Source organism: Notothenia rossii (assembly GCF_949606895.1).
Source record: "Notothenia rossii genome assembly, chromosome: 5".
NCBI classification, from domain to species: Eukaryota; Metazoa; Chordata; class Actinopteri; order Perciformes; family Nototheniidae; genus Notothenia; species Notothenia rossii.
Window position 1 is genome coordinate 88,427,345 of NC_136903.1, and position 72,089 is coordinate 88,499,433.

At 40.1% G+C, this 72,089-nt stretch overlaps 3 protein-coding genes across 4 annotated transcripts; 1 reads left to right on the forward strand and 2 right to left on the reverse strand.

The window, feature by feature from the left end:
* Positions 1-4,407: 4,407 nt before the first annotated feature.
* On the reverse strand, positions 4,408-30,889 carry txnrd3 (thioredoxin reductase 3). Of its 2 annotated transcripts, none has more exons than XM_079681639.1 (16): positions 30,556-30,889; positions 29,646-29,706; positions 28,540-28,649; positions 25,127-25,234; positions 24,534-24,606; positions 23,977-24,162; positions 23,369-23,511; positions 21,447-21,562; positions 16,005-16,230; positions 15,508-15,600; positions 13,740-13,816; positions 11,881-12,037; positions 10,226-10,333; positions 7,877-7,972; positions 7,663-7,797; positions 4,408-5,461 (listed from the first exon to the last, which is right to left on the reverse strand). In XM_079681639.1, exons 1-16 carry the CDS (start codon positions 30,670-30,672, stop codon positions 5,399-5,401), a joined length of 1,869 nt encoding a protein of 622 aa, XP_079537765.1. In that variant the 5' UTR covers positions 30,673-30,889; the 3' UTR covers positions 4,408-5,398. The 2 variants fall into 2 exon arrangements, with proteins under 2 accessions (XP_079537765.1, XP_079537766.1); XM_079681640.1 differs by having other exon boundaries at positions 24,043-24,162; positions 30,556-30,887.
* A 10,560-nt stretch (positions 30,890-41,449) lies between these two features.
* On the forward strand, positions 41,450-55,756 carry bin2b (bridging integrator 2b). The gene is made up of 12 exons (XM_079683497.1): positions 41,450-41,467; positions 41,562-41,896; positions 45,389-45,469; positions 46,890-46,944; positions 47,353-47,447; positions 49,019-49,114; positions 49,245-49,352; positions 50,379-50,464; positions 51,863-51,938; positions 52,035-52,117; positions 53,269-53,899; positions 55,136-55,756. Exons 2-12 carry the CDS (start codon positions 41,804-41,806, stop codon positions 55,289-55,291), a joined length of 1,560 nt encoding a protein of 519 aa, XP_079539623.1. The 5' UTR covers positions 41,450-41,467; positions 41,562-41,803; the 3' UTR covers positions 55,292-55,756.
* A 3,651-nt stretch (positions 55,757-59,407) lies between these two features.
* On the reverse strand, positions 59,408-70,938 carry LOC307041800 (apoptosis regulator BAX-like). Its single transcript, XM_079685342.1, has 6 exons — positions 70,538-70,938; positions 69,604-69,634; positions 67,699-67,854; positions 65,101-65,281; positions 62,769-62,873; positions 59,408-61,187 (listed from the first exon to the last, which is right to left on the reverse strand). Exons 1-6 carry the CDS (start codon positions 70,554-70,556, stop codon positions 61,044-61,046), a joined length of 636 nt encoding a protein of 211 aa, XP_079541468.1. The 5' UTR covers positions 70,557-70,938; the 3' UTR covers positions 59,408-61,043.
* Positions 70,939-72,089: the final 1,151 nt, after the last annotated feature.

A 72,089-nucleotide genomic window follows, 5' to 3' on the forward strand; every position in this document is an offset into this window, starting at 1 on the left:
CAAAGAGACAAAAAATAAATAAAGAGGCAGAGAATGACTACGAAGAGACAGAAAGCGATCACAAAAAGAAGCTAAATTACATCAAAGACACCCAAAAATAACATGTAAGACACAAGAAGACCAGAAAGACACACAAGAAGACCAGAAAGAGACACAAGAAGACAAGAAGACCAGAAAGAGACACAAGAAGACCAGAAAGAGACACAAGAAGACCAGAAAGAGACACTAGAAGACCAGAAAGAGACACAAGAAGACCAGAAAGAGACACTAGAAGACCAGAAAGAGACAAGAAGACCAGAAAGAGACACAAGAAGACCAGAAAGAGACAAGAAGACCAGAAAGAGACACAAGAAGACCAGAAAGAGACACAAGAAGATCAGAAAGAAACAAGAAGAACAGAAAGAGACACAAGAAGACCAGAAAGAGACAAGAAGACCAGAAAGAGACACAAGAAGACCAGAAAGAGACACAAGAAGACCAGAAAGAGACAAGAAGACCAGAAAGAGACACAAAGTAAACTATCAAGACGATAATAACTGGGCTGTTTGGGATAAAAAAACAAATAAAAAGTGTCACAATACGACCACGAAGAGACCCTCCCTCCTTGTGGATGTAAGTAAGGTGTCAATAAAGTTTTGATAAAGTGCGTGGGCAGCAGCTCAGACTAATATTCCAACAGGCCTGTCTTTTATGCGCTTCTTGAATTACCAACACCAGTGAATGAACGATCTCCTCTCAATGACAGATTGTCCTCCATCAAATACTGCTCCATCCGAATAAAACCCATCAAAGCCAGCGTTGCCATGGCAGCCGTGCAGGTGACAGTGTTTTCAGATGAGAGTCCCTGAACTCAACAAAGGCTTCACACCAGCCGGACTCTATTGATGCTCACAGAAACAGGAAATGATGCTCTTATTTATAGATGTAATGTATTTAAAGGCTTTCTGATGTAGATCACAAGCTGCTGGTTCTGAGCTCCGTGGTTTTAAAATACATCAGAGACATTATGGATCAAATAAAGTACAGTACACTGAACGAAAATATAAACGCAACACTTCTGTTTTTGCTCCCATTTTTCACGAGCTGAAATCAAAGATGTAAGAATTTTTTCTATTGACAAAAAAGGGCAATTCCTCTCAAATATTGTTCACAAAATTGTCTAAATCTGTGTTAGTGAGCACTTCTCCACCACCTCACAGGTATGGCATATCAAGATGGTGATTATATATGATTATTGCCTTAGGCTGGTCACTATAAAAAGGCCACGCTAAAAAGTGCAGTTTAATCTAGAAATGAGACATTTATTACTGTAGTGCAGAGGTGCCCAATACGCCGATCGATCGTGAAGGAAGGTAGTGTGGGTAGATCGCATGGCATTGAAAAAAGTTAGCCTATCATCCATCCTTACTATGGCATTTGCCACTTTATTGACGTACAGGTAAGCCAGTCTGAGTTGTATTGTGCCACACGGGTTCATGCAGTTATGAGGGGGCCTCACCTCCTCATCTGAAGCGCAAATGCGGCGCACTATTATGCGCTTATGCGGCGCAATTAAACGCGCCACAGTTTATCAGCCGTTTAGTCCACTAGGACCCCCCTTGATTAACTGCGGTCAAGCCAGCCGTCTTTCACTTTTGCGTGGTCAAACCAGCCGCCCCTTTATTTTGAGTGCGCGATTAGTTGAAGGTTTACGGTAATGCAAAAAAAAACAACTCTGGGAAGCTGGATTTCAAAGTAAAGGATGGCATGTGATTCATTTTTATTATTTGCGATTGAGGAACAGGGTAATTTATGAGAATGATTGTAGGACTTATTGCTTCATAAACTTGTTGCACAAATACTATGAACTACTTTTACTGTGTACTTCTTGAGAATGGCAAAATTCCCTCCAGAGAACAAGAAGGAGCATTTTTGTCTAACTTTGACGTGGGATAAAAAACATTTCTTCCATAAGTAGTTTATGAAACTGCCATGTTTGTACTTAATACTTCTAGGACTATTTGCAAACATAATATGAACTACTTTTACTGTGTAATTTTTCAGTAATTTGAGTTTCCAAGTCCTCTCCAGAGAACAAGAATGACCACATTAAAGTTGACAAAAATTCTCATTCTAAGAAGTACTATGATTGCACCATCGGGAATGCTTCGCTGCACTCTGTGTGACGATACAGGAATCTAATCGAATAAATGTGTGGTAGAACATTTACATGCAGACCATTTACATGCACACAAAGCTATATAACACAGGAAAGGGAAGTTCCCAATAAGCATGATAGTGCCCCCTTAAAAAAATGATTAAAATATATGCATACGTTTTATTTTATTATAATAGGCAATGCCGCATGATGTATGCACAAGCAAACGTTCTCCTACGTAAGTTTAGTGCATGTACAGATGGAGTGAAGATGTCTCAGTTCAGAGCATATTGCACACCACTCTATACTGCACATTTGTGTTCAAACTACAGAAAGCAAGTTTACGGAAACTTCAAGTAGCTTATAATGATGCCATGAGAATATTGCTGAAGAGTCCTCGATGGTCTAGTGCAAGTGAAGTGTTTGAGGCTGCAGGAGTCAATACTCTACAAGCTGTTTAAAGAAATCTCATGTATAAATGTATTTGCCGGCTTAATGACTGATAATGAAATCCTCTTGGCCTTATCAAAAACATAAGGTTTAGTACACGCTACCAATCACAGCTGTGGAGACATTGGTATAGTTGTCTCTTTGTAGGACACCGATTTAAATTATTCTTAAACTATGAATTTTTTTTATGCTGTGTATGTAATTTATTATATGTAATGCCTTGTTTTTTTATCTGGACCCTGAGTCTGTAATAAAGTTTTAATTCATTCACATCCTCCTGGTGTAATGTAGCATCAGGAAACCAGGTCACAAACTGCACCGATACTCACTTTTCCAGATTAGATCTGCCATATAAACAAAGTAACTTCACACATCAATTATTTTCAGGAGTGACCTGGTTCCAAAGAAACGATGACTCTGTAGAAACTTTTTTTTGAAAGATGTCGCTGGTTCACTTCAGCCGTTTCTAATATCACTTCCTTATTGGACGGGGATAGAGTACACACATTCAGGTTTTACAACAGTTGGTTGTTTGTTGCAAGATATTCTGAGAAAGGGGAAATAAATGAACTTGTTGTTACTGCCTTGCTAAGATTTCAATCTTTGCTTAAATGTGTTTGAGCTAGGGTCTATGGACGTAGCAACTCAACATCTTGAACTAAGATTTGGTCATATTTGGACATTCGGAGGACGTTTTGTCCACAAAAACACAATGACTGCAGAGACTAATGCAAGTTACTGTATAAGACAAAACTAAAAAGATTCACCCTACGACCATGAAGAGACAGACTGAATACAATGGGACACAAATCCACAAAAAAAAACAAGATGACAAATATACACACAACGAACATAAGACACAGAATAAATACAAAAAGGCACAACATGACTTCAAAGAGACTCAAACCGACTACAAAGAGACACTAAATACACAAAATGGCCTCAAAGAGACACATTAAGACCATAAAGATACAACATTACAGAAAGAGACACGAAACGACACCAAAAAGGCTCAAAATTAGAGATGTCCCGATCCGATCACGTGATCGGGGATCGGAGCCGATCACGTGATTTTCAAAAGATCGGAATCGGGAGAAAAAAAAAATCGGGGATCGGGATTTTTTTTTTTTTTTAAATAAATACTTTTTTTTTGTATTCAATGTTACAAAACAAAAATGCCCATGTTCAAGTCTTAAAGTCATCCTGAGGCCTTAGTTTTGGTTTAAAATGACACAACATCATGTATGTGTTGCTTCTTTGGGGCTTGTTTTCATAGACCTGCTTATTTCTCTCAAATCTGGCAACAGAGTGGGCAGGGCGCAGTGTCTAATAGTAGCAGTAAGCTAACGAGTACTGAAAGCTTTATTTTGTTTTGATCCAATGCTGCACAACTGAACTGATCCAATGCTGCTGTGAAAGAAAGAAGCTATATCCATGTTGGATAGAATATCCAATTTAAATAAAAAAATAACCTTAAGGGACAACTTGAATGCTTTTTTTCCTCTTAATGCATTGCATAAAGATCGGATCGGGAAAAATCGGTATCGGCAAAATCAAATGATCGGAATCGGATCGGGAGCAAAAAAAGGTGATCGGGACATCCCTACTCAAAATGACTTCAAAGACACTCAAAACGACTATGAAGAGACACTAACGAAACATAAAATACACAAAATGGCCTCAAAGAGACCCAAAACTAACATTAAAGAAACAACAGGACCAGAAAGAGACACGAAACAACCGTAGGACACAAAATGACTTCAAAGACACTATGACGAGACAGACACTAAAGAACAATGAAAGACACGAGACAAGAGAAGTTGTATTCATCCTTTATTGAATCTTGAAAGAAGTCATCTACAGTGGTTTTGACGCCAACGAACAAGTCACTTATAAATGTGACCAGAGTCACGCAGAGACGGCAGCGCTGCAGATGGAATATATCCTCGACAGACGCATAAAGTAGAGGCGAGACGCCACAACGAGCATTAAATTAACTTAGTACAAACTCGTGAAAAAGTTTTCCCTCCTTACTAATATCCAAACACAACATTCAGTACAGGGTTGTGTTTGTGTGGCAGCGACGCAGCGAGGTCTGAAAGGATCTCTGTTTGGAAGAGATTTCTTTAAAAGGCAGATGCTCCACACACACAACAGATAAATATAGAGCGTGACATGGACTCATTCCACCCTCAAAGACATGATGAAGAGTGGAATGATGAAGACGTACTCAACCTACACGCGTTAAATAAAAGGCTTTCAAGCTGGAGCCGAGCATCCTTTCAAACCTCGCCTGTGTGCCGCTTCAATCCGTACTTCTAAAGTGTGTGTGTGTGTGTGTGTGTGTGTGTGTGTGTGTGTGTGTGTGTGTGTGTGTGTGTGTGTGTGTGTGTGTGTGTGCGTGCAGTTTGGGGGATTGGACGAAAGTGTGGACGCCAAATCAGGCGCTTCTGCAGAGGGACATCGGTCCTAGCCCACCTGAAGATTCAAGGTTACGGGCCAGGACGTCACAAACAGCCCCAACACACACACACACATATCGAGTGTGTGTGTGTGTGTGTTGGTGCTCCTCTGAGAAGGACTGTTGGAGCCCAGGAGAAATCAGCAGAGTAACCCCGCTGTTCAGCAGGCTGCAGACTCATGTCATTCAGACTCATTTCACACTCTTCTCGCTCCGAGATGGACGCTGGTTTGTCCCGATGCTCAGCGGCTCTTTGAAGGGAGCGTCTGAGGGGGGGGGAGATGAGAGAGTGGGGGGTGTTTTGGGGAGTCTAACATGAGCGCAGCCCGCTAAACGAGCAGGGTTTAACCTCAGCAGCCGGCCGCGGTGATTTCTCCACCCGAGCTCTTCGTCACCTCCAGAGTGGTGAAGATCTGGAGGAGGAAGAGGAGGAGAAACACAACGTGAGGAAGAGCAGGATGTCAATAATTCATTCATGACACATTTATTTATTTAGCACCGTGCAACACAAGGCAATTCAAAGTGCTTTACAAAAATGAAAGACTTTAGAAAATGGCATTTAAAAAGCAACGATAAGCGCTCTACATTACATATTCATGGGTGTATAACAAGAAATGGATACAGCGTGGTGGGAGGCGGAGTCTCGTTCTTTCCTATGAGAGCTGCTCATTGGCGCATGAAGGCAAAATGGCCAAACTTTTGAGAGTGAAACGTCACAGATTACCCAGCATGCCTGAGAAGTACCCATATGGTATGTGCGCTCATAGCAGGCGCAACTTTAACCACGCCCCCCGAAAGGCTCGTTCACATCAAGCCGTCCCGTGGGTTAGATGCGCGTTCATGGTGCCGAGGAAAATAACTCTGAGAATAACTTTATTAGCACATTTTACAACTTGAGGACTGAATGTTTTTAATAAGGGCTATACAAATCTGAATTTTTCAAAAATGTTTGTATTTCTCAACATTTCTAAATTCTGTCTTTTTTTCAATTCTGACTTTTTCCTCAAAATAATTTTTTTTTTACTTTTTCTCAAAATCCTGTTTTTTCCCCACATTCTGTATTTTTCAAAAAGATTCTGCATTTTTTTCAAAAAAGAAAAAGATCTGTCTTTTTTTTTTTAATAAGGGCTATACAAATGTTCATACTGGGTAGTTAATTTGGTTAAAAAAAAAAAAAATCCAGCCATTTACAGACGTCTCGTTCCCAATGTTAGTCAATGGGGAAAAGTGTTTCTGGGCCCAGTGACATCACGGACTGATACGGAAGTGTAGTACCGCCGTTTGGCCACTACAAATTGTGGGAACAGAGTCCGGAGCACTTCCTGGGGGCTTGAGCAAATTATGGTGGTAATCATTCAAGACTCAAAGCTTTATTGTCACGTACACATCTACAGTGTAGATATGGCAATGACAAACTTAAGTCCTAGGTTCCTCCAACAATCCCAAATCATCATCGAATTGAGATATGACAAATAAGGAAACAAATAAATAAAAAATCTACTTTGCAACACTTTAGAGCTTCTGATTGTCGGTCCATTGTTTAAAAATATAGTCTCTTAATGGATTATTAAAGTAAGACGTGGGCACAGCTTGGTTACATTAACAGCGTCCTGCATTCATTCAAAAATAAAGATCTGAATTCTGTTTGTAAATGTAAATGAAAGAAATGGGAAACATCAAACAAGAGACGATTAAGAGCTTAATGAGCTGCAATTATCACCAAACGCCATTTCCATAATGAAGGAGGAACAGGGAGATCTTTAACAGCATGCATCACACAGCACCAGTTCATTCAGCTCACTATCTGCATAAACACTCAACATGACAAATACAGACATGGTAATTCAGTCCATTTAAGGCTGAGCCACACGAGGACAATAATCCCAACGGACCGCAATCGTTATCAAAAAAGCCCGTGCGGCAGAGTTTCAGTTCGATTTTTTTTTCGCCGGTCAACATGTCCGTTAAATCTTCCGGACAAAATTAGAAAAGTGCCGGTCAGAGGTCTTCTTTGTTATTAATGAGCTTTAAAACAAATTGATAACAACTCTATATAATAATATAAGAATAAAACACTCTTTTCCTCCCCGTCTTCTGAGAGCCCAGCAGCTGATCTCTGAGCAGGAGAGGCGGGGCTATTGCTTCAACGTTATCAGGAAATGATCGAATAGGCGTAAACACAGAGCCGTTTGCCCCCCAGAGCGTTTCGATCGACCCACCTTGGGACCCGTTAACGTTTTCTGCGTTTGTCGGCCTCGTGTGGCCGAACCGTCTATCTGATAGTGAACTGTAGCAGATACGACCGTTATCGTCCTCGTGTGGCCGGGGCTTAAGTTATTTTGAGCTGCACAGTTTTATGGATTCTGATCAAATCTGTAACAACGAGATCATTTACACAGACTGAAAAACTAGCAAAGTGAGGCAGCTTCATGACCTCGGTTTTCACCACCAAAATACAAATCTGTTTAACATGGCAAGGCACAAAAAGGACATCCCCATACTCATCCACAGAGAGCAGGAGCTGAATATGCCTCTTGCTCCGCTGCTTGTATGAAAGCTGCTATACAAATAAAGATTATTGTTATGAGATAAAGAGATGCCTCCTCCTCCTCACCTCGGCGCAGGTTGGGTGGATGCCGATGGTGTTGTCCAGCTGTTCTTTAGTGGCTCCACACTTCATGGCCGTACCGAAGCCCTGCGTCACCTCTCCGGCGTTCGGACCCAGGTAGTGGAAGCCAATGACACGGTCCTACAAACGAGACATGTGTTAGTCATGTGACTCTCGGACAGGTTGGATTCAGACTGAGTGACAGCAGGGAGGAGCTCACGTTGTCCAGCTTGTTGCAGATGATCTTAGCGTAGCACTTGTTGTTGTCTCTGTTGGGCACGGTGAACTCCAGAGGCCAGAACAGACTGTGGAACACCTGGAGACACAAGAGAGACCCAGTGAGCGACAGAGCTGCATCATCAGTACCGTTGATTATAGCAATCTGGCTTTTTCTCACATTCTGACTTTTTCTTAAAATCTTACAATTCTGACTTTTTCCTCAATCTGAAATTCTGACTTTTTCCTCAAAATATCAACATTTTTCTAATTTTTTAAAACTTTCTCAAAATTCTGATTTTTTCCTCAAAACCTTAAAATTCTGACTTTTTCCTCAAAATCGGACTTTTTCCTCAAATTTCTGTATTTTTCAAAACTTTCTCAAAATTCTGACTTTTTCCTCAAAACCTTAAAATTCTGACTATTTCCTCAAAGTCTAAAAAAATCTGACTTTTTCTCAACATCTTGAAATTCTCAAAAGTCTGACTTTTTCACAAAAATTATGCATTTTTCTCAAACTCAAACTTCCGGCACTTGTCACATGGTGTGGTTTGTTTGTATTTAGCCCACCTGTTTGCCAGTAATTAGTCTGACACAGAGGGTGAGCTCGGACATTTTCCGTTGACCGCCGTTTGGTTCTCTTTATAGTTTGTTTATGAGGGTCATTAAACATAAGCTATAACTTCAGCACGGACTCTTTTAATTGAAACATGTCAAAGTACCGTAGCCTCTAGCGACAGCTCATTGGGAGATGTCGCTACAAAGTATTTAAGAAGAGACAATACACATCAATTAATGTCAGCACTTGAGTCCATCATGTACACGTGCCAGATGTATCCATAGAAGCTAATTTCCATCTGCAGTCCTTTGGAAGTTGATGGCAGTGAAAGGAAACACACGTGAGCACAGATTAAAAGTGTCCACACGGCGCCTTCTCCTGGCAGTTCTCTGTGAAGACGATATCTGGACATTGTATCTCCGCTGTTATCTGACAGACCCTTTGGATTTATTATCCGTTTGTGCTACAATACAAATGTTTGACACCATGAACAGTCATCCTAAGTTTCCGGCGCTCTGATTGAATTTTACACTTAGTCTGACATCAGATAAAACTCACAAAGTGCCACATCTGACAGCATGCGCTCTGCTCTCATCAGAATCAATTGAAAACAGACGCTCAGTAAAAGGCGCTATGAGGACTTGCAATCTATCATGTCTTCAAAAAACAAAGAGGATAGCTCTTGTTGTTTCCCCACATCTCCAGTCTACTGTCTGGGTCAGAGGCTGGAGGGGTTCCTATTACAGAGACACTGTAATTATACACCACACACACACACACACACACACACACACACACACACACACACACACACACACACACACACACACACACACACACACACACACACACACACACACACACACACACACACACACACACACACACACACACACACACACACACACACACACACACACACACACACACACACACACACACACACACACACACACACACACACACACACACACACACACACACACACGGCTTAAGTGTGTAACGAAAATAACAGTCTAAATTGAATTTTCCCTTAAGAGATTATTTATCCAAACCGTGCATTTCCCAACCTAACATCCAGCCACCAGGGGGCGCTCTACATGTCCCTGCTTCTCCTTTGTAGAGCTGTCAAACTTAAAGGCGCAAAGGGAGCAAGGAGCCCTATACTGATCATCATTCGTTGTTTGGAGGTAATTTTGTTTATCGTCTTATTTCAATCCAATATATGAATGTAGCACAACATGGATGTGAAATCAGCAACGTTTACTCAAATGAAAAAGTGCAAAAAAATAGTTGCCCCCCAGAAAAAAACATGAATAGTGGTTTTGGTTTGATTTGGACATGATGGTTAAATGAAAGCACCGAAAGTCAGCTATAGATGACAAGGCGCTGTCACTGCGTGGAGAAATGATCTCCACTTTCCAATGAAAACAAAGACTTGGCACCAACAGGAAATAGAGTTTATCATGCCTTAAAGCTGCGGTGGCGTGTTTTGCAAATCAAACAATGTTTCTAGCTAAAGCTACTGCTTGCTTTGATGTTGAGAACTCAAATTACAGAAGTAAAACTCCACATTTGATCACTTGGAAATGCACTTTACCCTGGTAGGTGACAAGATTCACCCTCCAGAGCGAGAATACATTATTCAGAGGAGTGTGTGTGTGTGTGTGTGTGTGTGTGTGTGTGTGTGTGTGTGTGTGTGTGTGTGTGTGTGTGTGTGTGTGTGTGTGTGTGTGTGTGTGTGTGTGTGTGTGTGTGTGTGTGTGAGTGAGAGAGTGAGAGAGAGTGAGTTACCTCGAGGTTCTCCTGGCCATAGAGCTCGATGGCTCTATCCTCAGACAGCCCGCAGCAGCCGTACTCCAGCGGGGTGAAGACAGTAGTCGGGACGTTGATGTAATCACACTGCACAAAAACACACACAATAAATAATGAAAATAATCCTCTGTGTGGCACGTGTTGGTGGTCGTGTGTAGTACGTGTGTAATGGGTATCGTTAAGGTGTTAACGGTACTACTACTTTTATCCATACCGCTTATCGGTCCGGTCTTTTAACGGTACTCTTATCGGTTCTTTTGGGGGGGAAAATAAGATAAATTAACTTAACAAATTGTGAACAAAACTAACATTGCTTTTTATTTAAATTAAATAAATAATATTTCACATCAAAATAAACAACAATGTTTTAACAAATCGTATTAAATAATCTGATGACAGAACTGTAAACAGAATAGCTGAAACTTTAACTAAATAAATAACTCAGTTACCTCTAATCATTAACCCATGTTTGTATAATGGAGTTAACTCCGTGTGTTGCTGCTAGCATACATAACACCTGACGTGGAAACGTTACTCGTGGGCGGGGCTACAGAGCTACTAGAAAGACAGTCGAACCCGGTGCATTCCTCCGTCTGGATGTGGTGCACTTTTGCTAAATGTTTAGACAAATTGCTCGTGTTACCGCCCTTACATGCTAAACTCTTATTGCACTTTAGGTAACGAGCATCGTCCTCATCGAGACGGGTAAAGTTTAACCACACCTCGGAGCGTGTTAGCTCCGCCATCTCTCCGCATGTAGCAGCTGCGTGTGTGTAAACTGCCCCGCCCCCTCGCACACAGGCGGGGGAGAGAGATCTCTCGCCTGGGTTGGAAAGATCGAAAATACTAAAAATAATCATAGATGCATTTGTTTGTCTTTTTGTGTATTAGAAACGGAGTTGGAAAAACTAAAACTGCAATATAATGTTTGTGTAGCAATAATACATACGACATATTTTTTACATGTCTCCAGTACCGATAAAAAGACCCCTAACGTCGGAGCTTAACGGTACCACGGTCTTTAATAATTCAGCCCCAGGGCCCGTTTAATACCGGGGCTCGGTACCCATCCCTCGTAGTACGTGTGTAATGCTGCGTTCACACCGGACGCGATGCGAATATACGCTTCGCTCTAATCGCTCGAGTTTCACCGCGGCTTTGAGCTGTGTTTACTCTCATCATTCAAACAGGAAGTGACTGTTATTTTGTTGATTGTTGTGCTTTTGTTAATGTCTTAATGTGTGCATATGTATAAATATGTATATACATCTTTTTATATATATTTGTATTCGGGACCGTGGGAAATGGAAATGTCGATCTCTGTCTGTCCACACAAACTGAAAGATTGACAATAAAGTTGACTTTAACTTTTGGAGGATGCTCTGGCGAGGAGGCGGGGCTTATCTCCATGTAGATACTATAGCAGATACCAACTACAACCAAATGAACATATTTTACCGTGATTTAATTGTTAATACACGTTTCAAAATGATTCCAAAGTAACGACATACTGAATGGCTGAGGGCCTCACCACTGATTGGTTGTAACGCGCAAACATTTTAATCTCGGCGCCCAAACATCTCATCGCGTCCGGTGTGAACGCACGCTAAGAGTCTCTTTAAAAAAGGCGGTACCTTGAGCTTCCCCCCCCCGTAGAGCCGTCTGGCCAGCAGTCTTCCGGCCTGGATGGCGACCGGCGTCAGCTCCCACTTCCCCTCCAGGATGTCTCCGATGGCGTAGATGTGAGGAACGTTGGTCTGCTCCTCGTCGTTCACCGGGACCTTTCCTGTCCTGAAGGATCATGGGAGGGGAAGAGAGGTCGGAGAGTTCAGGAACATTACACACTTCATATTGGATGTCATGCCACTGCGGTGAAATGACATTTATTTTTCACGATTCAATAACAAGGTGTCTGTGTTTAAAAAGAGCTCAAGGCGGCAGTTTTTAACCAAATGTATCAAAGCATGAAAACACTAAATAGCTGGAGATTTGGGGAAGTTACTTTATGCTTTTTATCTGAACCATTACTTTGCTTTAATCATACATCTGTTTTTATTATATCTCACCTATTTTAAACTAATGTTTTGACTAACGTTTTTTTTGGGGCCATTTAGTTCTCCTTTATGTTGTTATTTTAGTTTGTCAAACACAAACTCTCCTATTCTAGAAATGTTAATAACCTATTTGAATACTTTTTGTTTACCGTCTGGTCCCCTATTCTTCCGCTTGCGATAGCTTATTGGGATATCTCCATTTTCTTTTTTTTTCTTTTTTTTTTATATAACCGTTTGTGAATAAAAGGCTGTATAACTACCACGGCCCCTGGTAGACCACCACACAAAACTTGTACAATAAACCTGCATTGTGCTATATAAACACTTGTTTGCAATTGAACTGTGCAATAATCACTTCTATAAAAACATACATTATTTATAAATGTCCCAACATTTCATTTGTAGAAGGTCTCAATACTTTAATAATGTTACTTATGTCATTTAGATCGTTTGAAATAGCTGTACGCGTTTTTGAGCCGTGATTGTGTACTTATTTTGCCTTTGTTACATCACTAACACCGGCTAATGCCTCTTTTGCTGTCAAACAGAACATGTGCCCGCTGTGGGACTAATAAAGGACTTCTGGAATCAGATGAATTCTCCCCCACTGAGTCTCAGATACTACGAGGGTCATGAGACCGGCTCCATGTGACCGAGCGCTCTTTGAAGCCGGCCTCGTGCCGTCTTAATCCTCTCACAGAATGAACCATTCACAAAAAAGTTCAGAACCAACACCAACTCTTAAAAGGGTAGAAGCTTCATTTGCCATGCTTCTAATGTTGGAACAAATTATAAAACGCATCAACAAGCGGCTTCATAAAATGTTCTTATGTGGGAAGACATGTCTAATTTTTCTACTTTTTTTTTTTAATGCCATTTTCCAATGTTTATTTCTAGTCTTTTAATTTCTCTAATGAACAATGCCATGTTTTTTTAAGCTGCTGCAACGCAAACATTTCCCACATTTGGATCACTAAAGTACTTCTCATCTTATGTCAACATCAACACATCCTGAGTCTAAGGATGTCTATACTACAACTATTCACATCTTACCCTGCTCTGTAACTTTAACGTACCTGTTATTCATGTTTTAATATCTTTGCTTTGTGTCATGCTCTTAATGTCTTTCATTCTTGTGAAGCACTTTGAGTTGCCTTGTGTTGAAAAGTGCTATATAAATAAACTTGCAGCATAATGACCCCAGCATAGAAAGGTCTTGGAAAATAGATTTCGGCCGTCAGAAGCAGCTGATACTCTGAACTCCCACTGCTCTGCTCTTTCCGTACCAAACCCCCCCACGCACTCACTCCCCCCTGCAGAGAGCCATGGGACGGCGATAAATGCTGAATCACCGTGACTCCACCACGAGTCTTAAAGGCACAGGACACCGCCTCATGTCATGGGAGTGTAGGAAAGGAGATATAGAGTAGTAAACTCACTTGGGGTTGACTTTGACCCCCGTCTTGTCCAGGCCGATCTTGTCTGTGCAGGCGTCTCGGCCCACTGCGATCAACACCTGAGGAACACACAGATGGGTTCCAGTTAGAAGGAAACCCTTAGGATATAACTAGATATAAGGAGAGTGGTTGTTTTGGTGTTTGCACAAGAACGCCTACATATATCCTTGAAGCCAAACAGTTGAAACCCTGTGTGGCGGCTTGAATGGTCAGTGTGTAATATACAAAAGGGATTCTATTAGAGGAAGTGGAATAGAATCTTCTGAAAGAGGACATATGTTCATTTTCAGGTACCTAATATAACAATACATCTTGTTTGTTTGTTCCCAGCATGCAAAGCGACCTTGGGTCCCTTGAAAGGCGCTATCAAAATGTAATCTATTATTATCATTATTAATAAAACACAGCAGTTTGTCATATATCCATTGTTCTACGTTTTTTTGTTTATTTTGTATATTTACATTTCGCGTAAATACTTTATTTTAAGCATAATCGTTTTTTACAATTGTTATATATTTGACCCTCTCTTCCTACCTATTTTCTTATGTTGTTTATGTTTGCACCATCATACACCAAACCAAATTCCTTGCATGTGTAAACGTACATGTTAATGAAGTCGATTCTGATGTATTTGCACTCTGTCTTTTAAGATGTAACTGCAAAGCTACATCCTTTTAAAGTGTCCCACATCAAAGAGCTGCACCTCGCCTCTGGACAGGGTTTTTCTGATGGGATATTAAAGCAGGTATATCCGTCTTTGCTCTGCCATCGACAGAAACAGTATTTGTACTAGGGTTGCCAGAAACTGACCATGATCAAAATCGATTATTCGGCAGCCCTGGCGAATAATAATCGATTATTCGACCGACCCCCCCCCCCCCGCGGGAGAAAAAAAAAAAAAAAGGAATTCTGTTTTTTTCTTTACTGGAACATGTTTAACTGTACAAACAAAATAAACGACAAATAAAAAAAATGATGCGGCTCCTTGAACTCTTTTTTACCTGCCGCTTTGTTCATCTTTAGTCGCACGTGTGAGGGAGAGGGGGGGTGGGGGCGGGGTCGGTGTGTAGCGTGCTGCAGCAGCAGTCTGCTCTGCACGCAGGCTTCCTCCAAGTTTACAGTAAAACAAACTGGTGGTGTGACCAATGGCCATTTACAATTATTAATACTATTACTATTATTAGCATTAGTCTATATTTTGGTTGAAACTAAGCCAGAAAAAAAAAAAAAAACTTAAATAATAATAAAAATATATATAAATAAAATCGATTTTTAAAAATAATATTCGATTATGGAGACTGTAACGAATATTCGAATAATCACTGGCATCCCTAATATGTATATAGCAGAACACGGGATCTACCTGCCTCGTTCGGTGTTGTTGTCTTCGGTGAATTAAACCAACAGAAGACACACAACGACGTAAACAATCGAAATGAAAGAGGCAGCGACAGACCAGCCACTTCCTGTTTCTGATAGAGGGAAATCGGTGAAGATATTTAAACGCAATTATGAAGTTAAAACGGCTCTCGGAAACACATTTAAAAACATAAATGTCTAATTACATAGATTTTTTACTGACTTATTCAATTACTTTTAACCTGAATGGTTCATTTTTTTTATATTTTACACAATGAATATGTTTTTTTTAGTTATTCGAAACACAATAGTCCCAGAAAGCAGCGTCACACACAGTTTCCTCAGTGCTGTGCAGCAGTAAGAGGTGTGAGGATGAACTGATGGTACGTACTGTGTTGTACTCTCCCTCGATGACCTCATCGCTCTCTGTGGACTTCGCCGTCACCTTCAGCCTGCCGGGAGATCCCGCCTCCAGCTCCTCCACCTGACACACACACACAGAAATTAGTAATTGATGTCACGATTATTAAAAACGATTACCCATTTACTTTGAAAACATCCATTAATCGAAAACTGTGAACAGAATGTTTTTAGCAGTTGATCACCCTGAACTTTAAGTATAATTAAACTGAAAAACCAATAAAAAAATAAATAATCAAATAATCGTTTTATTTCGATTATGTTTTCATAATCGTTGCAAGCCAACATCGTAATTGCAATGAATTGAGCAGCCCTAGTTCAAAGTCTGCTGACCACCAGCTTCCTTTGCTACCAATGAAAGTAAAACTACTTTAATCATAAGCTTTCATTTCAAACGGCAGCGAGCCATATTGAAATAACCATGCTTTCATTATGTCTGTTGAACCTACAGTACAAACGAACCCTGACCTTTATAGGGACGTATTTGCGGAGGAACTTGACTCCGTGCTCCTCCATGTGCTCCCCCGCTCTGTTGGCCATCTCCTGGTCGAAGCCCCTCAGCAGGATGGACCGCACCATCACGGTCACATCCAGACCCAGACCGGCCAGGAAACCCCCGCATTCAAGAGCCACGTAGGACGCCCCGATCACCAGGGTCTTCCCCGGGCAGTGAGGCAACGAGAAGAGGTCGTCACTGAAGGGGGGGGGGTAGAGAGAATCAGAATCAGATACAGGTTTATTACCAGGTAGGTTGACACGTACGAGGAATTTGACTTGATAGGGTTTCAAACAGAGTGGAAATGTGTGGGGCTGTTCCCGAATATCCGAATATTCATTCGTTGGAGTACTATTCGGGTCTCAATTTCGTTATCGTTTTTTTTTGGCAGTCGCTTTGCACTGCACCAAATTGAATTTATTGAAATCTCCAATATCAACGTAAGAGCTTCTGCCTCTTCGGGGGGTGCTAACACGTAACCATAAACGTTATTGTTTACTTTCTCCGTCTTTATATGTAGATATTACTTTTTCTCCGTTAATCTCCGTCACGTTGTTTCCATAGCAACACCAACTTCCTGTCAACAGCGCTAACTCTCCTTCAAAATAAAAGCACGTCCATACAAAATAGGAAGCCAAATAACTAACAACAATACTGTAGAATAACAAAATGGTATTCGGGACAGCCCTAGATATTTGCAATTGAAAGAGGCCATATTATGCATATAAATAAATAAATAAATATATATATTAATACAATACTTAAGCCACGATACGATAGTATTAAGAATCTACGATATGCCAAGTATTGCGATACGATATATGATTGCATGATATATTGGGTTCCAGTGTCTGCATGTCTTTGCATACTGTATGAAGCAGGTGATGGAGTTATTTTTTTAGCTCGCTCAGAATTTGATGGTAGCCAAGCTACATTTTGGATTTGCAATATGAATAGTTTATATAATAAAATATCACCACGCAAAGTATCGCAATACTATGCTGTATCGATTATTTGCCCCACCCCTACTTCACATCATCCTTAACACTTAATGAGAAGACAACAGAAAGGAACACAATACATAATTGAATAACAGATTCATAAAAACCACGCATCAAAGAAATACAGAATAGCAACATTATAAATACGGTAGGTGCTAAAACAAGTTAAAAGACTTCTGGGTAAGCAGCTGGGAAAAGTAGTGTTTTTAGTTTTAGCCTCGACTTAAAAGAACTCTGCGTTGGTGAAGATGATATTATAAGGTTTTCCCTTTCATGTAGTGTGTTATATAGGTTTTAGTGCATGGTAATGGTCTGCAAAGGATACGATCCCTGTGTTCCCTCCAAAGGGAGTTTCTCTCTTTTTGCATGGAGACATGTCACGGTAGAGGCACAAAATACAAATATGAATCCTATATTTTTCAAGTATAACACATCTGACAGTTGGACATATTTATATTGCAGTGTTTTCCCTATATACAAATAGTGGCGGCGCAGCGCCGCTGCTGAAATTTGAGCTCCGCTGCTAGGGGGCGCCAGCCAGGTACCCAAAAAAAAAAAAAGAATAAAAAAGTTTTTTTTTCTTTCTTAAAATAATAAGTGGCGACCCTTTTTCATTTTTGATTGTTTGTTATTTAGATTTGTAGTATTTGTGTTACTAGGCGGTCGCCTAGGGCGCCAGATCTGGGGGGCGCTGCGCTGGTAGCTCTGGGAGGGAAAAAACCTTTTTGACCGTTGGCGCTCATCCAAATGTTCGGCATTGATGTAACAACATTCATAATTAAGTAAATGTTACACCCTTTCCACCCCGGTTACACGTTTAATTTGCCCTGTACGGTGGGCGCTGTAAGTGATGAAAGTGGGGAATGTTGGCTTATCAGGCGCCCGCAGTTCACAGCCAAAGTGTGAGCGTGGTAGCGAGAGAGCGAGCAAGGGAGAGGGCGCACCGGTACCGGCGCGGTTGTTATTAGAATCTGGTGCTAGCTGCGCTAACGGATATAAGAAGTAGATGTTTCTACAACCAGGGTGGAGGAGAGCTCTCCTGTCAGACTGAGAGGCTCAGTGAGGTAAAGGACTCTGAGTATTTAGATAGTTAATTTTATTTATAATTATGTAAACACATATTTCCAAGGCACTCCTTTATAATTATTAGGATACATAAAATGAGGTTTGAAATCATTCCAATGTATACTATAGGACAGTAATCCAAAAATATTGTTTAAAGTTGGAGAGATACAAAAATATGCATAAATAAATGTTAACTTGGTAAAATAAGATATGAATGAACAACAAAAATAAAATAAGCTACATTTATTTGTTATTGGCTAGGGTAGGTTATTGGTTATGTTCACATACTTATTTGATTATTAAAATGTAAACCGATCTTTTTCATATGGGCATTTTAGAGTTGTACCCCCTAGATCAGGTCTCTAGTAATTGTGTGCTCAAAGTGCACCAGATTGAAGCATTTTACTGTAAAATGTTCAAAAAATCTTCCCGGGGGGGCATACCCCCGGACACCCCTAGAGGATGTGACGTCCACCCCCCAATTCAAACATGTTCATACAATACTGAATACATTTGAAGCATTTTGACGTCTATTACCTATGTCAATAAGTTTCTGTTTTTGCAGTGTATGTCTTTTGTAGAGATTTTTCATTTATTCTTTACACATAAAATGTCGCCTAAAATCTCACCAAGGGCAGCAAATTGTCTAGAACCGGCCCTGGTACTAGGCCTCAAGAGCCTTTCTTGTGCTGACACATAGAAACAAATTGGCCGGGCGCACTTCGCACGTGCACACACTAAAAGCTTCCACACGCTCCGCGCTCACATTATGCTGGGCCCACGTGCCTTAGCACCGCTGCTATGACTCCATCCTAGGGGAAACACTGTACTGCCAGTAATAATGTCTGCTTTGGCTACACTGACAGCTATAAAGTCATTTCCCCTATATTGTTGGCTTAATAATAAAAACAAACACCTTTTATGACGCCTTTAGTGTCAGAGGTCCAAGCACAAACCCATAAAAAGATATGAATATAATAAAAGACTGGCTTACAACTATATAAATAGATTAAAGAGTAGTGATACAGCAGCTGCTACGCAAAGAGATATCATACTGTACTTCTACATGCATTGACAATGTCCTTTTTCATAAGCCTGCCTATTAGTTATTTTTTAGCTCAAGGTTTAAGGGACTAAGTGAGCAGCATTAGACCATTTGCAGGTTGCCTAATCAGCAGCATAATCACTGAAGACACATATTACATAACATTTACACAGATGGGAAATTAATGGATAACAAAGCCACCCACAGAGGACACAAGCACCTAGAGGATTAGAGGGTGTGTGTGTGCTTTCAAAGATAACACACCTTTTAGACACAAGACATGTCTCCATGCTTTAATGTTCAAAAAGAGTCCTCTGCTGCTGATGTTCAGGTGTATATCAGTATGTAGTGTCTCTACTTTAAAGAGTCCTCTCCTGTTGATGTTCAGTTGTATATCAGTATGTAGTGTCTCTACTTTAAAGAGTCCTCTCCTGCTGATGTTCAGGTGTATATCAGTATGTAGCGTCTCTACTTTAAAGAGTCCTCTCCTGCTGATGTTCAGGTGTAAATCAGTATGTAGTGTATCTACTTTAAAGAGTCCTCTCCTGCTGATGTTCAGGTGTATATCAGTATGTAGTGTCTCTACTTTAAAGAGTCCTCTCCTGCTGTTGTTCAGGTGTATATCAGTATGTAGTGTCTCTACTTTAAAGAGTCCTCTCCTGCTGATGTTCAGGTGTATATCAGTATGTAGTGTCTCTACTTTAAAGAGTCCTCTCCTGTTGATGTTCAGTTGTATATCAGTATGTAGTGTCTCTACTTTAAAGAGTCCTCTCCTGCTGATGTTCAGGTGTATATCAGTATGTAGCGTCTCTACTTTAAAGAGTCCTCTCCTGCTGATGTTCAGGTTCATATCAGTATGTAGTGTCTCTACTTTAAAGAGTCCTCTCCTGCTGATGTTCAGGTGTATATCAGTATGTAGTGTCTCTACTTTAAAGAGTCCTCTCCTGTTGATGTTCAGTTGTATATCAGTATGTAGTGTCTCTACTTTAAAGAGTCCTCTCCTGCTGATGTTCAGGTGTATATCAGTATGTAGCGTCTCTACTTTAAAGAGTCCTCTCCTGCTGATGTTCAGGTGTAAATCAGTATGTAGTGTATCTACTTTAAAGAGTCCTCTCCTGCTGATGTTCAGGTGTATATCAGTATGTAGTGTCTCTACTTTAAAGAGTCCTCTCCTGCTGTTGTTCAGGTGTATATCAGTATGTAGTGTCTCTACTTTAAAGAGTCCTCTCCTGCTGATGTTCAGGTGTATATCAGTATGTAGTGTCTCTACTTTAAAGAGTCCTCTCCTGTTGATGTTCAGTTGTATATCAGTATGTAGTGTCTCTACTTTAAAGAGTCCTCTCCTGCTGATGTTCAGGTGTATATCAGTATGTAGCGTCTCTACTTTAAAGAGTCCTCTCCTGCTGATGTTCAGGTGTATATCAGTATGTAGTGTCTCTACTTTAAAGAGTCCTCTCCTGCTGATGTTCAGGTGTATATCAGTATGTAGTGTCTCTACTTTAAAGAGTCCTCTCCTGCTGATGTTCAGGTGTATATCAGTATAGTGTCTCTACTTTAAAGAGTCCTCTCCTGCTGATGTTCAGGTGTATATCAGTATGTAGTGTCTCTACTTTAAAGAGTCCTCTCCAGCTGATGTTCAGGTGTATATCAGTATGTAGTGTCTCTACTTTAAAGAGTCCTCTCCTGCTGATGTTCAGGTGTATATCAGTATGTAGTGTCTCTACTTTAAAGAGTCCTCTCCTGCTGATGTTCAGGTGTATATCAGTATAGTGTCTCTACTTTAAAGAGTCCTCTCCTGCTGATGTTCAGGTGTATATCAGTATGTAGTGTCTCTACTTTAAAGAGTCCTCTCCTGCTGATGTTCAGGTGTATATCAGTATGTAGTGTCTCTACATGTCTTCATGCTTTAATGTTCAAAAAGCTCTTTATTGTTCTCATACTGTCTGTGCTGCAGCACCTCTTTTCACCCTCTGTCTGAAACCAGAGCCCAGTCTGCTCTGATTGGTTAAGCTGGCCGGCTCTGTTGTGATTGGTCAACCGCTTAGAGATGTTTAGCCCCTTAGCCTATCATGCACAATGTGTTGGAGCACTAGCCAATAGAAGTGCGAGTGTTACATAGTGATGTCATGGATGTGGGAGAGAAACTTTTTTAATGTTTAGCCTTTGCGGACCATTTACACAAACCTATATAACACATAAGAATTGGGGGGGGGGAAACCCCAAAAAGCATAATATCAAAAATAATAATACAAATAATAGACCCCCCCTTTAAATATAAGTGTGTAAATGTAGTTCTCTCTCACCTGGTGATGCAGAACTCTTTGTCTCCGGGGATGCCGAGGTAGCGCGGCCTCTCACCAGTTGCTATGATAAACTTTTCCGCTGTGTAAAACGTCTCCTTCCCTCGTTTGTTTGTCGCCTGTCAGAAAATAGAAACAGGAACTCTGAGTTATTAATGAAACTAGGAACACAGATTCAAATCATCCAGCAGAATGTTGCTAATTATCAGTCAGAGGATTAACGGATTACGTACGTCTTCACTTGCATATTGAAGAAATCCAAAACTAACATAAAGTTATCCTGTATATTTTTACAATATATATATACACACTAAAATTAGGTTACGGATTACATTTCTTACAGGTAACTAGTAATTGTAATGGATTATATTTTTTAAGTAATCCTCCCCACCCTGACAACTATGTGCAGGTGAAACTAAATATGCTATGAAGCAGGAAAGCCAACAACGACAAAGGCGTTAAAGATTCAACAAAGCCTTTTAAAAACAAACAAAACACCACGACGGGTTGGACAACTTTTCAATCCATGACTCTTTTTCTTGGCTAATCCTGCTCTCAAGTGTTCTGATGTGGAACCAGCTAACCCAGTTTAACATCCGTACAAAAACATGAAAGCTTCCTTTTTTTTAAATCCCACTGTGTTCCCTTTGAATACGGCCGCTCTGAGGGTAAACTTCGCTCATTGATGTGACGCGTATACCTAATAAAGTCTGGACTGAACTCGACGTTTTAAGGATATTTAATATTTTAAATCAAAACAATAACCAAACAGAATCATACGGTCAACAAAAGATATCGGAGCTAAGCTATTAAACCTCCACATACACCAGGTGCCCTAAACACCATCAACCACACCATGTGACAATCACCGGAAACAACCCATTACAAGAGTGTGAGGTACTAACAAGGTTACTTCACAGATCTGGATGAATGATGTGAAATCTAACCAAGTGTTAAATCAGACTTTAGTTCCACCTGGAGTAAATCCACAAGCTACCCTGCAGTATACAAAGTCATTCAAACTAGCTGCACCTTCAGCAGCTTTGAGAACACTTTCATGATCAATCATTATAAAACATATCATATATATTATTCTGAAATGGACCAATCTGCACAATGACTACTTTTACTGTCTCTACTTTCACTATATTTTGATGAGAATACTTTTCTACTTTTACTTGAGGAACATTTTGAATGCAGGACTTTTACTGAAACAGAGTATTCCTACACTCTGGTACTTCTACTTTTACTCAAGAACAAGATCTGAGTACTTCTACTTTTACTCAAGTACAAGATCTGAGTACTTCTACTTTCACAAGATCTGAGTACTTCTACTTTTACTCAAGGACAAGATCTGAGTACTTCTACTTTTACTCAAGTTCAAGATCTGAGTACTTCTACTTTTACTCAAGTTCAAGATCTGAGTACTTCTACTTTCACAAGATCTGAGTACTTCTACTTTTACTCAAGGACAAGATCTGAGTACTTCTACTTTTACTCAAGTTCAAGATCTGAGTACTTCTACTTTTACTCAAGTTCAAGATCTGAGTACTTCTACTTTCACAAGATCTGTGTACTTCTACTTTTACTCAAGCACAAGATCTGAGTACTTCTACTTTCACAAGATCTGAGTACTTCTACTTTTACTCAAGTTCAAGATCTGAGTACTTCTACTTTCACAAGACCTGAGTACTTCTACTTTTACTCAAGCACAAGATCTGAGTACTTCTACTTTTACTCAAGCACAAGATCTGAGTACTTCTACTTTCACAAGATCTGAGTACTTCTACTTTTACTCAAGTTCAAGATCTGAGTACTTCTACTTTCACAAGACCTGAGTACTTCTACTTGGAGTTAACAAATGAAGATAATATAACAATGAACACAGGCTGCCACACACAGCATGGTGGCTCCTCCCACTTTACCTTGACTTTGTGAGGTTCGATGAACTCTGCGTAGGCGTTGACGTAGTTGACGTTCTTGTCCCTCAGAGCCACTCTGTAGCCCCAGTTCAAGGAGCCGATGTAGTTGCTCACCGCATCCTTCATCGTGTCCCAGTTGTGTTTCACTGAGAACACACACACACACACACACACACCTCCATTATTAGAATTCAGAATATTTACAAACAATAACCTTTATTCGTCCCACAGAGGGGGCATGTACATTGTTACAGCCAAAAAGAGCCAAAGACAGCTTCATGTTACCTAAGAAGCACATTATTAAAGATACAAAAAGAATCACAGTGGAGGAACTAAGCAGAATTCTGGTTGGTTGCAAGGGGATCAAATACTTATTTCCCACAGCTATATGCAAATCAATTTCTATCATATATATAATATCAATTTCTGGATTTCATTTTTGATATTCTTACTCTCACTGTTAAAATAAACCTACCATTAAAAATATAGACTGTTAATTTTTTTGTAAGTGAGCAAACTTACAAAATCTTATTTCCTCCACTGCATATTGCACAATTAACAGAATTGAGACAATCACTACTTCTGACAAGGTTTGCCTCGACGACATTTACCGCGGCAGACCGGTCCGATGTCGCCCCTGCGTGACCTCCGGGGTCTCTGCTGCTCTGGGGCCTCACCTTTCTCGTCGATCTCCCAGCCGAACTTGCGTGCGTCCTGAATGGCGGTTCCCAACATGGCCGTCTGATGCATCAGCTTCTTGGGGATGCAGCCCACGTTCACACAGGTTCCCCCCAGACCTGAAAGACAATTGGAAATAGTCAATGGTGCTCTAGGAGGAGATTCAGGTGATCAGGTGATAAGGTGGAGGGGGGAGGGGGGGGTTACTTTGGTTGGTGATTGGCTAATGGTTACACAAGCCAACAAAACGTTATGACATCATAAAGTGGCCAAAATCTGATCAGCTCATTTTCAGACTGGTTTCATTTATTGTGTTCTCCAAATATAATTGGAGGATGTGACCCTCTTTAACGGTCACACAGACATGCACACAGTGAAATTTGACCACGGGGCAACACGGTAGCAATACGTTGAAATAATCAATACGGAGAGTTAAAAGATACTCAGCATCCCTAATCTATACAAGTGTCCTTGAAATGAAGCCTCTTACCCCAGGTGGTTCCCTTTGGAGTGGGCACCACATAGTCCAGCACCATGGCCTTCTTCCCCAAGGCAGCAGCTTCCTGTGATATCACATTAAACATCATTATTTATAGGTTTCTGCAGAATGTATGCAAGTTAAAGAGGACGTATAATGCTCATTTTCAGGTTCGTATTAGTATTTTGTGCTTCTAATGTGACATGTGGACATGCTTTAACGTTCAACTAATGCTGCCCTTTGGGATCTTAGCCCGTGCACTACAGTAAATAAGACACTAGGGGAAAGGGGAAACCCTAAAAAGCAGATCAGGGCTTCTATTTATATATTTTTTACTTCTCAGATTCCCCTTTACATCCATTAGTACTCCAATTTAGATTAAGTTTCTTTAACGAGGGGTCACAACATGTAGAAGGTCTCAACTCCCCAAAGATATACATGAGAATATGAAAAACAAAACGTAATGGAATCAAATCAATATTAACACTGAGAACGTAAAGTTATATTTAAGGTCATCCTACAGTCCAATACACTTAGGACACATATCCACATCAGGGCTTCTTTAATGAATCAAAGAACAGTGCGAATGTGTTTAATGGAGTCACCTTAGAGCAGGCCAGGCCTCCAGACCCCCCCCCGATGACGATCAGGTCGTAGTCGTACACTTCAGTCTCTGCACACAGGAGCTGCTGCAGGCTGCCGTCTTTATGAGCCTGACAGGAGCATCGATCAATACAGCGTTTAATCAATACAGCAGTTATTCTTTCACAGAGACTCGTATCAAGTGCAGCTGAATGGAATCAACATCACATATTTAACAGGCATTCTCATAACAGCTGTTTTAATTATTGTCCCAGTACAAGCGGTGCTATTTCATTGACAAGTTAACAAAATAGCTGCTGACGTATTTGGTCATTGTGCCATCAAGTGCAGTCTAGAGTTGCAACGATCAATCATCAGAATAATAGACAGGAAATAATTTATAATTATACTTTTTTTTTTTTTTCTTGTGTGTCAGTCATCCACACCAATCAGAAGTGCTGTGCTCCACATGTACCAGCCATTGTTAACCAATCAGAAGTGGCCCATGATAGAAGGTGATAGACAGATTGATCCAATCACCTGCCAAGTATTTTTGAAAGTGCCTGCCCTTTCCAAATGGCTTCCAATGGAGCTTTCCTCGATGGTTTGGTGAAACCAACCATCTGAGTCAGGTTAGGCTCCATCACATGTTTCTGTTACAGGGTGAGTCTTAAACTGAAGCTTGACTTTAAAGCAACCCAACGGAAGTTTCATGTAAGTTTAGTTCTTTCACTCGTAGCTCGGGCTGCGGGGGTGCTAGAAACGGGAGCACGTTGATACGACCTTCCTAGCCGGAGATTAGGGGTGCAACAACTAATCGACTTAATCGATTAAAATCGATTACCAAATTAGTTGGCAACTAATTCAGTCGTCGATTCGTTGGTGACGTCATCACATGTGTTCTACACCCCGTTAAGCTCCAACGTTATCGCTCTTTTGTATGGGTACAGGAGACATTTAAAAACATATGTTATGTATTATTGCTACATAAACATTATATCGCAGTCTTAGTGTCGCCAACTCAGTTTCTAATATGCAATATGACTACAAAATGCGTCTATAATGTATTTTCGATCTTCCGAATTCAGACGAGCGATCTCTCCCCCGCCTGCTTGCGAGGGGGCGGGGCAGTTTACACACACACGCAGGAGATGGCGGAGAGAACGCGCTCCGAGGTGTGGTTAAACTTTATCCGTCTCGATGTGGACAATGATCGTTACCAAAATTGCAATAACAGTTTATCATATAAAGGCGGTAAAACGAGCAATTTGTCTAAACATTTAGCAAAAGTGCACCACATTCAGACGGAGGAATGCACCGGGTTCGACTGTCTTTCTAGCAGCTCTGTAGCCCCTTCCAAGAGTAACCTTTCCACGTCAGGTGTTATGTATGCTAGCAGCAACACGCAGAGTTAACTCAGTTATAAAAACATAGGTTAATGATTAGAGGTAAATGAGTTAGTTATTTTGTTAAAGTTTCAGCTATTCTGTTTACAGTTCTGTCATCAGATTATTTAATATGATTTGTTAAAACATTGTTGTTTCTTTTGATGTGAAATATTATTTATTTAATTCAAATAAAAAGCAATGTTAGTTTTGTTCACAATTTGTTGAGTTAGTTTACCTTATTTCTTGTCAAAAGAACCGTTAATACTATCGTTGAAAGGACCGGATCGATAAGCAGTATTGATATAAGTAGTAGTACAGTTAAAACCTTAACGATCCGAATAATCGATTAATCGTTTCATTAATCGATAGATTAATCGATTATCAAATTAGTCGTTTGTTGCAGCCCTACCGGAGATATGGCCGCATTTTACAATAAACTTCCGTTGGGTCGCTTAAAAACAAATATCGCAATTCCAAATGCAATATTTGTCAAAAAAAAAATCGCAATTCGATTTTTTCCCCCAAAATCGTGCAGCCCTAGCGTAGAGCCAGGGATCATTGTCAAAGTCAAAGTCAGCTTTATTGTCAAGAATTCTACATGTTGTACATCCAGAAATATCGAAATATCGTTTAGTTAATTGATCGTAGATGGCATCGTGCTCGCGGACAGATACAAAAATATACTTTGGCGGCCGTTAATATAACACATAAACAAACTGTTACTGACAGCCCTAAGGAAGTCAACGGTAAAACTAAGGCCACATTAACCAGCCGCCCGTAAGAAAGAGATATAATGGATAGAAACAGTAAAAAAACATATTGGGTGCTTTTTAAAACTTAACCAGCACAGTGCCAGTTTGACAATAAGTCTCGTAAAATCAGCCGTAGAGCTCCATACATTGGAATAAATCCTAGATTATAAAAAGAGGTCTTACAGGTTCAGGAAGGTGTGAGGAGCTTACGGTCCCTTTAAAGGAAAAGAGCCAATAGCCTGTGGAGGTTGAATTCAAGGTGAAAGTTACTGGATGACCTGCTGTCGCTTGCTTATCAGTTCTCAGTGTTATACGGTCCCCTGCTCTCCATTCACACGTCTACCGGGTAGCCCTAAGGCCATAAAGCAGCTCAAACACATCCTCTCCCCGCATCAGATCACTTCAAAGCGCGTCGTCATGCAGATATTATCTCACGTTCCTAAGTATTTCCTCAAAAGGAACATCCGTTGTTGATCGTGGGCCTGTCCTCTCGTGCACTCTTTCCTTTCTGTTCCGGCTGCTGTGACAAAGATCTACTGAATGTCCTTGTGTTCCTCGGTTTGGACAAGCTGCGTTTCAAAGGGCATGTTTGAGCAAAAACAAGACGCTGAGATAAAACTTTGTTGTCTGATCAAGTCTTCAGTATTTCTTGCCTCACTGCAGCTCCATTGGCAACGTCAACAAGGAAACAGAAATCCAAAATACTATTGCAAGCAACCACTGCAGACAATAGGTTCAAGGCCCTTTAACGTACATTTGATCTGGGATTTAACTGTATTTAATTGGAGGATTGACTCGGTGCACAAAGAGTGCTTCACTCTTACTTTATTAAATCATGAGACCCTAATAGTGGGATGAAAGCAGTGGGTTCAGCTTCAATTTGACTTGTTTTCACACCATTTAAATTAAAATGCTTGAGTAACATGACCCCTACGGAGATATGAATTTGCAGGTGTTGTATAACAGGAAGATTTGACTCTCTTTAAGACATAGGGCTGCTCAATTAAATCGTATTTTAAAATCGCAATTACGATTTTAGCTTGCAACGATTATGAAAACAAAATAATCGAAATAAAACTTTTTTTTTTTTTTTTTTTTTTTATCTCTATGTTGAATTATGCTTAACGTTCAGGTTAATCAAATGATAACATACTGTTCACTTTTTTTTTTTTCAATAAATGGATAATCGTTTTTAATAATCGTGATTTCAATTGTTGACCCAAATAATCGAGATTATGGTTTTTGCCATAATCGAGCAGCCCTATTAAGACATTTAATAAGATAACCACTCCCCACCTGCAATGTTTTGTCGCAGCCGCCCACGTGCGTCTTGTTGATGAAGACGTTGGGAACACTTTTCTGTCCGGTCATCTCGAGCAGCATATCCTGGAAGTTGGTTCCATCCTCTAAAACAGAAGGGTTGAATTATTGTTAAAAATGCAACCAAATATTGCCGATTAAGAATGACAATCATTTAATACATCTGCTTTTCATATGACAGTGTATGAGTAATAGACACAGGATAGGCCTAAATAGCTAAAAGGGGGAAGCATGACAGAAAATGTTTCTAATAATCACAACTTCCTCTGTGTGCTGACATCTTAGCTTCTTACTACACACACAGGCTTTGATAAAACTGTTATCTACTTTTCAAAGTGTGCAAGTAGTCAGTTAAATGTAACTATGGTTAAGTCAAGTGTGTTACAGTCAGAGTCTAATAGTAAAGCAAAGCTGATGAGTTTAATTTCCATATTAATTTAAACAGGAAGTCAACTGGACCTTTGCTAAGAGGTTAGAGAAATAATCTTAAACTTCATTAACAGTGAATATATTTGTTTACACACTTATTCTCTGCCTTAGAAGGAGGATACGACTTTGTTAGTTTCCCTTGTGTGGCGTAATTTGCCTCCGATATAAATGTCCTTACAATTTAAATACTTTGAATCTAGCTGAAGCATTACATACTGGAAAAACATTTATATAGGGGAGGTCAATTGTATTCATAATGGAGATTAAGTTGGTTAATAACTCAATGATTAAACATCTCTATATACTTCCTTTAACAACTGTAAAACTGAAATTATTAGCTCTTACGAAAGAGCCGTTTCCTGAGATCTGGCACGAGGCCAAGGTATCTTCAGGGAGTGACTCAGCATTTTCTGCTGCTGCAAAGTACAACACCATGGCTGTAGCATGGAGGAAAACATCTAGATTTAAGCTAAAACCAGGGAAATGTAAGTTATATTAACATCCTATTCAATTAGGCAAAGTAATAGGGGTATCATTTGACTTTAACTCCAGAAAAAGCCCTCCAGAAGCACTCAACTAAACACTATAATGTAAGCAGATAAAGACAATTGTTATGAGTGTTTAAGGTAAAGTATTTGTCAGGAACTTCTCACCTAGAAGATCCAACTCCACCGCATTAAACTCGAGTTTGAGCTCTTTGAACAAGTCTTTCACCTACAAGATCAAATACATTCATTTCTTCAGTCACATGTTACAAATTCTCCAATTACACAAGAAAGCCATAACACAACATTCACTTAAGTGTTTTGACATACAAATACTCCAAATTCATCATTCAATTAGTAAACAAGCTTATTAAAACCCTTTATTCATGTCAATTGTTGGATAACATCGCTTGGTGTGTAAGTTATGAAAGCGAATGAAAGATATGAGCTGTAAGAAACCCAGATATTGGCACTTTTACTTAAGTAATCTATCCGAGTACTTCCTCCAACACTCTTTATTATGCCAGTTTGCAAACGTTTTACAAGGAAATGCGAACAAACTGCTATGTTGATCAACTTGTATCAAAAATATTTCTTATTCAACCTCCATCCAGCAAAGCGACTGTCTGTAGTAACGTGACAGGATCACCCAGCAATTAGACGGAGCCCTTTGTGGGACTAGGACCATGTGGTTATATCATCTACTCAAAAATATTATTATTTTTTACAGCTTATTTAATTAAACAGATTCACTTTGTTCAGAATATAAACTTTTTTTTTTTAATATAGCATGGGTAAATGACAAACAACAAGAAACACAGATACTAGTACTTTAAGTATATTTTGATCTCAATACTTTTGTGCTTTTACTTGAGTAACATTTTGAATGTAGGACTTGTTCTGAGACTTGTGTAATGTGTTGTAATCTGAACTGCATTTAACCTCAGTAGCCGCTGTCTGTGGTAACGTGACAGGATGACGCAGCAATTAGACGGAGCCCATTCACTACTTCATGGCAGTAGATGGAAGTTTCCCAGCCAAGCAAGGCCAACTTAAATAGACTGAATAAACCGCTTACCGTCACACAATACGGGCAGTAGCTCTTACTGAAAACCATCACTTGGTTGGAGTCGATCAGCAGCTGAATCTGGGATTTCAGATCATTCTTCCCGGTGTCATTTTCGATGGGAGGCATTTTTCAAGGTGTTTCCGTCCGCCTGCACAGGGGCAAGCTTCGATAGACGGCTGGAGGAAAACGTTAAACCGAAGAAACAATCTTTTAATAAATCCACTAATGTGTCCCGGGACTTTTATCCAAGCGGAAATGTAAACAAACAAAAAAGTCGCCGGTTGTGACCTCCTCCGTTCCTGTCCAACTGCTGTCAGCCGTCTGTCTACACACCGCGCCAAACCGCTCTGAGCATTTCTTGCCGTGCTGCTTTGGGAGCACTCGATTTTGGTCACCGTGTTCCCCGCATGTTGCTTTGCTTGTCATTGTAAACAGGAAGAACTTCACCCACGCGGGGGAAGTCTTACAACAAAACGAACACCCCTACATAAACGTCACAGACTCGCCTATTTTTTTTTTTTTGTAGAGCTTTATTGGAAAAAGGCATGACATAAAAAGCTTTCAGATACTTAAAAGAAACAAATACAAATACTTTAAAGTAATCAAACAAAGTGAAGTGCATACAAGGTCTAGGGCTTTTTAAAAAAATAATATTTTTCAATTGTGATTAACAGTTTAATTGCATTTTTGTATTTCATTCATTTTAAAGGGCTTTAAATAGAGGAAGAAACTCATTGTGGAATACATAAAATGTAGGGAAAAGAAAAAGGGTTATTAATTTATTTAATAAGACGCGTTTGTAGTGTACTAACATAAATAAATACGATGAAAACTAAAATAAGCAGCCATACAGGCGTCCTTCGAAGACAGCTAACCCTAAACTGAGATACAAATGAAGCAAAGAAGACAACACGTAATTTGATAATAATAATTAAGTGGTAGCTCTGAGCATTTCAGGTTTCTATTCCTACATTGTTGTGGGTTCATGTGCAATAATCAGGTATCTAGCGCCATCTATTGGTTAAACTAGCCAATGACAGTTAAAAACATCAATCCTTCTAGTCAGAGCATGACACCTGAAAATTCCCTGTGTTTTTTTTTAAAATATTTCTATTGTCAATTATTGTCTTTTATTGTGATTTTTTTGTTTTTATTACATGTACAGCACTTTGGCTCGACCAAAAATCGCTTTTAAATATGCTATATAAATAAAACTTGATTTGATTGGAATCTGGTGCACTTGAGAGCAACATTAAGAGATCTATGGAAACATCTCTCAACACATATGAAACAGAACTGTAAACAGATTTACTTTTTCTTTATGGATATTTTCCAAATCACTCCCCTTTTAAACTTTATTCTTTTTTCATACCTGTTTTTCACATTCACTCATTTATAATGTGGTAGTTATACGTAGTTTGTTTTAAATAATTATTGATCACATTATATAGTACATATTTCTTAATTTAATATGTTTGGTATGTTACTTAGGTGTATTTGTTATTGACCGAGTAAGCGCTTTTATTTTGAAGGCAGTTTTTCCAGGACTCTACCGTAATGCATAGGATATTCGCGCACTGCAATACCACGTGCGGGCTGGCTTGACTAGGTTTTCCCAAGTGGAGGCATGGCTTGACCGCTGTCACTTTACTGAACTGTCCGAGTTCTCACTGTTCGGTTCGCGTAATGTTTCTCCGTACTGTGTGCCAGCCCAGCCAGTGATTTCAAATCGGCAAAATGAAAACTGAATTTTGTACAAAACAAACAAAAATCCAGAAAAAAGCTTTGCTAAAGATGTTGGGCAACTGAAGTAATGATTAATAATCACCTGTCTATAGTTTTAAATTGTTATATTCTTAATTAAAATGTTAAATATATTTTCCTTACAGATTAAAGTAGTCACAGATGTTCATGATGTTCTCCATGTCAGACCTTAGATTGTAGATGTGTTCATTAATATTGTACAATAAGATAGGTGAAAAGCCTGAAATGTTTTATTTTTCAATTTTAACTTTATTTTACTGTTTCATAGATAATGAAAAAGTTGTTTCATGACTTAATTTGTATATAACATACTGTATATAAAATGTGTAACATACATATGTATATATCAATGTCTAGTTTATTGAAGATTAAAAAACTGTTCTACTTTTGATGGATCTTGCTTTGATGTAGGTGATACCATGTATATATTTAGTTTGTAAGTTAATTAATGAAAGAACAATAAAACAGTGTTTTGGTTTATGAATAAATAGGAGATCTTCTTTTGAGTTAAATTTCAATAGCTTCTGGTTAAAATTAAGGGGTCTCCTGATTGGCAGTAATTTATACTTACCAATACACTTTATTTTTAAAATAACATAACGATCATTAAAATACATTTTCAAATATATTTTTGTAGTGTAGCAAGTTAGAGACCATTAATGTCTGAGGTGAGTTTGGTAGCACTCCACTGTACAATAGTAACGTTATTGAAGATGATGCCATGTTTATTGAAGATTTTACATTATAAATATTCACCAGAATTATTCAAAACCATATTCTTCAAAACTCTCTGCTGTAGTATGAACAACAGAAGACTATTGATGTGTGTAGTGAGTTTGTTAGTAATATACTGTATCTCCTCCCATTCCCTCCATAGACTCCAAATGGTACAAAACTCTGCTGCCCGCCTCCTCACCCACACCCGGACCCGTGAACACATCACTCCCGTTCTCCGCTCTCTTCACTGGCTCCCCATCAAACAACGCATCATCTTCAAAACACTCCTCCTCACCTATAAAGCCCTTCACCACCTAGCCCCCCCCTACCTCTCTGACCTCCTCATCCCCTACAACCCCCCCCCGAGCCCTCCGATCCTCCTCCACTCTCTCCCTCACAGTACCACCATCAAGACTCAAAACATTTGGCAACAGAGCATTCTCCAGATCAGCACCCCGCCTCTGGAACTCCCTCCCCCAATCTGTCCGCCACTCTCCCACACTGTCTACCTTCAAAACCCAGCTGAAAACATACCTCTTCTCCCAAGCCTTCAACTTACCCTACCCCCCAACCCACTGACTTCACTCACACCCCACGCTGTATCTCTTATTCACCCCACGCTGCATCTCTTATTCATACATTCATCAACTTTTTCTTTCCTCTTTTCCATTATGTTGTCTTTTGCTCGTTGTCCTATGCTTGCTCCCCCCCTGTGTTGTCCTCTGCCTGTTCATGTAATGTTCATGTTCAATTTTCTTGTCCAATATGTTGTCTTCTGCCTGTTCACCCCCTTTCTGTACTTTTAATTTTTTTTGTAAGCGACTTTGGGTTATTGAAAAGCGCTATATAAATAAAAGTTATTATTATTATTATTATTATTATAATAGTTATTGAATAGTTTAATAATGATTGAATTCTCTTTTTTGGAGTTGCACTTTGCAGACGGTCCCTGAGCACTCGTTTCTTCTCCGGCTGCAGATAGAGACCAATGTAATGTGTCCAGCTTGGAGGACGGCACGTATTGGCTTTTTTTGATCAAGATGTGATTGTAGTTCGTTGTCAACCTTATCACGGTACTTAGGAGACGTAATTTGTGTCTTGTTCATGAGTTATTGATCCGTGAAATCAGAATCTGCCAAAATCGTTCAAACCCCGGACCAGAACGGGGCCCCCAAAGAAAGTAGATTTAAGAAAGTCCACAGCAACGACAACATGAAACACCCACTAATTTACTGCAACGACATGTCGGGAAACTCCCTCAAGGCGGCCCCATGCATAGCGCTCCGTAAAATGCTGCTTCTTTGCTTTCTTTCGTTGCATTATAATGATTGATGGATTAATGTTCTCATCACCTTAATGTTGCAGAAAAGGAGGAGCTGATTTAAATGACATCGCATACTGCTGGGTAGCTTATGAAATTCACCATGGGATCAATAACGTTTTTATCTCAACCTATAATAATAATATGATAAAATATTTCTTGATTATATGTTGTATTGTTCTGAATTTTCAAAGTTACTAGAGTTATCAAATAAATGTGGCGCAGTATAAAGTACTATTTACCAGAATGGGAGTGGAGCAGTACAGTAGCTTACTTAAGTAAATGTACTTTGTTACTGCAGGGCCGGACCTGACCAATTTGCTGCCAAGAGTTTAGCTGGCATGGGTTGGGGTGGGGGGTGTGCCAGTTTATGGGCGCTGTACGCAATATAAGCGTAGTTCTGTTAGTATAAGATAATAAGATGTACTTTGTTGATCCAAAATCAGGAAATTGTGTTGTTATGAAATTAAAAAAATTCTTTTTTAATTTCTAACTACTTTTATTTTATTTTTCCTCCCCAATTCTCGGCGCCCCCGATGGGTTGATGCGCCCTTATCATTCGCCTATACTGCCTATGCCTGTGTTACTGTCTATAGGGCTGTACCCGAATATCCGAATATCCGAATATTCGTTCATTGGAGTACTATTCGGGTTTCAATTTCGTTATTCGGATATTCGTTTAGTTTTTTTTCCATTCTTTTTTCAAATTGAATTCATTGAAATCTACAATATCAACGTAAGAGCTTGTGACTCTTCTTGGGGTGCTAAGACTTAACCATAAACGTTATCGTTTACTTTCTCCGTCTTTATATGTAGATATTACTTTTCTCCGTTAATCTCCGTCACGTTGTTTCCAAAGCAACAACAACTTCCTGTCAACAGTGCTACCTCTCCTTCAAATTAAAAGCATGTCCATAAATAGGAAGCCAAGCCAAATTACACTTAAGACATAAACTGCAACGAAAGTAACAAACACAATGCAATATCTTTTACATTTCAAAGAACACAAATCGGGTTACATTAACAATTAACTATAAAACGAAATACACGTGTAGAAGCGGTTCGCTGCTGATTACTGAGTCTCCCTGCACTCCCCTGGCAGAATCCACCATTTGTGGAGCAGAGTCCACACTGGCACCGCTCGGAGAGGGGCCAAGCACACTCAGTCAGTTAAGCACTCCAAGGCCTCGGGTGAAGCGCCGCAGGAAGATGCTGGATGAGTCTGCCATTGAGGCGTCAGAAACTTTAATGCGCACGATTGGCAGGACCCTGGAACATTTACGTTCGAAGGGTGAACATAATGACAAAAACATTAGTGCGGTACTGGCATTATCAGCTCTTGGACTGTTACTTGTGAAAGCAGATTTAAAGAGGCGGAAGCGAATAAGTAGGAGAATAATTAGGAGAAACCGCACTAAATGGGTGAAATCGTGGATACGACAGCGACAAGCTCATGGGGCTTTCCCGTACTTCGATTAGAAGTAGCTATGTGAAACAGTCTGTGAAACAGTCTGTCATGGACTAGAGTCTTTGCGGTGTGTTCCAGTGCACAACAGTCGGGTCCGTCGGGACGTGTTCTTTGGTGTCAGTTTGGTGTGTCCGGACCTTAACATGATACACAGTTTAGGATTCAAACTGCCTCCTCTCCACGATATTAAGGCACAGGTGGAACAAGTATTCAAACTCTTTACTGGAGTAAAAGTACTAATACCATACTGTAAACAAACTACATTTCAAGTAAAAGTACTGCATCAAGAATGGTACTTTAATACTAAGTATTAAAGTGAGATTAGGAAAATGTACTTAAAGTATTGGGAGTAAAAGTATTTTAAAGCAAAAGCATCACATTTTTACATAAAAAAATATGGAAATGTGAAATGTTTGTAACAATAAACTTCTGTTCACCCACTCTGTGTTTTAGTTACTTCAATATAATGTATTTTTATAGTCAGTCTTTCAGTGACATGTTCCTGGTACCGCTTGGGCCATTAGTCATACATCTGGTAGGTTTGTTCAGGAAAGATGTCTACATTTTTATAATAATGAACCATAAGGCATATACCTATTTACAAATATATATCTACATTACATCAAACTGCCTTTTCCATGCACATTTACACCTGCCTTTAGTCAGTGTAATGAATGGATGCGATGGGTTAAGGACACAATTCCTATAGTACTTTACTGAATATATTTTCGACAAATGACATGTTGTGCATCTTGGTTCCTTATTTTGAACCATGCCACATTGGGTTGGGTCATACACGTCAGTCCCATTGTGCGACGCAGATATGTCAACAACAGTCAACTCAGCAAACAGAGCAGCTCAGATCGTCTCAAAGAAATGAAACCGTTAATCAGAAGTGTAATCATTCATCAGAACCTGTGACAGCATGTGCGTCATTCAGGTCATGTAGGCCTAGATGTTTTAATAGATGTTGTTTTTGTTGGCAAATAAATGAATATCTTTATCTTGGCACAAACAATGGCAAATAGAAAGTGGAAAAAGAGAGAGCCAACTCCATGTTCAGACACGTTTAGACGCAGATTAACTCGGTGATTATTGTAGATCAACAATGTGAGTAAGTGCTGTACTGATCATATTGTTATCTGGCCCTAATGAACACTTGTATTCCATTTTCTATTGTTGTTATTTTATTTGTTTATTGCATTTTTGGAGACTCCTCTATGCTGATGCATACAGAAGAGGATTAGGGCCACATGAAACTTTTTTTTTGAGGATGTGAAAAAAGAAAATGTATTTGTTTTGTTCTGAAAAATTCGACTTTAATCTCAGGATAGTTCATCTACCTGTATAACTTCCCGACACAGTAGCTGTGTATAATTCAAATGTACATAAGTGTAATTAAAAACCTCAAAAAATAAAACATTTTGTTTCTAATGTGTACCTTAAAAAACGGAATTTGTGATGCCCACTTGAGGGCAGCATTTCAGCCACTATTTTTTTGACATTCTTTATTTGCAACACATTGCCATAGACAACAATAATAACAGAAACCTTTTTACATATAGGCCCTTTCTCATTTCTCTAATTCCCCTCTTCGACTCCTATCCTCGTGTCTTAGTCCCGCCCACAGGAGATGCGAGCGGAGGAGTCTAGGAGGGGAACCAAGGAGAGAGGAGGGGAAGCAGCAGGCGGTTAGAGAAATGAGAAACCTTCATAGTCTTAAAGTGTCTTTTTTATATTAAAGGTTTTTGCAGCATTATATACACACAAAAGGTACACATACAAAAAGTTATAAATAGATAGTTACTTTATTTATTGGGAAAAAAGGTTGTCTTGCAAAACACGAGTTAAAAATTTGCATTTGGCGATGGATTTACTTTCAATTGATCAATTATCTTTTTTATTTGATTTGAAGTATTTTTATATAAGAGATTTTATTTGTATTTGTTTAATGTTTGTCTTATTTTGTACTCTGCCATATGTCTAATGCTGGAGAAGTACGGTTGTGTTTGTCTAATGTGATAAATGTGAAAAATCTATTAACACATAAAAAAAAAAAAATGCAAATATAATCAAAGTAAAAATGAATTTTAGCGGCAAGTAAAAAAAAAAAAAATGTAAGCAGAAATGATATACAAATTCACAATAGGAAGGACATATATCACGAGAGTATTTACATAATACACAATATAAAGTAAATATTGAATGAATTGAGTACTCAATACAGTCTCACTAAGCTACAGGAATATAAAGATATACTACACGCACATATTGGCATTAGAACCCTCCTGTTGTCTTCGGGTCAAATCTGACCAATTTACTACTTTCATCAATCATAACTTTTTTGGTTTACATTTGATTGCATTAAGGCTTTATGATATCCTTCACAGTAGACATTTGAACATATCAAATTGCTGATCACCACTTTCATTGGATTTTGGATGATTTAGTCAACTTTGTAACACCCATGGTGTTCCCGCTCAAACATGACCGCCATAAAGAAAAGGAATTAGTAACCATCCAGCTCAGATACACACACACACACACACACACACACACACACACACACACACACACACACACACACACACACACACACACACACACACACACACACACACACACACACACACACACACACACACACACACACACACACACACACACACACACACACACACACACACACACACACACACACACACACACAGAACAATTTGATACATTTCCCACTCTTATGTGCCCCTCCCCCCACATGGGTGATGATTAATGTTTTTTGTGTTAATGTAACAGCAGTTAAAACAAAACCGGTCAAATTTGACCGCGAACACCAAAGTAAGGGGGAGAACACGAAGACAACAGGAGGGTTACATAAAGGGGTTAAATTGGGCCGGGGCTGTCCGGGGCTCAGCCCCGGCACATAGGACGATGCTCTGACGTCATCACCCTCTCTCATTTGTCATTTGTTTAAGCCATATGTTAAAGCATCTCTCGTTTCTTGACTTTACTTTAAAATAAACCCCTGCTCTAGGGGGGTCCGCGGGTATCCCCCCCTCCCGGGAAGAAATGTTTGAAAATGTAAAGTAAAATGCTTCAATCTGGCGCACTTTGAGCAGAATTACTACTAGATCTAGGGGGTACAACTCTAAAACACCCATATGAAAAAGATCAGTTTACATTTTAATAACGAAATATGTGAACATAACCAATACCATAGCCAATAACAAAAAAATGTAACTTATTTTATTTTTGTTTTTCATTCATATCTTATTTTACCTAGTTAACATTTATTTATGCATATTTTTGTATCTCAAGTTTTAAACGATATTTTTGGTTTACTTTCCTATATAGCTACACTGAAATGATATCAAACCTGTTTATCCAAATAATTATAAAGGAGTGCCTAGTAAATATTTGTTTACATAAATTGCATTTATCTCTCTTGCTCGCTCCCATGCCCACTTTAGCTGTGAGCTGTGGGCGCCTGATAAGCCAACACCCCCCACTTTCATCACTTACAGTCAATCAATGAAAAGTGTAACCGGGATGAAAATTGTGTTACATTTACTTAATTATGAATGTTGTTACATCAAGGCCGAAAATTAGGATGAGCGCAAACAGTCAAAAATGTTTTTTCCCTCCCAGAGCTGCCAGCGCAGCGCCCCCCCAGATCTGGCGCCCTAGGCGACCACCTATGTCGCCTATGCCAAAAACCGGCCCTGTACACCATGCTAAATGTATGTCTGCATAAAGCTGAGTTATGATCGGTCATAATAACACATCAGTTGGTGATGATTAAATAGTTTACAGAGATTTACTCCCATACTTTTGGCCATATTCACGGAGCCCTACAAATGAATCAAGATTTGCACACAAATGTTCTTTAGCAAGTGTGCAGAGCAGTGTTGATTTAAAAAAGCAATTTGAAGGTTGGATATTTGTAAACCTTTTTTTGTGTATATACTACAATGAACAAAAATATAAATGCAACACTTTTGTTTTTGCTCGCATTTTTCATGAGATGAACTAAAAGATCTAAAACATTTTCTATAGACACAAAATAACCATTTCTCTCAATATTGTTCACAAATCTGAAAAAATCTGTGATAGTGAGCACTTCTCCTTTGCCGAGATAATCCATCCCACCTCACAGGTGTGGCATATCAAGATGCTGATTAGACAGCATTATTATTGCACAGGTGTGCCTTAGGCTGGCCACAATAAAAGGCCACTCTGAAACATGCATTTTTGCTTTATTGGGGGGGTCTGGGGGGGTCCGAAAACCAGTCAGTATCTGGTGTGAGGGTTAGGATTAGGGTTATGGTTAGGGTAATGTTGTGAATCGAGTGGCCTGTGTTCATCGTCCATAACATACGCCTGCCCATACCATAACCCCACCACCACCATGGGCCACTCGATTCACAACATTACGTGGTAAAGACACTCTCTTGTGTCCCCACGCCGGCTTGGTACCATCGCGTCCAGCCTCCCCTAAGCCTTCTTAACTGTTGAGGGGGTGCTGAGGGTCACAGCTAGCGCCTCTGCACCGGACTGCTGGGTAGCCAGGAAAAAAACGGTCGGCCTCTTCAGCCAAGGCACGGGGCTCCGTAATGGGCGTGTTGGCTAGCGCCGTCTGAACCCGGGAAGGCAAATGGCGCAGGAACGTCTTCATAAACAAAATCCTGGGGTCTTCCCCCCCTAGCAGATTTAGCATTTTCTCCATTAGCTGAGATGGCTTGCTGTCTCCTAGGCCTTGAATGTCAAGAATCTGGCGGGCCCTCTCCTTGGCAGATAAGCTAAATGTCTTAAGGAGAAGGGCCTTAATCGCCTCATATTTGCCATGGTGTGGGGGGTCTGCAATAAATCCCACCAACCTGGATGATGTAGACCTTCCCAGCGCAGCTACCACGTGGAAATATTTCAAGTCCCCGTCACGGAGTTGTCGGCAGGCAAAGTGTGCCTCCATGTGAGCGAACCGAAACTCCGGCAGTTTAACAAAAACATCGCGATCACCCATGTTCATTAAGTCCTCGGAAACTTTCACGAAAACGTCAGGGTCACCAGTGTAGAGCCGATGAAAGGTAGTCAGAGGCGGTGTAATCAGAATGGACTTCCACACTTTATTATCCGTTAATCAAGACGCGGTAGGTAGCCTACATGTGCTGCTCTGTATGACAAGCTAGCATGAATGACAACAAACCCCATACCCTCACTAACGGGTCCGGGTTGCAACACACACTAATCACACGGTGAATGATGTACTAATAATGTGTCACCACAACTTTTTCTTTTTATTGTGACATTTGGTGGCATCAATGTGTGCATTTGATAAAGATAATGGAGCAGTTGCTTTAGGGCCACAGGGTAGGCCTATATCCCTTAAGGTCAAATAATGAGATCGACCTCCGCCCCCCTCTCGCACCTCCACACAGAGCCCCCCCACATAACAAATCCCAACTCAGCCCCTGGTTACATATATACAGTATACAAAAGTAAAGGAAGAAATATAAAGAAAATAGTGATTAAAAAAAGGTAACATTTAAAGTACAATATTTTCTTCAGACACACATTGACCTACGGCTCGCCTGCTGACGTCACTTCGCTGGCTCAGGTCCGCGTCATCAGCCGCAATCTGCTCACATACTCTGCAGGTGAGTGTCGTTGGATGACTTCCACTTTTACCGCACACACAGCCTGGAGGAGGGTGCAGGTTTGCAACACTTCTAAACGATGTTTTTCCCGCAGATCAGCAAGTCTCCTCAATAATTCCTCCGACAAGTTTCAACAAGAGCCTCCTCCTCCTCCTGATGCGGAGATGATGATGTAAAGAGCTTTATTCCTGGGGGTTGACACCGCCTGTTTTCTGTCTTGTTGCTCCACCTCCATCGCCTTGAATTAAAGCCGCATTTGAGGCTCCGCGAGGGCAGTTTCTCAAGAGGAAGCAGACGGGAGGCGGGTTGCTTGTGTTTAACGGAACATTTAAAAACATGGCAGAGAATAAAATGGGTCCGAACCTCCAGGCTGGAGCTGGGATCTTCGCCAAGCGGTTCCAGAAGTCTTTGAACCGAGCTCAGGAGAAGGTGAGCCATGGAAATCAAACTTTGTTAAACTTTCTTAGGGTGCGTTTAACAACTGCACCCTAGAAGCACTGTCATGATCTTGGTGAGATAACACAGACTTCATAGCCTTTGCCCAGCCTCACCCTGTGGTGGTGATTCACTAAACACCCTATTTTTACGGTAAACACACTTTTTTTCAAGATGACTGTTAGGAAATAGATTATTTTACATGTCTGAAAGGGGTTTATCTTCAAGTTTACGATGTAAAACTAGCTGCTTCTTCATGGGAACATAGCTGTGTATAATTAAAATGTACATAAGTGTACAAACCCTTGACAATATTTGTATTAATTCATTTTTTAATTGTATTCGGAGACTCTTTTTGATGCACATAGTTCATATTTGTTGTATCTTTTCCAGAATATTTGTATCAGACATAAATAAAGACTGTGTATTTTCTAGTCTAAGATATAAAATAAGGCAAGCTGCTCCTTCAGAGGAAAGGCAGGTTGATTATAGCTATTATTTACCCTAGAATTTGGCAAACGCTTCTCAAGAATACCTATTGTGCTTATGAACTACTGCTCTGTGGCAACTGTTGCTTTCACAATCTACTGTCCTGTCATGCAGCTCTGTAACAAGTCAAAACTCATAATGAAATGCTCCAGATGAGAGGATAACATCATGTCAAGCCTATTAGTTTAATCTGATTATAACTGAGTGTCATCAGGGAGAAGCAGGCAGGAAACCACTTTCTTTTAGAGTTTTCTGAATGCTTTGAACTCTTATATTTGCAAGGTTGCTGATGCATTAATGAACACATTAGTGTGGAGTTTCCCAGGCTGAGCATCGTAGTGTTTTTCAGATGTGTGCGGACACAAAAGCTGCCACTTCCTGTCTCTGCACTTCCTCTCGCTTGCTGAGCTCTTCTCTCTCAGTTTGTGGTCGACTTGTTTAATTTCCACTGCTCCACCTTAAAGTAGCAGCTACTCAAAGTGTCATGGACTGCTGGAGTTGCAAGGTCGATTTCGGGGGTGTCCATTTCTCATAAATGGGAGGATAGACCTGATAATGAGAGCCTTTGTTGCAGATTTAACGTTAAAGGTCATCCAATGTAGCGTTCAGGATTCTGTGGACTGTGAAGGACACAGTAACAATTAGCCATGTGTGTCAAGTTCAAGGCCAGGTTGGAGTATGTGCTTCTGTATATGGAGCACTAATCTGTTATTATCAAAATATGCTAAATCTGCAGGGCCTATTTTATCCCGACAATGATTACACTGTTGGACCAATAATCTGCTTTGGCATTTGTTTACTGCACCTTCTAATTGGCCGAAATGTACACTTATTCATTTACATTACATTACATGTTGCTTGTTAGACGCTTTCACCCAAAGCGACTTACATACTCAATACAGTGGGCAATCCCCACAGGAGCAATTTGGGGTGAAGTGTCTCAGGGACACAACGACATGCTGACTGCAGTGGGGTTTGAACCTGTGCCCCCCTGATCCGAACACCAACGCACTATCCCACTGCGCCACACGCCTCTGTGCAATAAGCTTTTATGGACCCAAGTATCTGCCCCGGCATTAAAAATCATTCCAACAATTAGGCATTGCACACTTTTAGTCAGTTATTGTTCTTTCTTGACCAATCCTGGTGCCTACATTACGATATTACTTTATTTGTCAGATCAATTCTGAAATGTGACTTGCGTCACAGCAGCTCCATGTCAAACATCGACAGACAAGTATCCAGACACAATACATGAAACACAAACATTTAACATAACAGCACAATCAGTGAGAGAAAACATGCTCAAAGAGCCTTCAGCGTGCATTTGATCTGGGATCAGCTCTGTGTTTACTGTGAGGACTGACTGATGCACGAAGGAGTGCTTCAGTCTGACTTTATTGAATGGTGGGACCCTGTATCTCCGATTAGAAGGTAGCAGCTCATATTCAGTGTTGAGAACATGGTTTGGGTCAGAGATGATGTTGTTGGACAGCCTCACTAGGTTGTTATGATAGGCTGAGTCATAGAGTCTCTGACAGGTTGACCAACAATCTTTGAGCAGATTTTTAACAGGTGGAGCAGTTTTGATTTTAAAGCTGCGGACAAACATTTGTACCAGGTAGCATTGCAGTACTGCAGAACAGACATGATCACAGATGTAAAGAACAACAGAAGAATTTCTCTGCTCGCCCCAAAAGACCTAAGACGGCGGAGAAAATAAATTCTTTGTTTTGTCCTTTTGCTCAGATATTCAATGTGATCCTTCCATGACAGCAGATGGTCAATCATTACACCCAAGTGTTTGTATGAAACTCCCTGCTTGATTTCATCTGTATGGATGACCATGGGGACTTGATGGGAGTCAGATGGTGAGCCAAAAAGGATTTCCTCAGTTTTCTTGGTTGTTGATCTCAAGAGCATTGTCATCAGTCCACTCCACCTCCTGATGGACAGCCTGTTGGTGCAGCTCAGGGTCGTCTGTGTTACTGAGCAGAGATATTACTGCAGTGTCATCAGAGTACTTAATGATGACTTGATTTGGTGTGTTGGTGCGACAATCATCAATGTAGAGAGTAAAGAGCACAGCTGAACTCCCGCAGCCCTGGGAGGGGGGGGCAGATGACAGGGTTTTGTTAACCTTCACAAGTTGCTCTCTACTAGTGAGGAAAGCAGCATACCAGTAAATCAGGTATGGATTTACTTCCATTTTGGCAATTTTTTACCCCAAGATGTCTGTTTGTGTTGTGTTGAATGCTGATGAGAAGTCTAGGCATTATTACCCACAATGCAATTGGACTGCAGAACGTTTGGCCTGAGATTTGGGTGGGTTGTCCGAGACGAAGAGCAGACTACTGCTGTTGAGTTGTGTTCAGCGCCGGATTTCATTCGGAAGGCACAGCTTCAATGCAGAGACGTAAAAAAACACATTTGAGCCTTGTGACAAAAATACATCCGATTATTCATCCGCATGAGTGGAAATGTGTTTGCTTTGAAGAATAATTACTGTTATACTCCCTCTGACGTTGCCAGGAGTCTGTAATGGAGGACACACTTATTGTTGACGCTTGCAGAAACGTATTCCAAAGTCAATACTTTACAGACCCAAGGATAGGGCCAGGAGGACACTCAGCAAAAGTGGTTATTTGGGTCATTGTTGCTGTTGGCAATACATGTTGCTAAGGTATGTGGTGAGTCTTTCCTTTTCTGAAGGAGTAATACAATTGGCTGTCGAGAGTCAAAATGTCTAAGTTGCGAAATCCTCAAATACTTTCCAAATCTGTTTTCCAGGCAAAGAAAACACGCTGTCTTGAACCCCGATCTAAACTGAGATCACTTGATGACATTTATCAGATCATGTGCAACTCACTCTTTCCCCATATGCCCCTGTAAAACAACATTGATGTGTAAAGCTGTTAGAGTTCCTCTTTAATAAGTCTCCCTCTAGTAATCATGAATGCTATGTGATGTGAAACTCACCGTGCCGTCCTCTCTCAGGTCCTTCAAAAACTGGGCAAAACCATGGAGACCAAGGACGAACAGTTCGAGGTGTGCGTTCAGAGCCTCAACAAACAACAGGTAACTTTTTAACACAAGCAACAGGTCTCTCTCTCACCACTGGACTCACATATAGGTCTATACACTGCTTGCTTTATTACAACGGCTCATTAAATCCCCCTTACCAAACATTCCCGTTAAAAAAAGTGTTTTGTTTTTGCTGCCAGTTCACAAAATCAGCTCAACCTAATATTTTCCTGCATATACACAGCTTCTAATTTCTCCTCATGGCCATAAGCTTGTTTGCTTGTGTTGGTAAACTTGTCATGGTTATAGAGTGGTGCAGGCATGAGTCCTTAAACCTGGAAAGGATAGATATATATATATATATATATATATATATATATATATATATATATATATATATATATATATATATATATATATATATATATATATATATATATATATATATATATATAGAGAGAGAGCTCTGTTTTCCAGCCTGACTCTATTTAATTTATTGTTTTGGTTGTGTGTGATTTAATTAATTTATTATAATTTAATTAATTTGTTTTATTTATTATATATAATTTATATATTTTAATATTATTTCACATTTCATTTGCAATGTTGAATGTTCAATAAAAAGTTATGTTTGAAAGGATGTACTTGAATTATTATTATATATTATCATTATGTCTAAAATGGTCTTAAAACGGCGCCGACAATATTATCGTTTATCGCAATAATTTCCAGAAAAATTTATCGTCCAATACAATTAATTATCGTGACAGGTGTGCGTGTGATGCTTATGAATAAACGTGTGTTTGACAAAGACCTTATGTTCTGCCATTTTCCAAATATTCAAAGGGAAAATCCCCTAGCTTTTCGCTGGGGAAGCATTTTTTGATGCTAATATCCAGGTCGGCCTACAGCAATACATCATCACTGCACCACTCTATTACTATGATGTCCCCACAGGGATTAATAAAGATCCATCTCATCTTACTTACCAATGGTGATAAAAGAAAAAGCAAATCACTTAATGTCTCATTTCTACTTGTGCCACTGTTTTAACATTCTTGATCCTCCTGTTACCACTTTTACTTCAGCTCGACCAAAGGTTCACTTTTAGGTTCCTCAACGCTCATTCAGTGTTGAATGCAACACTACTTAGAGCGAAACTGACTACAGGAAGGAAGTCTGCATGCTCACAAGACACGCTGCTTTCACTTCACCACCGCTATTGCCACATTAAAAAGTTGTGATTTGATATTTAATTTAAACTCCACACTGTGGTAAAACAACCATATATTGCACATCAAATGCAGCTTGGGGGCTTTAAAAAGCATTCCTGTACAGAAAGTCCCCGAAAACAAACTGATTTCAACACGAGGGTGAAGGAAATGATCACGCATAAATGACTCGGATCTGCTGAACAGATACCGTTACTAGGTGTCACCAAGTTGTTTGACTCATTTGTTTTTCTGCTTTGTAGGGTGATGGCAACAGGCTGTTTAAAGATGTCAAAGCCTACCATGCTGCAGTGAAAGGTAATGAAAGCATTCACAGAACACATCACATTGCCAAAGGAGTTAGAAAAATCCACTTCCCCTTTGATTCACTATTCTTGGACGCTGTGTCAACTTTCGCAATTCTGTGTGTGTTGCCATGTTCGAAAAGGACAATTAAAAAGTCCTGCAGGGAAAATGGCAGATGCAGCTTTGTGGTTCATGTGGAAGAAACCGCGGTGTTTCTTTGGATGTCAGCTCTTGCTCCTGCATCGTCAGGAAACCAGTGTTTTTCTGACCTTCTCGGTGTGGGTGTAGCAGCAGAGCCACAAACCATAAACACAATAGCCTCACAATGCATTGCTGATTCTGCCTGATAAGGTCCTTACTGTATGGAGTCTTGATTACATTTCTTTATTTTGTCTCACAATTCCCTCTTCCTCTCCACAGCCATGCATGACACGTCCAAGCGTTTGTCCCAGACGCTGCGGGAGGTCTACGAGCCGGAGTGGAACGGAGTGGAGGACTTCGCTGTCATCACAGAGGTATGATCAGAGATGGCAAAAGTACACACATCCTTTACTCAAGTAGAAGTACAGATACTCGTGTTTAAGAATACTCTGGTGAAAGTAGAAGTACTGACTAAACTTCTTTACTCAAGTGAAAATAAAGAGGGCTTTGAAATGTACTTCAGTAAAAAGTACCCATAACTAGCAGCTGTTTTAAAGAGTACCTGACCTCCCTTTATATTAATAGAACAATAATGTAATTGTTAGCTAATGAATGTTTCCATGGTGACCAACGGCAACATGACAACGTTTTCATTGGTCCCTCTTCTTTAGAGAAGACCAGGAAATGATGGATACACGGATCGTGTTCAAATCAATAGGCACGCAATGACTCTAAATAATAATGATCACGCCACCAAACACACATTCAAACTAAAGGAACCAGCCTGTTTGGAAAATGTGAGAAGTAGAAAGTACAAGTATTTGTGTTCAACATGTAAGAAGTAGAAAGTACAGGTATTTGTGTTCAACATGTAAGAAGTAGAAAGTACAGGTATTTGTGTTCAACATGTAAGAAGTAGAAAGTACAGGTATTTGTGTTCAACATGTAAGAAGTAGAAAGTTCAGGTATTTGTGTTCAACATGTAAGAAGTAGAAAGTTCAGGTATTTGTGTTCAACATGTAAGAAGTAGAAAGTTCAGGTATTTGTGTTCAAAATGTAAGAAGTAGAAAGTACAGGTATTTGTGTTCAACATGTAAGAAGTAGAAAGTTCAGGTATTTGTGTTCAACATGTAAGAAGTAGAAAGTTCAGGTATTTGTGTTCAAAATGTAAGTAGGAAGTATTTGTACTCCACTACTTCCCACCTCTAGGTATGATGTGTTTGTTTGAACAGTAACATGAGGGTTGCTCCAGAAGGCCAGGTCATTGGATAAAAAGGGTTTTACTTTAGCAGGTGGGTCTTGCATTCTGAAAAAATGGTTTCACCAAGCAGTTTTTAAAGATTGTCAGTTTCTGTTAAAACCCCCTAATTCCCAACTCTAACCCAATTCACCAGCAGGTTCATATGCAAGTACACATTTAAGTGGAAAGTGGAGTTTCTCTCTCTACTGTAAGCCATACTTCTCCATTTCAGCAGCCCTTACATACAAAAACGTTTTATTTACTTTTATGACTTTCAATAGCTTCTTGTGGTTTTATAATTTGGGGTGACACAGCGGTATAAACAAAGGTTGCCTCTTATAGGTCAACAAAAGGGAAATAAGAATTTCTAACCTGGCATCGTCCAAAGTTAACATTTCTGTTGTTGTTGTTGCAATGTATGCAAATCAGCAAGTATTTAGTAAGAGATTGCCTCATTTGCATATAAGAACATAACATTTAAAACACTTCCAATACAAAAAGAACCCCTAATGTAAGTAATCAACCTAGAACATCCTCATATTGATGATTTTTAAAAAATATAAATTTCAACCACATTCACCTGTAGCATCTCCCCTTAATTCTTCAAACACATAGTGCAGCATATTCATATTCTAAGATGTCATGTATTTATTGACCCTGGTTGCAGTCAAATTGATGTGATTTGATCCCAACTGTGTCCCTTAGAGTGAAGACTTGCTGTGGAACGACTACGAAGAGAAGCTCAGTGACCAGATCGTCCGCACCATGGAGAACTACACCAGCCAGTTCCCAGAGGTCAAGGTAACCTGAGGCTTTTTACCTTTTACACCAGTTCCTTGGGGCCTCTGAGAGAACATCTGTCTGATTTTAATGACACCCATGGAAATCATCTACATTTTTATAACTAAAGAAACTCTTGTGTGTGTTTTAGGAACGAGTAGGTAAACGCGGCAGAAAGCTGGTGGACTACGATTCAGCCCGTCACCACCTGGAGGCGCTGCAGAGTGCCAAGAAGAAGGATGAAGCCAAAATAACAAAGGTAAAATAAGCTAGTGATGGGAATGAAGGCTCTTTGAAGGGAGCAGGATCTCATGGCTCCGTTCCTCTCCGAGAGCCGTTCAAAAGAGATGTTTTTTTTAAGGGGGCGGGGCTAATAGGTTTATCTGCAAAATAATCACCAAGATAATGATTGACTGTATTTCCAGACATCTACTTTTACTCACAGAAAATGTATAACTTGCTACATCTCTCAGCCAGCCGAACTACAACTCCAGCAGCATGCGTTATGCCATCATCTACAGCAGTGCTTCTCAAAGTGCGGTCCGTGGACCACTGGTGTTCCGCGAGCGCCCCCCAGTGGTCCATGAGTATATTGGTACAATTTCACATTTTAAATAAATTAATAAATTAAAGTTTTACGCACTCGCGGGAATATCTCCGCAATGGAGCAAGCTTAAGTTTCTTTCGATGGTATGATATAGCCCAGCGCAACACCTTCATCACACATGTTGCCACTTGTTTGTGTTAGGTGGTCCGCGAGTGTTTTTTTTATTGGTTAAGTTGTCCTTGGTATGAAAAAGTTTGAGAAACACTGATCTACAGCATGGCAACTTTGCATCCAGGAAAGCAAGTTTCGTTAAAGGCGAGTGGCAGGCAGTGAACCATCGATGAAAAGAACCCGGTTCCCTTCGTTCGTACCAAAGAGCCGTTCAAAAGAATCGGATCGTTCGCCAACGTCACATCACTAGAATAAGCATTATAGTCAATAAGTGGTGGCAGATAGTCAAAGTCAACTTTATTGTCAATCTTTCAGTTTGTGTGTACAGACAGAGAGATCGAAATGCCATTACCCACAATCTCGAATATAAAAATACAAATATGTATCCTACCTATACACAATCAACAGACACATATGCACACATTAAGACATAAGTAAAAGCACAACAATCAATATATACAAAGTAACAGTCACTTCAACAACTTTGAGAAATGTGCATTAGTGCAAGACTGGATTAGTTTCGACTGCAAGTATTTGAATGATGTTCTTTTGGATCCTCTTCAACAGGCGGATGAAGAGTTCAACAAAAGCCAGAATGTCTTTGAGGAGATAAACACCGAGCTGAGGGAGGAGCTGCCTGTCCTCTATCAGAGGTAAGGTTATCATGAACTCATAGATAACACTTAGTGGAATTTCGTGGAAGAGTTTAATATCATTATCAAGTAAAGCTGACATATCCGTGTGAGAATAATCAAGTTTACGTGCGAAAGTATCCTGTTCGGTATACCAGCGAGTTGTGTTGGGTAAACAATGGGAACATTATATTTGTTTGCATAAACAATTACAGTTGAAGCTCTCTGACGAAGTTTCTGTTTCATAAACATGTTGCCGTATATTTAAAGTGATGTGAGCAAAGAAACCATGATAGTGTTTGATCCTCCTTGCCTTTTAAATACTAGGATGTGCTACCCTTTTCCTTTTTATCTGAAGACCTTTTTCTGGCGATGCAAAAACCTTCTTACGGCAAAAAGGGAAACCCCTCTTCAGTCAGATCTAAATGGTTTTCTCTCTTGTGTTCAAAGCTTTAGTCAAGTGGATGAAAACGTTTACCACATTTTCTCAGTTCCCCTTTTTTTTGCTTCATCTGCAAAATAGTTGTCTGTTGTTGTCAAAAGGCTGTATAAACACTGCCTAACTTGCTGATACACTATACTGTATATATATATAGTATAAATGATATTGTGTTTGGAGTGTATAGAGAAAGTAAAACTCATATAAATAAACAAAACATGAAGGCTTTAAGTCGATAAAACAAGGCAGTGGCCGTTTCTCAATCGCGAGGATGCTTGCTTGGTAGCACATGTCTTCCGAGTCACTTCCTTCAGAAGCGAGCTAAGAATCCTTCCTGGCATTCGGAAAACAAAGAGTGGAACAGGCGAGCAAGTGTGCAGGTGTGCGTCATATGCGAGGCCCCGCCTTACATTTTCCGCCACAGATTTGGGGAAATTGGTCCGTGTGCAAAGCATTGTGGGGATTTGAAGGACGCGAAGTCTACCCATGTGCAGCCTCGAAAATTACCCCCAAACCAAGGACGCGGTCTCGGTGGAATTCCAAGTATGCTGGAGATTGGAACAGTCCTTCGGCGGCACTCGATGACGTAGCATCCTTGAAATATTGGCTTGGAAGCCAGTTTCCTCGAGATTGAGAAACGGCCAGTGTCTCTCTTCAGCCTCTTGTGGCCAAAATGAGAACTTTTTTAATCTGTTCTTAAGTTATAAGCAAATAGGAAACTACTTATTAAATCCAACATGAAACATTTATCACCAAAAGAAAATATATTTCAGTTTGCTCTCAGTGTTTCTCGACTTAAAGTCAAAGAGAAAACGCATGCGTTGGATATGTAAATGTGTAAATCAGGCCAGTAAGATTTACAGCAAAATGTCTTCAAAGACACATTTTACAGAACGTGCATATGACCTCTTGATGTTTTACTCAGAAGGGATATGAGATTGAAGTGAAAGATTAACTGAGAGCTATTTTTGTGTCTGTAGCCGGATAGGTTGCTATGTGACGGTGTTCCAAAATATATCCAACCTGAGAGACGTCTTCTACAAGGAAATGAGCGTGGTGAGAAAAGACATAATTTCCTCACTCTCATACTAGTGATGTCCTCATGCATGTTTAAATGATATTGATGTTCGTGTGTGTTATGTCGCGTTGCAGCTGAACCATGAGCTGTACAATGTGATGAAGAAACTGGAGACTCAACACTCAGGGAAAGCTTTCATCATCAAGGGTCTGCACAGGTGAGGCTGGGGTTATTAAAGTGTTCCCAACACGAATGTATTTACTGGCAAATAACTTTCATTCATAGTGCTGCCTTTCTGCTATTGTGCTTTCATAATAATGGAGCACTGTTGCACTTTACAGGTGGATTTATAAAAGGCAGAATAGCTTTATTGACATCATACAACATTTCGTAGGCGTCTGTCAATGCAGTCAAAGAAATGGGCACAGTAAATAAAAGCAGCAATGAGAAGGCACTACTTCGATTAAATTGAATTAAATGTACATATTTACACTTTTCACAGACAACAAAATGTTAAATAATACTTTGTATTCATTAAAAAAAAAGCAAATATTAACCTTGAATGCTTTTAAAGGTCACCTATTATGCAAAATCCACTTCTTCATGTCTCCTCTACATCAACATGTGTCCCCTCTTCTCCATGTCTCTTCTACATCAACATGTGTCCCCTCTTCTCCATGTCTCTTCTACATCAACATGTGTCCCCTCTTCTCCATGTCTCTTCTACATCAACATGTGTCCCCTCTTCTTCATGTCTCTTCGACATCAACATGTGTCCCCTCTTCTTCATGTCTCTTCGACATCAACATGTGTCCCCTCTTCTTCATGTCTCTTCTACATCAACATGTGTCCCCTCTGTGGAAAGAGACTCTGAAAGTTTCAGGAACAAAGATTCTCTCTCTTTTTGATCCATTTCTATAAAAACCTGTCGGAAAATGAGCTGATCAGATTTTGGCCACTTTATGATGTCATAACGATGTTTTGGCTTGTGTAACCATTAGCCAATCAGCAACCAAGGTACCCCCCCCCCCCCCCTATCACCTGAATCTCCTCCCAGAGCACCATTGAGTTCTTTTTAACTAAATGTCTCTCAGAGGGGCGTGGGGAGGGGCTCCTTATTTTCATCTAAAGTAACAGACAGAGAATCAGCACTTTGGAAACAGGGCTGAAACAGAGGGGATTATGGGTAATGCTGCAATGATCTGTTTGGTGTTAAGAGCCAAACACTTCAGAGACATGTTTTGTTTATATCTGAGAGCTATAATATATTGATGAAAAACAGTATAATAGGTGACCTTTTTAAATATGCTAAAATTAACCTTGAATGCTTAAAAAAAGGTCCAACTATGTTTTAATTTATTCAAACAGCAGTACAAGCAAGGCCAAGAAGAGGAAGTCTCTGGTTATCTCCAACCCCATCCCCTGCAACACAGCCTTCCCCACGGACCACGTCTCCCTCCATGCAGCAGACGGAGACAATGGAAAAGACACCGTCCAGGGATCGGAGGAAAACGCTGCGTCGTCGTCCAAAGACTCGTCGGACTCTGAGTTCAGCTCCAGCGGCAGCAACTCTCCTCACAGGCAGTCGGTGTGCGAGCAGGAGGAAACAGAGAGTCTGAATCAAGAGGAGGTGGAAGTGGAGGTGGAAGACGAACTCGCTGAAAACCAGTCCGATGACTCTGGGGTCGGGGTGCCGAAATCAGAAGCTGCCAATCAAGAAGTGTCTGAACCCTGTGATGCTGCAGAAAGTGAACTACAGGAGAAGGATGAAGAGGAAGTGGAGGAGGAAGTGAGTGAGGCTCCATCATCAAAAGAGGGGGGGAAACCCAAAGCTCCACCTGTTCCCACCCCTCGAGTCTCCTTCCACTGCACAGATAAACTTCCACTGTTACCCGCTAAGGAGCAGGAAGAGGAGACAGAGGAGGCTTCAGACAACCAGGAGAAGGCTGACTCAGGAGAGGACTCCACTTCCCACAATCCACCTGGCTTCCTGCACAAGGTATATATCTTTTATTAATCAGAATCATAAAAAAAAAAAAATGTGACAGTTGTTCTATTTAAGAATGAATAAGATAACATATTTAAAATGTTATGTTAATATAATACGTCCAACAAAGATACATAACATAAAAATCATTAAATATTATATTAAATACTAGAAGTCATGAGTGCCTGACGAATTTAACCTTTATGCGTCACCACTGATATTTTTTGGCTTTCTTATTTAATATTGGAATGGAATGCTCTTAACATCCCGATAGCAATGAATATCTGAAGTGCTTTGACAACAAATCCATAAAATAATGTCACCTGTGGAAGCCTAGTACTGTAAAAAGCACGACCAATCATCTGAGCCGGCCCGGGTAAAATAACTGGATGGCCTACCTGCCTGTCAGTATGGAAGCCCATTTCCGCCACTTGAAAAAAATAAAATCCCCATGAAAGGTCGAAATAATGAGATAAAAAGTCATAATGAGATAAAAAGTCATAATAATGAGATAAAAAGTCATAATTATGAGATAAGTGTGCATGCGCTGCAGTGGCGCTGTCTTCAAAGGTCCATTCATCCACCATGCAAACGGCATCTAGTCCTAAATAAGGGAACTATTACAGGTGACTTTTGTAAATGTTAGATGTTACATATAGCCTATATTGCAGCTACAGTAAACTGCAACAATGCAGTTCATAGCTTTGACATTACCTGTTATGAACTATAATATATATGCCTATAGTTTTGTGGTAACGTTCACAGGTTAGTTAGGCTAGCAACTCACGGCAGCAGTATGCCTACATTGTCATTAGTGGCGTGAACGTTGTTTACTAGTGACAGCGCCACTGCAGTGCATGCGCACTTCTTATCTCATAATTATGACTTTTTATCTCATTATTATGACTTTCTTATCTCATAATTATGACTTTTTATCTCATTATTATGAGTTTTTATCTCATAATTTCGACTTTTTTTATCTCATAATTATGACTTTTCATGGGGATTTTAATTTTTCTAAGTGGCGGAAATGAGCTTCCATATGTCAGCCTTCCATCTGTGCACAAACTTATCTCGTGCCCTCATTGGTCATGCCCTCATTTGTTTGTGTTGGAGGAGGGGCTCTGTAAGGAAGTGGCAGATTTTCTCCGGTCGTTTATTTTCAAATTCTAGCGATCTCGAGCCGGTTTCTCAAACTTACATACCCTACCTTTAAACTAACCTGTTGTACTACCTGTTTCTCACCAGAGGGTGGTGCTAGAGAGCAATGCAGCGTCTGAGGACGGCGCGCTGCAGTTTGAACAGGGTGACGACATCCTGGTGCTCGATGACACTCAACAGGTGTCAGGAGGGTCTGCTGAGGGGGATAAGGGAGGAGAGCTGGAAGCAGCATCGGGATCTTAAACACTCTGGGATCTTCTCGGAAAAACTCCTCCAGCCTGAGAAGGAGGAGTGAGGCCAACGTCTTTCCTCAGTTATACTTTCTCCTTTTGTTATGTCAAGCAGTGACACACACACACACACACACACACACACACACACACACACACACACACACACACACACACACACACACACACACACACACACACACACACACACACACAGGGAGTGATCCCATATGTTGTGTATGTGAGCTGTGAAAACAGATGGCCTCACATGATGCGATGTTGCAACTCGTGGAACAAAAATGAGCTTCAGAACATTTCCTAAGACCTTGGATTGTTAAATGTTACAGTATTTTACTCTTATTGTATTTTTAAAAGTCTTTCTGTGAAACACTGTGAAACAAAAAATGTCTTTTTTTTTTTATATACCAATGCTGTGATCTTGTGTAAAATGTCCAATAAAGTTCTAGATTAAAAGGAAGTGTTTCAGTCTGTTTTAAATCATGCCGGTTTGAATTCAGCAAGGTTCTGCTTTGGGTCCTATATTTAGCTGATTTTCGGATATTTAAAAAGCAGATATAATAATGTGCATTTTGTGTTAAAAAAGGGAAATTGTCGCTGGAGATAATATCTCAGTCTGAGCGTGAGAAAGATCACAATGATTCACCACCAAGGAATGTGAAATATTGTCAGGATCTGGAAACACACAGCGACTGATTCACTGTGAAGAGTTTACAGGAGAAAGGTCTGTCTTATGAAACTAACGAGTGGCGGCTCACTTTAAGGTGATACGGTTCTAGTGTGTGGAAATGAGAAATGAAGTGTCCCTTTGTACGCATCAGCAGAATATGTCCTAATGCACTAGAATTGGCTATAATCTTACTGAGGTTCAAACTCATTTACACACTAACCTAAAGCCACATAAACACACCAAAAACAACTATCACGGATTAGCTCATGTAAATAACAATCAAGGAAGTAAAACAAAAAATATAACGGTTTTAAACCAAGCAAAACACAAAATGAACATTCAAACTATAACTTGAAAATGAACAACACACGGGCGGTGCAGGATGACGTATTTACCCGGAAGTAAGCTGCATGGGTTCCCTCGACAAAAAAGCAATGGGATTTCTCCATAGGATTTTGGAAAATAGCTCGAAATAAGGTCTGTGGAAAACGAACCTGTTAGATAAATGCACGTTTTGTTCAGCCGGATAATATCCACAGTATGTCTACCCTACTTTTATCATTTAGAATCATAAATGTAATCCCCAGAAGCAAAATGTTAACGTTATGCTATAAACCAGTGGTCACCAACCTTTTTAAGCCCAAGATCACCGACCTCGGCCTAGGTGAAAGGCGAGATCTACCTATTGCAGAATTGAGTGAAAAAGAAGGCCCAGACAATGCTTCCAATTTGAGGCCTTTTATATAGGCTAATCGCATCTGAATTACTGTTACAATGAAGGCTCCATAATCAGCTCACGGCATATAGGCAGGGGTAAAGTGCTATTGGGGGGCGGACCTCACCTCCTCTAGGGGGATGCTCGCCCGGGAAGATTTTTTTTTAAATGTTGAAGTTGAAAGCATCAATCTGGTGCACTTTGAGAGCAACATGAAGAGAATTTGTGACAAAACCGTTCTAAACACTCAGAGTCCTTTAGCTCACCTGAGCCCCTCAGTCTGACAGGAGAGGACTCTCCTCCAGCTTGTTATGGAAACAGCTCCTTATGTCCGTTAGTGCAGCTAGCTAACCAGATGCTAACATCACGGTCCCGGCTAGCACCGGTCCCGCTAGCACCGGTCCCTCTCTCTCCCTCTCTCCCTCTCTGCCACTCTCTCTCTCTCCCACTCTCCCTCTCTCTATCACACTAAATGCGTGTATTATATTATTGAGGTGTCTCAAATATACGTCAATCAAGTGGCACCTGCTAACGGGGTGGTGGATGATAGGTTTACATCTAAAAACGTATTTTTCAAACATTATTATTTTTATTTTATTTTTCTTTCTTTTGTTACTTTTTTTTTTAACGGTCCGCGATCTACCCGCACCACACTCGCGATCGACTGGTTGGCGACCACTGAACGAACTACAGCCGAGTCCAGCAGCACGACTTCAACATCACGCCAACTTCAAATCCATATTGAAAAATACAGATTCAAAATTGTACAAGTTGAAGCGTTTGTTTTAACAGTCTGCAGGAGGCAGGTACTTGCTTTCAAGCAGAACAGGGGCAAACAAACTTAGCGGGAGTCAGGGGCAGACTGGCCATCTGTGTGTTCTGGTGTCGATCGGACCGTGTCCATTGGAGTTACAACTACATCGTGTTTTATGGCGAGGGATGCCATAGAAACGCCACATTATGTAAAGGTCCCATGTCATGCTTTTCTGGTTATTACCCGTCCCCTTGTGTGTTATGAAGGTTTTTCTGCATGTAAACGGTCTGCTGGGTCACAAACGCTCAAAGTACACCCTGTAGCGAGTAAAACTAACACAGAAAAGACCTGTCTATGCTGCCCCAGAACGCCTCGTCGGAGATTTATCTTTTTCCATTATTTACTTTCTGGGTACTCTGACATGGGGATATCCAGAGGCCGCACTCTCTGCCAGCTTTTCACGAAACAAAGCTTCCCAAACCTTTCAGCGATTCATGTCGGATATGTACAGCGTAGGGCACTGAAGAACCATGCTGTTCCTACTTTGTTTGGACCAGCGGGAGATTCGGGTACACAACCTGTAAGTATTCATTGTTGTTTGTGTATTTATGATGTTTAAAACAAACAAGGTATCTACCACGACTGTTTAAATGGGTAAACGTTTTTCGGGCTACTACGTTGGGATGGCGGAGAAATGCTCTCCGCAGACCCATTCTCGCAGCGTTATAAACCTTTTTCTAACTCAATATCAAGCCACACTTATTGTTTTTACTTCGGCTGTGAGTGTTTGTGTGTGCTCAGGATGAGTTTCGCTTGTTCTCCCTTTCTCGCTGACGCGGAAGCCTGTCTGCTCAGGAGCAACGAGCCTCTCAACGTTCCGACCAATCGGAGCACACTGGGCTCACAGGGAGTGGCGGGGGGGGCAGATATGGTATGGATATGTGAACACTCGATAAAGTCAGGTTCATAATTCACATTTCATTGTGTTCACATGTTACAGTTCTAACATTTTTATGAACATGAATGATATATGAACAAAGCCTCCAAAAAAACCTTCAGAATGTTAGTATTTCTGTGAAAAATGTCTTCTTAGAAAGGAAAAGAGGCACTTTTAGAGAAAACAGCCTTTAGAGATATGTAGTATCAATTGAACGGTAAAAAATGCAACCATTAAATAACACCATGAAACGTCCTCATTGATTCTTAACATAAAAACACAAAGACAATACCTTTTTGTAATTTATGACACTTTTTTGTGTACAGTAATCCAATCCACTTTATTTCTATAGCACATATTAAAAACAGAGTGTTTACCAAAGTTCTTCACAGCAAACATAACATTATAATAAAATATAATATTACAATAATTGATAAAAGGCACACATAAGAATGAATACAAGGTACAAAAAGGCTATGGACAGACAATAAAATCATACAAATCGAATGCTTAAATATGCCAAAGATTTATGATCTATTTGACTTTTGGTGAATATAGAAGAAATCTGACAAAAAGACAAAGTTAGTAAATAAACACCTACATTTGTATTTTTATTGTTGGTTGCTATGTGAATAACCCTGAATGACCTAGCTTAAAATAAATACATAACTACATTTGCTACATATTTGTTTTTATGTATTTAATTAGCCTTTTATTACTTTTTTTAATTTATATTTCTATGTTTACGGTTGTTCCTTTTCAGTGAGTCCTTAAAGAGTTAGGGTTAAAAATGGGTTGTGAACAAATTATATAAAAAAAACAAATATTGACACGTTTTTCCAAAAATATGCCTTTTATTTTTTTTTTTTATGGATTGTGACCTTTACAGTATATTCAAAGTCTATGACTGTGACAGGACATTTTACAGTAAAGTTAACATGGCAGCGCTCTCTAGTGGACAAACATGGGATGGAAACCCTGCACCTGATTCTAATAAAACCAGAACCAATACAAATAAGTGTGCTACACAAAGAATTTAGAATCTTTGAAGTCCATGATTTTATTTGTATTCTCCAATACAGAGAAGTACTCCGATCGTGTACTTAAGTACAAGTAGGACTACTTCCTTACAAGTCAAAGTCTTGGAATCAAGTAAAGGTACAAAAGTATAAGAATCAAACGTACCAAAAGTAAAAGTACACATTATGCAAAACAACATTACAGTACTTAGTTACTTTACACCACAGCTCCCATACAAAGGCAACAAGTGCAATTCACAATTGTTAAATGTAAAAGTTCACAATTTTTCTTAAGACTCTCCAATGACAGAAGGAACCTGTATCTACCCGTGTTAAAGTCATTTAACTTGAGGTTTCTTATTGTGCAAATTAACTGTAAAATCACCATAACAGTAAACCAGTGGAATACAGAAGGTATAAATAGGATTTTTTTGAAGGGCACCATTTTTAAGGACTAAGATTGATTGCGTTAAACATTAAATTAATATGTGAAAAATAGACTTTACTGCTGTCTCTAGCGAACAGAGTAATTATTTGCATATTTTATTTGTGAATTATTATTATATTATTTAATAATCCAGGTTATCAGTAACATTGAATACCGTTTCTACCTGAGGCACAGTGTTTTATACGTGACTGAATGGAAATGCTCCCTTAAGATAATTAAATGGTTATTACTGTCACTCAGCCCCACTAAAGATCCACATCTCTACAAAAGATGGAAGCCTTCAGTTTATTAGAAAGAAAAAAGAAACATCTAAACATGAGATACCTGAGTAGGATGTGTTATTTGGTCTGGTATAAAGCTTCAGGGTGGTTTGGACATTCTGATTGCATAGATGCACATTAGAGAAGGTAGCCTGTGTGGATGGTATCTCATGGCAACATGTGATCAGGACATGATATGACAACCGCTCTGGTCTATTTGGCAAAATCACAGAATTACTTTCTTGTCAATACCAAGTGGTGCAGTGATGACGTATTTTTGAAGTAAGCATCGTAATGGCTCCATTTTGGAATATTGCAAAAAACAAGATAACAGGAAAACACAACATTTCATTTTGATCAGCTGGACCATCTCCTCATATTAACACCATTTTATGATTCTTGAAGCCTAAATCGCCAGAATTAAAAAAGCTAATGTAATGCTATAAAAGAACTACACTGTCGCAGGACTTCACGTCACCAACAATAAGCAAATGGCGGCTAATGTTCTGCATTTAGGAGCCTCATTTAGACACTCGATAGCAACTACCATTTTCAAGAAATCTTCAGACATTCACCATACATAGTTACTCATGTATTTTAGGTCGTAGAACAAAACATCTCTACAGCTTGTGTTAATCACAGAGTTTATTTAAAGCATCTAACCAAACATGTATTAAAAAAACGTTGACTAACGGGTAGGGAAACCGAAAGTGCTAAAATTGGATTTGTTGGTTTAGGACTTATCACTGCACCACGCTAGCTCTGGAGTGTGTGTGTGTGTGTGTGTGTGTGTGTGTGTGTGTGTGTGTGTGTGTGTGTGTGTGTGTGTGTGTGTGTGTGTGTGTGTGTGTGTGTGTGTGTGTGTGAGTGAGTGAGTGAGTGAGTGAGTGAGTGAGTGAGTGAGTGAGTGAGTGAGTGAGTGTGTGTGTGTGTGTGTGTGTGTGTCAGTTTCTGCTTAGTCTCCAGGGGATGATGCTTCCTATGGCCAGGCCGGCGATGAAGAACATGACGATGAGGCCGTAGGTGTGAGCGCCCAACCTGGACACGCTCTGAATGGACGACTGGGCCAGCTCAGAGAAGCTGTTGATCTGTGAGAGACAGGTTCAATACATCGGTCCATCGTACCATAAGTTAATTGAGACACAGCATATGTCATTAACACACTGATTATAAATGATAATAAAAAGGGAACTATAATCAACTTTGGAAACGTTAACAAGAAGGAAGCTGCTCAATGCCTGTAGAACTGAGAGCACTGTTGTTATTTATTGCGATTAAACAGGCATCGATACTGTTATTTCCTTCTCTGTGTCTTTTTTTAACTTCTTTATGTAACATTTAAGTCTTAAGTCAATAGATCATGCACACATTTGTTTTCCTTGGTCAGTCACGGCTCAGTCGATATGGAGCGGTTAAGTATTATTGGATTCAGCTTTTAGAGAACTTACCACTTTTCGGACCTAATGATTCAAACAAGGGCTAATCAAATGTTCGTCCTGGGAAGTTGTTTTAAGTTAAAAAGATATTTCTAACTCTGATATAAATATTTAGCAATTTTAGTCAATAGGAAAAGTGTTTCTTTAATCAATGACGTCAGAGACTGACGGCCCGTCCACACAGCAGCGTTAAAAAAAATCTTGAAAATCTTGGAGGTGGGCGTGTCTGAAAGCTTGGGGATTTTTTGCGACCAACAACCAATCACATGAATCTCCCGCCCCCGACATACAAAGCAAAAAACCCTGGGGATTTTATGGGAGCAATATATATTTATATAAACTCCCCAAACAGGTGAAAACCTACCAGTTTCACCCACTGTCTCTGCCACCTCCCTCCATGCCTTGTTCCTCCGGCTTGTATCCCGGTAAATAGTTCTGGTCATAAAGAACCGGGTGATTTGCTACCGTAATTTTTCGTTTGGAATATGAGGAAATGAACTGCGGTCTGGCTCTCCCTGCTTACACGCAGTTTGATTGGCTAGCGCTTGTACTGTCAGATTAGCATAAACGGGATTTGATTGGCTGACGCTTCCACCTCAGCTTCAAAAGTTGAACATTGCTCAACTTTTGAATCCTGGAAATCCTGGAAATCTTCGCTTTGCTTCCCCACAATGCAGTTTGGCGAAAAGCGAGGCAACGTGACGTCACCCCATTCAAAGTGAATGGGCAGAAGATTTTTTAACGCTGCTGTGTTGACGGGCCGTGACACTGAAGTTTTTTCAGTACCAGTGTTTGGCCAACTTAAAAATTGCTTTGACGCCTGGCTCACTTCCTGGGGATTCACTCACATGTTTCGCTCCTTGTACTGCTTTTAGGTCTATCACATTATAGTCTACAAGCCATGGAAATCATAAATAACTGAAGAGGTCTCAACTGATTGGCCGATGCCATTTGGTGCAGCCATGTAAGACTTTCTATGGTCAATGAGCTGCATTGCAAGCCAATTGTTTTGCTTGAGAGTAAGGATATAAAATATTTGAAAATGGGGAAGCTTCAAAACTCGACACACTCATGGTATAACTTCATCACTGACTCAGTGTGTCAGGAACCGTTGAAGCTTTATATACGACGCTATGCAGGTTCATACAGTGAGGCTTAATGTGCCCAAAACCAGCATGGCAGAGAGAAGAGCTCCAAACAGAAGAATATGGAAGAAATGAAGTTCTGACATACCCATCCTCCATGTTCCCGAATCCAGACCAGTAGATTGTTTTTGAAAAAATCCACAGTCCATCTCTGGATCTCCATCAGTGACTCGGGGAGATGAGTCATCACCATCTGAATCACACACACACAGATAAAGTCCATACACAAGGTGAAGCGACTGGCAAACTGTGATTTATTTCAGTTACATTGCTGGATCATTGGAAAGAATCTGCAACTGATAGATGCGATGGTTAGCTTAGCATGCTAGCTAGTATCAGAAACAAACTTGCCAAGTCTCTCAGCGAAACTTATAAATAATACTAATGTCTCACAAAGGTCTACATTTCTAAGGGGTTTTGCCTTTAAGAAAGGTGGTTGCAAACCAGGGGCTAATTGAGACTGCTAAACAGAATCATATTTGACGCAGTAAACGTCACCAAACCAGACATTAGCAACCTTTAGCTTAGCAGTTTCGACGTGAAGTAATGCAGCTGCGATGTAATAGTCAAGCGTACGTTTTTTTTAATTCTGGAGATTGCATTTACACTCCAAAAATCATAAAAGAAAATGTGTTTGGGAACATACTCCTACTGAACAAAATGTGAGTATCATAAACCTTTGATGTTATTCTCATCATAATCCGTACCCTACGGAAAAATCTGATTGGCTTTTTGTCGAGGTAACCAAGGTGATGCTTACTTTTGGGTCTGCCTAAACGTCATCAATGCAACACTGATGAGCAAGAACAACTATCCCCCTCCAGTCTTTAAGATAACCACCTAAAACATCCAAAGGCTTCAGTTATAGAAACGTTTGTCACATATTTGCTAAGATGGGAGTGCAAGGTAAACGCATTCCCACCTCTATCATTTAAGTTAAAATACACAATAATAAAGTGGAGATTCCTTTTTTACTGAGAAACAGAGTTGGAAAGGCACTTAAAAGCCTTTTCCTCTAAACACACAGTGTCAGGCAGATGTTCTGAAAATCCTTTGGTAAAATGAAAGTGATGCGTTTCAAACAAGGGTGTAACTTTGGTTTGAGAAGTGGGGGGGACACAAAACAGGGGGTCCTCCACAATGAAACATTTTCTCAATTTAATTCCATTTCCTGCCTTTCTTCCAATATATGAGGGACTATAGTGTTAACAAATCCAAGAAAAATGTGTAGTGTATATAATGAGTGTGCAAACTTATCTGGTATCCTATCCATGTGAACCTGCTTTATTTGTGATAACCTCACATCCCCCCGGGAAGATTTGTTTCTTTAAATTGAAGTTGAATGCATCAATCTGGTACACAAATTAAGAGATTTATGGATATAGCTCTCAACTCATATGAAACAGAACTGTATAGCTATTTCAATAATCAAAAAACCATTAGAATATTCTCACAACCAATAACACATCATTGATAAACTCCTCTCTCCTATCTTTACCTTACCTAGTCTGCATTCTTTCTTTTTATTTATGCATATTTGACTAATCACTCCCCTTTCAAACTGTGTTTTTTATGTTGTACTGACCTATAGTTCACATTGGAAGGATTTCTTATTATTATTTTATATACAACTAATATTACATATGGAAATATTTGTTTACATAGATGACCAAACCGTTTGAGACCCACTGAGATAACTTAGACTAAAGTTTACAACCTAATCACTCAGAGTCCTTTACCTCCCTGAGCTGACGTTATCTCTCTCAGTCCGACAGGAGAGGACTCTCCCCCTACTTATTGTTGAAACAGCTTCTAATCTCCGTTAGCTCCAAGCTAGCACCAAATGCTAACAACAACCCACGTAACTCTCAGTCTCTCTCTCTCTGTCTCTCTCTCTATTTCTCTCTCTCTCAGTCTCTCAAAGTCCGACAGGAAAGAGCTCTCCCTCTCCTTACTGTTGAAACAGCTACTAATCTCCGTTAGCTCAGAGCTAGCACCAAATGCTAACAACAACCCACGTAACTCTCAGTCTCTGTCTCTCTCTCTATTTCTCTCTCTCTCAGCCTCTCAAAGTCCGATAGGAAAGAGCTCTCCCTCTCCTTACTGTTGAAACAGCTACTAATCTCCGTTAGCTCCGAGCTAGCACCAAATGCTAACAACAACCACAAAAAAGTGGGGGGGACACAAATGGGATTTTGAAAAGTGGGGGGGGAAATGTCCCCCCTGTCCCCAGTGGAAATTACGCCCATGGTTTCAAACACAGAACATACTCTGGTGGTTAACGTTAGCAGCCTCTTCTGCAACGCTTATATGAAGATAACGTTCCTCATGGAGAAGTAAGTCACACACACTGTTTGATGAAAAGGTGATCTCTAATAAGTGCACACCTATGCTTTAACTTCTTAAGACTTTTGATTTACCTGTGAAAATCCATTCTGATCGTCAGCTAACAGGCAAACCACCTTCACAGCCAGCTTGCCAGCGATGTAGAAGAGCATAGCTATTTTCTCCCAGGTGATCCCATCCTTAAATACTTTTAGTGCCACCTTCTTAAACATGTTCGACTTAGAGCCGGAGGAACGAGCCACCGCGTCGATAGAACTGCAACAGACACAAGAGAGGAGTGGTTAATACAAGCTGAAGGGATTCTCATGTTTTGTTCTATGACATAAAATACATCAGTAAATACCCACTGGTGAATGTTTGAATGTAATCGACAGGACAGAGACTTCACGGCCAGAAGCGGCTTTCATTGTGGCCGGGGATTTTAACACTGACAACATGAAGAAGCAGGGCCGCCAACATTTGAGTTCAGCTTGGAGTGAGATTTCTTTTTTGGTGAACCGAATGTGTGCAGTGTTACAAACTAGGGTTCCCCATTAATGTACCGGGCGCTACAGTGGAATACTTACATACACAGTGTACCCGCGACTCTTACAATGAAGGCTCGATAATCAGCTCACAGCATATAAAATAGCATATAGGTGTAAGCAGAGGTAAAGTGCTATTTTATAAGTGTGTGTGTGTGTGTGTGTGTGGGGGGGGGGGGGGCAGGATCCTTACCTCCTCTATGGGGGGTCCGTGGGCATGCCCCCGGGAAGATTTTTTTTTTAAATATTGAATTAAATGCATCTACCTGGTGCACTTTGGGAGCAAAATGAATTTATGGAAAACAGATTTTCTTTTTCTTTATGGATATTTTACAAATCACTCAACTTTTAAACTGTATTCTTGTTTTACTGTCATATAGTATTTCATAACTATTTTTCATTTATTCTCAAAAATGGTGACCAAAACGTTTGAGACCCACTGAGATAACTAAAGTGAACTATCTAAACACAGAGTCCCTTATCTCACTGAGCTGTAGTTATCTCTCAGTCTGACAGGACAGAGATCTCCCTTTCCTTGTTTTAGAAACAGCTTTTAATATCCGTTAAGCTAACCAGATGCTAACAACAATGCAAATAGTGAGTTTGGTAGAAATATAATATATAATAGTAAAGTTATTTAAGATGATGCAGATTTACATTAGGCTATACATATTCCCCAAAATTACTCTAACGCATATTCTTCCAAACTCCTTGCTGTAGTATGACCACCAGGAGACTATTGATGTGTGTGGTGAGTTTGGTAGTAATAGTCTGTATAATAGTTATTGAATATTATTGTATTCTCTTTTTTCGGAGTTGCACTTTGCAGACGGTCCCTGAGAACTCTTCTCCGGCTGCAGATAGAGACCAATGTAACGTGTCCAGCTCGGAGGACGGCGCGTATTGGCTTTTTTTTTTTTTATCAAAATGTGATTGTAGTTCGTTGTCAACCTTACCACGGTACGTAGGAGACGTCATTTCGGCTCGGTTTGCTGTTCCTTCACTTTATTTTTATATTTATATACATTTATTTTGGACGAAAACTTAGCGTGAGGAAAGGCAAGTGTGGCGTGAGTGCGTGAGATATGGGTTAATTGCGTGACTCTCACGCTCAATGCGTGAGTGTTGGCAGCCCTGGAAGAAGGTCCTGCCGAAGTACTACCAGCATATCAGCTGCCCGACGCGCGGCGGAAATATGACTGGACCATGTGTATCCCCCTTTTCGACGTGGATATAAGGCTCTTCCTCGCACTCCCTTTGGAAAATCAGACCACATCTCACTGCTGTCTTTTGTTTTCTGTCTGCGTTGTGTTTTTTCTTGTTTAGATCTGTCCTTGGTTTCCTGTCTGTGGCCGTTTCTCAATCGCGAGGAAACTGGCTTCCAAGCCAATATTTCAAGGATGCTACGTCATCGAGTGCCGCCGAAGGACTGTTCCAATCTCCAGCATACTTGGAATTCCACCGAGGCCGCGTCCTTGGTTTGGGGGTAATTTCGAGGCTGCACATGGGTAGACTTTGCGTCCTTCAAATCCCCACAATGCTTTGCGCACGGGCCAATTTCCCCAAATCTGTGGCGGAAAATGTAAGGCGGGGCCTCTCATATGACGCACACCTGCACACTTGCTAGCCTGTTCCACTCTTCGTTTTCCGAATGCCAGGAAGGATTCTTGCCTCGCTTCTGAAGCAAGTGACTCGGAAGACATGTGCTACCAAGCAAGCATCCTCGCGATTGAGAAACGGCCTGTGTGTGTTCCCTCCTACCTGTTCCCTCTTACCTGTTTACTTGATTGTGTTCACCTGGTGCCCCTGTGTTTTCTCCTCCCTCCTCACCTGTCTCTTGTTTCGTTGATTAGTCTTGTGTGTATTTAAGTTCTGTTTTTGCTGTCTGTCTTTGTTGGTCTCTTGTGTGTCTTTGACTGTGTCACGGGGTAGTGATCTGTTTTTGACGTTTAGCCTTGAAATAAAGGATTTTTCTGTTTAAATCTGCGTTTGGGTCCTGCCTGCTTCACTCTACCCTGACACAACACTTAATTTCAATATTTTAATACATATTTAGCCAATAATTTGCTTCCTGCAATTTAGATATATTACCAGTTGATATTGCAATTTGGTTAACGTTTTCATAATATGTGCAGCCCTAGTACTCACTCTTGGAGCCTATCATTGTACAGACTGTCCCCGATGAGGATGGTGTATTTGGCCAGCTGGTCCACCAGCTTCTGCTCATTCTCCACGTCTGCAGTGGGTGTAGTCAGAGGAGGAACGTCCTGTGATGGGAGGGCTTTCAGCTCCGCATTTATGACCCTGGAACAGAACAAGACATTAATGCCAAACTGTGGAGAGACTCCACAAATCAAAAAAGCTCAGGACACAATGATGGCTCCTTTTATTTTACTCAACATAAAGCCGTTTTTAGGGAAGTGTAATTGTCACAAGTTAGACACTTCTATTATTGTTTGTTTGGTGGCTCATCTAAACTCTCCTGTCATTTCAGATCCCGCCTTCCTCCAGGCCCTTGTAATCAGCTCACTTCCCTCACCTGGTCTCCCCAGCCCTTCCCCTCGCCTGTTACTCATTCCCTCATCACTCCACAGTATTTATACCACCTCACTATCACTTGTCCTTTGCCAGATTGTCTTGTCGTTTCTGCCAAGCTCTCCAGTGAGTGTTGGTCTCTAGCCTAGATTTTTGTCCTGCCCGGTTTTTGATCCCTGCTTGCCTGTTTACGGATCTCGAGTTCCTGCCTGCTCCCTGTCTGGTTTTGACCCTGCCTGTCCCTGACCTGAATAAACTGAACATTGCTATACACTGGTTGTATCTGAGTCGTGCTATTGGTTTCTGATCTGTACCTGTGATCGTCACAGTAATGGTAGTGTAGCGTTTGGTAAAACATTTCTCATTTAAACCTATGGTCATGAAGGATGGGTCATGGGTCATAACCGAAAGAACGAGATGGCGAATACAAGCAGCCCGAATGGGTTTTCTCAGGAGAGGGGCTCTCCCTTAGAGATCAGGGGAGAGGTTCAGTCATCAGGGAGGGACTCTGATTAGAGCAACTGCTCCTTTGGTAGAAAGGACCAGTTGAAGTGGTTTGGGCAATAAGGATGCCACCTGACCAGAAACCAGAAAGAGGCCATATTTGTACTCTCTGTGGGCTGAATTTGACTACCACGAGTAGTGTTGATCCTGCCACATCGAGGGCGACACACCCATTTGTGAATACAGCGTCATAAACTGCAGTGGAACTTTTTCCTTTATTACCTCCTTATACAGTATAAGTCATGATCACAGTGTGATTTACTGTAAGGGATCTTCTGTTCCTGTGAAATGAAACTGAAACTCGCTTTAGAAAGTTAACGAACATTTGTAGGCTATTTTAATTACAAAATAATACTTATTAAGTGTAGCTGACTTTAATCATTAACATATCTGTTTATTATATTTGCGTGTGTTTTCAGTTGTCTTCACAAATGATGGCCTCTTTTACTATTTTATTTTAAAAATAACTAGAAAATGACATTAGCATAACCTCAGCTAATGATTAAACAAACACACACACACATACACACACACACACACACACACACACACACACACACACACACACACACACACACACACACACACACACACACACACGATAGTTTTAAAGGAAGGCGCAGTGGACTAGTGCACTGGTATTTGGATCAGGGGGTCTCAGGTTCAAACCCCACTGCAGTCAGCATGTTGTTGTGTCCCTGAGACACTTCAACCCAAATTGTTCCTGCAGGGATTGTCCACAGTAGTATTGAGTTTGTAAGTTGCTTTGGATAAAAGCATCTAAAAAGTAACATGTAACATGTACCATTTTTAAATGTATTTGTCTTTCATATATTTCAGTCTTAAATGGTGCAACTATCAAAAGACTCAATTTCCACTGGGATATGAAGAAAGAAAGTTTAATTTTGATCAGTCTAAACGGTTATTGATTCAACTGTTTCTGTTGTAAAATGTTGTATTAGCATGGAAAGCGCCAAAACTACATATTATTATAAAATGAGAGAAGGAACTTACTCTTTGATCAGGGCTTCCCCGATCCTCACATCTGTGGAGAGTAAAACAGCTTTAGTAAGCAGCATTATACCCTCTGTAACAGCTGTCAATAGCAGAGGTGAAGTACTAAGATCTTGTACTTACTCCAGGTGTAACTAAAGTCTGATTTATTATTATATTTCATCTGTAAAGTAGCCTAACTAAAGCTAATAAATAATGTAGAGGAATAGACACCTGAATTGTAGTGTAGTAGAAGTACAAAGTAGCAACAGATTGAAATACTCAAGTACAGTAGGCCTACTTGAGAAAGTGTACTTAGTTACTTTACACCACTGGGTAATACAGGGTATATGCAGGAATCCTGAAGTCAGATAATACCTTTCAAGACCTTTTTTAAGACCCTTTCCATACATTTTAAGACCTCATCGCCACTTTGAGTTCTAACCGGTTACATTGGTGACACACTTTACCTCACATTTACTATATACAGTATTGATTGTCCTTCCTCCTTATCTTCCAACCATTTGGACGCAAACTTGCATTTCCCCATAACGATGTAGTTTAACAACCGGCGTAAACTAACCTTCGCCCGCTATTAAGCAGTGAGCGTGCAATGTCCTGTTCAGATGACGTCAAACCCAACGGGATGCCATAAATAAACTACACAGAATAACAATACACACCTACGCAATGATTACATCCAGGCACACAGTAGAATACAACCTCTTTGGACAATTTATATACTTATTGAAAACAAGCTACAAAATGTAATAGGCCTACCTTGGAAATGCCGCTTATTAGCCTACTTTTTAATACTTTAATTTTTGCTAAATTGATTTATCAACTTTTAATACTTTTTAAGACCCCGCGGAAACCCTGTAATAGAGCAGCAGCATAGTGAATATATAACTTTAATGGGACTTGAACTGTACGTTGAATAAGCTTCACCACATACCGTCTCCTTCATATCCCATTCTCGTTCCCTCCACAGCCAGATAAACCGTCCTTTAAAAACCTACGTGGTGTTTGATAAAAATCCCCGAATGAAACACTGTTTAGATCAAATACGAACAACTATCCTCACATAGCCTAAGTAAACAACAGAAAGAGAAGTTATGTCAGTCCCGCAAGAGGAGAGAAACCAGACAGAGCGAGCAGAGGAAATAAATGAAACCGAAAACAGGTCGTAGTCTCGATGCTGTTGCACAGCATCCGCTATAACGATATCATTTCCAAACCTTACTTTGTCATACAAATCATTAACATGTCTGGGAGTTTTCGCTTTACGCTGTGCGCGTTCCCGCGAGGTGCATATAGTCTTCTCAAAAAGATCGCCTGAAGTCGGACAGCTTGGAGTCGGCTTGACTCGGTTTGCAATGGCGGAAATTGCGTTGGCATGCCATTTTAAATGATTTATTCAATAACTCAGCAAAACTCACAACATTTCTGGAGCCTTGTAGACACAGACAACTATAAGAACATTCACCAAGCAGCACTGAAAATGTCTGCTTTATTTGGCTCTACTCTGTGAAGCAGCTCCTTAGGTCAGACTGAAAGCTTGCTTTTTCTGACATGAATGTCATGAAATCTATATATAGAACAAGACTGACTGATGAACATTTAAATGACTATTAGAGTGAACCTACGTGGGTCCAGCATGAGCATACACCTCTATGGTGGACTCCATGCAACGCCAGTCCTCTCACTAAATGTGAAAAAGAGTGAATGCACTTATTTTACACATGTGCCATAAGATGCTTGTAAGGTGGTGATTAAGGTGACGTATTCACTATGTGGGCCAGAATAATATGTAAGAAATTGTCGTTTTCTTGTACCTTGATGTGAAGTTAAGATTTTTTTATAAGCTTTGGGTATTGCAATTTCACACGTGTATTAATTCAACTGATGAGGGCTATGTGAATAAATGTAAGCGACTTTAAATATATTAATACCTGAACACACTGCTGCTGTTAAATAATTTCCCAATTTGGGATTGATACACTGTCTGTCTGTCTATTTATTTATTTGATAGATTTAAAAAAACACATCTAGTATTTAAAAGCATATATTGCTATGTTTAGGACAAACAATTAAAGACTGCTTTAATTTAACAAATTCTACAATATAAAAGTGGCAGATTTGCTTTATTAAACAGACCAGACCTAGGCTGCATACCAACACAATTAGGAACATGCTCACATTTTACTATGTTGGTCTGAAGAGCTGAAGCATTCATACACAATGAGTAAACACTGTGTTGTCTCGTTCTATATCCTGTGAGAAAATGATATACATTTAGCATAACAAATTTGACATCTGAAGATCTGAATAATCAACAGATTTGAATGGAATCTGGAACATTTTCCAGTCAGCATCACAGTACACTTTTAGAGCTAGTGCCTCTTTGTCATTTCTCTGAAAGCATAACTCCTGTTCTGTTGTGCCTTTTAGAAATCTGAACAGATGTTTTACTGTGTTCCAATGTTCCTCTGTTGGTTCAGCCAAGT

Coding starts and splice junctions, on each gene's coding strand:
- LOC307041800 (XM_079685342.1), bottom strand. Junction 67,855..69,603: donor GGGGAAGCCCTGATCAAAGA/GTAAGTTCCTTC, acceptor GTTCTGTTCCAG/GGTCATAAATGCGGAGCTGA. Junction 65,282..67,698: donor TACAATGATAGGCTCCAAGA/GTGAGTACTAGG, acceptor TGTCTGTTGCAG/TTCTATCGACGCGGTGGCTC.
- bin2b (XM_079683497.1), top strand. CDS start 41,804: ATGGCAGAGAATAAAATGGGTCCGAACCTCCAGGCTGGAGCTGGGATC. Junction 41,897..45,388: donor TGAACCGAGCTCAGGAGAAG/GTGAGCCATGGA, acceptor GTCCTCTCTCAG/GTCCTTCAAAAACTGGGCAA. Junction 53,900..55,135: donor CACCTGGCTTCCTGCACAAG/GTATATATCTTT, acceptor GTTTCTCACCAG/AGGGTGGTGCTAGAGAGCAA.
- txnrd3 (XM_079681639.1), bottom strand. CDS start 30,672: ATGCCTCCCATCGAAAATGACACCGGGAAGAATGATCTGAAATCCCAG. Junction 15,601..16,004: donor GCAAATACGTCCCTATAAAG/GTCAGGGTTCGT, acceptor TGTGTGTGTCAG/GTGGAGGAGCTGGAGGCGGG. Junction 13,817..15,507: donor TCGAGGGAGAGTACAACACA/GTACGTACCATC, acceptor TGTGTTCCTCAG/GTGTTGATCGCAGTGGGCCG.